The sequence below is a fragment of the Chelonoidis abingdonii genome, chromosome 19, assembly GCF_003597395.2.
Source record: "Chelonoidis abingdonii isolate Lonesome George chromosome 19, CheloAbing_2.0, whole genome shotgun sequence".
NCBI classification, from domain to species: domain Eukaryota; kingdom Metazoa; phylum Chordata; order Testudines; family Testudinidae; genus Chelonoidis; species Chelonoidis abingdonii.
In genome coordinates this window covers 34,602,855-34,674,943 of record NC_133787.1, presented here as the reverse complement: position 1 = coordinate 34,674,943, position 72,089 = coordinate 34,602,855, and the positions used below count along the sequence as shown (strand labels likewise).

Genomic DNA, 72,089 nt, shown 5'->3' with positions numbered 1-72,089 from the left:
GTCGGACGACGGAATACTGGGCTAGATGGCCCATTGGGTTGACTCATTATGGCCGTTCTTGTGTTCTTAAGAGAAGAAGTTCTGAATAAAAATGTAAGTTGATGGATAAAACCACCAGCCAAGAAAAAAATACTGCTCTCACCAGCAGCAGAGTTTCAGTCTCTTTTCTCAGGCCACTCAACTACTCAGAACAGGAGGCCTCAATTGCTAAAGACCCATCCAGTTTCTCAACTCTTTTGCCATCACCACTTTCTCCTCACCTTCCTAGCCCCACCCTGAACACCCATGTAACAGGCAAGGGTCTGGGTTAACCCTTTAGATACTGGGCTTGTGAAACATCTTTCTACCTTGTCACAAAACAAAGAAATTGGTGGCCATGATAAATAATGTAACAAGTGAAATCTTCTATTCTTTAACATAAAGAAACTGCAAGGAATGACGATTTCATGTGGAATTAGGAAGCTGCTCCTCCATACATTACACACAGTCACTCTGCTGCACAAATGCTTGTCATCTGGTCAGACCAGTGTTTGATTTAGTCCAGTAGCCCATCGCCAACAAAGCCAGTACCTGATGCTTCAGAGGAATGTGTAAGAAGTGGGCAGTGGGCAGTTATAGAATAACCTGCCCATAGAAAAAAATTCTTCTTAATCCCCATTAGTTAGAGTTCGGTTTGTGCTCTGAAGCAGGAGAGTTTATAACACTTCCAAAACTCCTGTTTATTATTTTAGCATTTTCTATTATAATTCTGTCTCTCCTTATCTATGGGGATGTTCATTAACTGTACATATTGGAAGTATATTTTTTAACTTTTTTTCAACAGTGCCCTGCAAAGCACTGGGGAAACTAGGAATTTATCTTTTCCCTTGTCCCGTGCTACCAGACAACTGACATTTTACTTAATCTACTGCAGGAGACTCATATCTGTGCACATTTTATTGTTTCATAGTGCAGGACCTTTGGGATGTGCCATTTTCCATGCACTCTGGGTAACAATCATAAGCAGAATATGAGATACTTTGAGAAACTGGCTTTCATACTCAATTCCTAATTTTTTTCCTCTGACATTTGCTGCTTTAGAGTTTGGATGTTAGTTTTGTTCTAATGAGAAGCTCAGGAACAGGACCGTCACCTACTGAACTCTAGAAAGATTGATGGTAGGGAGGAATATTATATACAAAACATAATATATATATATATTGGCTAATATATATAAAAAACCCTAATATATAAAACACACATATGGAGTCCCTGGGTGAAATTATTTTCCCATTGAAGTTAATGGGAGTGTTCTTATTGACTTCAATAGGTCCAGGGTTTCATCCTGTGTTTCTAGATAGCCAACTAGATAGATTTTATTTTCAGGAAGTATATAATGTGTATGTATTTTAATATTTTTGAGCATTTGCCTAGAGGTGGTTGTCTTTTGCAGATATACTATATAAATTGGCTGAATAAGTAAACAATAAATCTTTTATTTCAATAGTCTGTTTGAAGCAGGGAAAGGAGAGGTTCCACCATAGTGATGGAGACTGTGGAGTTTTTATTATTTTATATATTATTTGTCTGTTTTTTTTTTTGTTCTGCTCAAGAGAAAGTTTTATGTCAGATCAATCTCAGATAAGTAGTGGCAGAAATAAAAAAAGCAGAGTAAGATTTCCTAGTATGTCCAAGTAGAAGGTTATTTCCCACTGAAATTGGCAATAGTGCATTTGGGAAGATGATTGTTCAGCTTCCAAAGGAAGGAAGCAAATGTAAGCTATCTATCTCTGGTGGGCTGAAGTAGTGAGGGGGAGAGGTGTGGGTGAAATAAACTAATCAGTTCTGAAGAAATTGTACCTGAAAATTTCACCTCTCAATTCTGGAGGTAGCTCAGACCATTTTGTTTTATGGCTAAAATTCTTGGCAAAAAAACTTCTTTTCCTGTGGTTTACTGGTAGAGGAGACTCATGAAGGCTGAGGGGCCTGACAAAGAGATGTGAGATCTCAAAACAAGCACCCTGCTGGAAGGCGTTATTGTATCTTAGGTAATATTCCTCCACTTGGCACATAAGCCAAATGTACAAAGCTAAATGAAGTAGCTGATGTACTTGTAATTCAGCCCAGCTAGCAAAAATTTTAAATCACGCCTGAAAATAATGAATAATTCACAAGTCATTGGAGTGACCACAGGCAGACAAAGTACAGGCTGTGCTGAAAGAATAATTTCCATCTTGGAAAAAGAGAACTCTGCATACTTTGCTGATTATAAGCAATTACTTCAAGCTAAGTCAGCAAACTCTCCAAACATAATGCGCAGCCCATTGAAGTCCATGGCACTGAATTCAATGAGGCTAAAATCTGATCCCCTATGAATAAAACAAAGGGTGCAGATTCCTCATTATCTTCTGAGGTTCTTGCTTTCAAGACTAAATCTTGAAGCTAGAGATAAAACCCAAACTGCTTATTCTAGAGCCAAGCACCAGGATACCTCCTTCAAGGGCAATCTCAGAGCAGGTAGCTCAGGGGAGGAAAGTTCTGTGATCTTATTCTCTCTAAGTTTCCTCCAAACTCATACCACATGGTGAGCTCCTAAGTTTGGAATCACTGTCCCGCTCTGGCCAGACTGTGTCCCTAAAACACAGGCTCACATGCTACACCTCCCCTGAGAGCACTCTGGGATTGGGCTCAGTGCCTCCTCTTTCTCACTGGCCCACAGAAGAAGCATGGCCACCATTAGACAGGTAAAGCTCATGATCCTCTCTGCAGATAGCCCTCCTACCTCTCCCTGATCTTTTAGGGGTTTTACCAGAGAGCTATGTTTGAGCACAAAGCATGCAATTGTGGCTGGCCCCTGTGCAACGGGTGCAAAGGAAAACAAGACTTTTTGGACTTTCTCGAGGCCTTTCTGCACCACAAAAGGGCAGCCACAATCTAGCCCTGAGCAGCAGATATTTCAGTCTCATTTTCAAGCCCCTGAACAACATTAGCTGAAATTATTGCTCCCTGGCATTCCCTCGCTGCTCTCCTGGATCCGTAATTACAGCCTCCCTGGCAATCTAATTAGTGTAATCCCAGCATGAAATTTCAACTGATGGTGACAACAGTATTTTACGAACCCATTACTCCTGTTCTCATATAGGAAACCATCCTGGATTTATGGGGAAAGAATAGAATTCTTATGCCTCCAAGGACTGCACAGCTAATGCATTTGAGCTGCCTTCATTTTAAATATCTATTCAGCAAGGAAAAATGTATGGGCCCTGCGTCAAAAACCATTGCTGACTTCAGTGGGCTTTGGATCAGGCCTATACTACATCAAAGCATCCTGGTGTAGAAATATTATGCAATTGCCTATGCCTGTGTCTTTTGAATCTTTGTCACAATAATGGTTTTCCAGAGGTTTATTCACAATATTTAAATGAACATTTCAGTTTTAGTCGAACATCAAGAGCAGCTTTCATATTAATGTACTATCCCAAGCTGCAGGATTTTAATGTGTTAATCTATGGGACAGATTTTAAGACAAGAGCAAATAAGGGGTACTATTGAGAGAGAGAGAAAGAGAGAGAGAGAGTAATACAGACCCATATCCCTAACTCTCATGGAAATATCTTTGAGGGTCTGAGTAACACTGATTATTATCCAGTTTAGTGTCAATTTGCTATGGCCCAGTGAATTCTTTCTAATTACATAGACACTGGTGGACCCAAAGGCAATGGAACTATAGTGATTTATATACAGAGCTGAGGCTCTGATGCACTGTATCCAATGTGACCACTGGATGGTTTTCTGATCATCTGGACATTGTCAGCAGACCCAGTATTTGGCTCTCTTATCACTTAGGTGAAGTGCCCAATGTAGTTTCTCATGTACGTGGTGTTTTCTAAAGTTTATCCAATTCCTAAGTGACTGAGGAGATTGGGAGACAAGTTGTGTTTGACTCTTGCCTTCAGGTTGAACAAGTCATGGAAGGTAACATTTTTAGGCTCAGCCCAGGACAAGGGAAATAGTGAATCCATCACGGCCCAGGGCAGCAGACGTTTGTATAACTGTCTTGATGTAAAGTATCAGAGGGGTAGCCGTGTTAGTCTGGATCTGTAAAAGCAGCAAAGAATCCTGTGGCACCTTATAGACTAACAGACTTTTTGGAGCATGAGCTTTCGTGGGTGAATACCCACTTCGTCAGATGCATCATGAAAGCTCATGCTCCAAAATGTCTGTTAGTCTATAAGGTGCCACAGGATTCTTTGCTGTCTTGATGTAGCAGCTCAGAAGTAGCACTGGTATCATGTGACCTCAACCTTAGAACAGAAATCTCCATTGGTATGTTGCAAGTGCTGGATGAGTGTTTTTTTATTTAATCTTCCTTTGATTTTAATGTTTATAGCATACTTGCATATCCTGAAAGAAAAATGTGGTTTATATTAGGGCACAACTAGGAGCAAGTTTTTCTCCATCTCTGAACTATTTCCCTTCATTCCATCAAACTACCTAGTATCTGTGCAGTCAGCACACTTTGAATAGTACTTTACACACAGAGCAGAAAGAGGATCAGAACATCCATAAAATAATCCCTCACTCAGGCTTAAATTTACTTCTGTGCAGACTTATGCACCATTTAAGTCTCAATTAATTTCTATTTTCCGGGCTTAAGTGGGACTTAAATAGTCCGTATGCCTTGCGCTGGGCCTTTGAACAAAACTGAATTTCATCCATTCAGACTCATAAGAGCAATAAAATTAAAATAGCACCAGTTCACTTGAATAGCTTTTTAACAGGATGTAACATGGGTGCTACAGAAGTAACTGTTTGCTGGGTTTGTGTTCCCCCAATACTAGTACACCCACGAAGATGCACATTTCTGCTCCTTTAATGATTTCTGATGTCAATTCAGAGATTGCTCATTTATTTGACCTTCTGTTTGTTTTGCGCTAGGGTGAATGTTCTCAGAAGTGCTATTACATCTTTGTCATCGAGACCATCTGCGTGGCTTGGTTCTCGCTGGAGCTCTGCCTCCGATTCATTCAGGCGAAGAGCAAGTGTCACTTCTTCAGAGGCCCCCTAAATATCATTGATTTCTTGGCTATTTCACCCTATTATGTTTCCCTCTTAGTGGTAGATGACGAGCCAAATGCGGAGGCCGCAAGGCCAAGCAGCAACTCATATTTGGAGAAGATTGGACTGGTGCTACGAGTCTTACGTGCCTTGAGGATCTTGTATGTAATGCGTCTTGCCAGGCACTCATTAGGCCTGCAGACTTTGGGGCTCACAGTTCAAAGGTGCACCCGAGAATTTGGCCTGCTTTTGCTCTTCTTGTGTGTAGCTGTCACCCTGTTTTCTCCCCTGGTCTATCTGGCTGAGAATGAATCTGGGAAGGTCCTTGAATTTACAAGCATTCCTGCCTCATACTGGTGGGCTATCATCTCAATGACCACTGTGGGATATGGAGATATGGTACCAAGAAGTGTCCCAGGCCAGATGGTGGCGCTGAGTAGCATCCTCAGTGGGATTCTAATTATGGCTTTCCCAGCAACCTCGATATTCCACACTTTCTCCCATTCCTATTCAGAGTTGAGAAAACAACATGAAAGATTACAGTCCCGGCTAAAAAGGATAAAAAACACCAATCATTCCGGTGAAACTGATACCTTCAATGAGACAGACAGCTTGATTTCAGAGACGCCAACGTCACCGATTAAGTACATTTACGCAGGAAACTAAGGCTTGCTGCAAAATATGTCTGAGTATATGAATAAAGCAAAGCAACAGCGTGGGGGACTTACCATGTGCAATGCAATTGCTGAAATGGGTGTAATAAACTGACCAAGTCAAACAGTCTTACAACACATCACTGTGGACTTAGTCTTTCATCACGTTGACTAAGGAAGTCAAAGGTCAGGGGTTATTCAACAACAGATATTTATTAAGCACTACCATTCTCTTCTTATTGATAAACCTAGGGATAAAGTCCAACTTTGTCTATTTCATATGGCTATCCTGCTGAATCCCTAACACTGAATGAGTAGCAAGAAGAATTTTTCTGGCCTAAACAACAATTGTTCTTTTGTTTGCCTTTGAATTTCCAATGTTCTTTGCAATTAACACCTGGAGCTAAGCATTAGAATGGATTCTTGTAGGGCTATGCATTATTGCCCTTTTTACAATACTCAACTGGCACATAGAAGAGTCCTTGATATCAATACATATCTATATCCAAGGACACCAACAAGCTTAAATAAAAGTTTTTAAAGCTTGTTCTGCAGTTACATGATTTATCTCTAAGTAAAGAATTGCACAGCTACTGTAAATGACTTCCATAATCCCATAAAAGACTTTGCTTAAAATGCAATTTCAATGTCATCTATAAACATTTCACACTAGATACAGAAAGTTTTCAGACTTTTTTCTTACAGATACTCGACTCAGATAATGACAAAAGAATAAAAAAAGCTTAGTGACTAAAAGAGAGGAATCAATGTCATCCTGTTTTTTGGAGTGTGATGGTGTGTCACCATGTAAGAAAGGTTAAAAATAAATCTAGCCGACATGATAGCACTCTCTAAATATTCAAAAGGCATAAATATCGACCAGTGAAATGAATTATTTAGGGTGGGACAATGGGTGTAGTTAGGAATGAGACGATTAAACAGGAAAGGGTTGGGTTGAATATCAGGAAACATTTCCAGAAAGGTATTTGGTTTGTTTTCCTACAGTAAATTGTGGACACATCACTTGGACATTTAGATCCGGTAAGGTCAAGGCACTAGACACTGTAATAAGCTGCAGTGTTACCTCATGGGATAATCTAGATGGTCTAGATAGTCTTTTGCAATTCTATCTTCTTAGATGCTCTGAATTAAATTAATTGGGACCTAATTTAAAATGTGGGGCCTAACTTTATGAACTAACGCCTGAGTTTAGCATTGTACTTACATTTAGGGCTTGTCTATACAATGAGTTAGTACTCGGCAAACTGAGGCATAAATTTACAGCATGCTAGCATGCCTCACAGTAACTGTCCACGTAGGCCCTAAAAGTTCCCTAGTGTGTTTGACTTTTTGCTGTTTGAAACTGTAGTGCCCAAAACACATGAGGGAACTTTTGGTGCATGGTAGCAGTGTCCACATGGCCAGTACACCCTGGCTTGCTGTGCATTAACTTGTCCTATAGACATTTCCATCGGCTTCAATGGGACTAGTCTTTTACTTAAAGTTAAGTATAAATTTAAGTACCTTGCTGAATCAAAGTCCCTTGGCCCGCGCCGCTTCCAGCAGCTCCCATTGGCCTGGAGCGGCGAACCGCGGCCAGTGGGAGCCATGATTGGCTGGACCTGTGGACATGGCAGGTAAACAAACTGGCCCAGCCCACCAGGGGCTTTCCCTACACAAGCGACGTCACAAGTTTGGGAAACACTGCTTTAGAGCATATACCTCTGTGAAATACATATTTACATTAAAGCATTGGTACTCTCTGGAAACATATATAATTAGGCAATGCCACTGATTTTCTTTCTTAAAATAGCAGTTTTTATTGGTTGAAGAATTATTTCAACATGATTAAGTGCATAATGAGCCTAGAAAAATTGTTCTAAAAAAATTAAATAATCGGAGAAGTGTATTGTCTTTTTGTTGATGGCAAGGGTCGTATCAGTTTAATTTCTGATGCGTCCTTTGTCAAGGGGCTATATCATGGTCAGTCAAAGGTCCCAATGAGCTAAGCCTCGATCCATCACTTAAGCACATGTTTAAGTCCTACTGAAGTCAATGAAGTATACACCTGTTGAATGGAAGTGGGGATTACTCACATGATTCTGCTGAAGCGTGTGTTTCCATGCTTGCCGACTTAGGGCCTTAAGATACATTTATATCTTTAATTGCTCTCATCCTATAGCTTGGTCTGGGCTGCACTGGCTTCCACTGAAATTGTCCTTCATGATTCACTGTGTTATTAGAAAAAAAAAATGTGTTGAAAGGAACATTTAGTGCCTGTGTAATTCAACCTAGTAATGAATTCAGTACAAGCAGTTACAATTAACGGATGTTGTTGCTGCCAAGTACATATCATTTCATAACCAGACTTAATTAAAAGAATAGTTGAGGTGCCTGATGTTCAGCTGCTCTTAGTTTCAGATCTGTTTTTTCCCCCTCATCTAAACCTCAGAAACAACAATCAGCAGCATTGAAAAATACAGTCTATTATCAAGGTAGGGACCGTGATTTTAACTCTTAGTGATAGCAACACATTCCTTTAAAAGCACAGGCCCTATCTCTGTCCCTTAGGTCAACCTGCTGCTGATCATAGCTGGGTCACAGGGTTCCCTTTCCAACTCCTGCTCATGCTTCCATGTTTGGGGAGACTGGAAGAGACCTCATCCTGCAAGCCAGCTATTGATTCCACACATGGAGGGCAATACCACACAGACCAGTCTAGCTCCCCTCCTGCTTCAGCAACTGCTGAAAGAAGAAGCGAAATGGTTGGAGGCAGCTGTCGAGTACAATATAAAGGCTGCAGTGAGAAATTAACACAATCTGAAGGATCTCTCAAGATATTAATTAGAGATGGATAAAAAAGGGATCATAGACCCTCACCTGCTTTTGAACTTTACTGGAGTTTCGATTTGGATTCCTTGAACAAAACCCACACGCTATTGTACTGGTTCCAGGACAGATCAAAAGGATCTTATTTTTCTATTTCATTGCAGCTGTACCAGAAATCTCACCAGACCAATATCCTGGTGCTAATACAAATTATAGCTGTTTGTAAGTCGCAATTTTATTTTCCTTTCAAAAATTTGCAGGGGAATGTTTGCCGGTGTGGGTTTGCACTTCGAATTTCAGTGTGCACTTATATGTGCATCAAAAATATAAATTTCCACGTTTCCAGTGAAAAGACCATTTTATCTTGGCAACCGGCCTCTTTTTCTTGAAAACATCCATTTTCATTTGGAAAAAGGGAGCCATTCTGCTATGGGCCCTGCTTAGACAACTTGCATATAAATGGTCTCATAACGAAATAAATAAATAAAAGTGTTCTGAATTTTATTATAAAAATATTTTTCCACCTGAAATTAAATGCACATAGAGCAGTGTTGCCTAGTGGATAGAATGCATCACCTCTGTGCCTCAGTTTCTCCATCTATAAAATGGGGATAATGAGACTGATCTCTGTAAATCACTTTGCAAGCTATTGATGAAAAGTTCTATATAAGAGCTGGGCATTATGATTTTTATATTTATTTTATTGTATGTATTGTTATTAGCATAAAAGCTCATTGGCAAAACTCCCACACGCTTCACTGGTGGAAGATTTTGTTAGCTTAATATGTTGTTGAGTATCGTGGAATCTGCTACAGCTTAACAGCTCTCTTCATTGTACACCCTAAGGTTTGTTTCCCACACACTAGCATTCATACATAATTAAGGATACAGGGTTTAATATAACTCAGAAAAATTCACCAGTGGGATTAGTGTGATAGTCTGATGAATTCTGTTACAATTTACTCCTGAATATACTGCATATTTTAATTATGAATCAGACAGCAAAGCAAAGCAATTTAGGTGCACTCAGTATTGTTATTTCAAACTTTATTAATGAAGGGAGAATTATACATTTCTGCTGAATAAAACTGACTAAGCACCCTCAACTAAATCTTATTCATAATGAATTGTGCATAATGAATTGTGATTATAATGCAGTAAATTATTTTAAAGCTTGATACTCATCTTTAAATACAGATGCAGACATAACAATATTCATGGAAATGAAAATGAAAACAAGTTCTCTAATAGACTATAGAAAGTTTCAGTCTCCTAACACTAGTGATTTTTCTTAATCACTCAATTAAAATAAAACAAAATGTGAAGATGTACTGTGTAATATTCATTTTCTAATCAGTCATAGAAGGTGAAAGACCAGATAAATCAGCCCAGCTCCCTGCCAATGCAGGATTTCTGTATTGTATGTAAGCTACTGTTCTGTCCAATCTAGTTTCAAATATCTCAAATGATAGAGCTTCCACTATTTCCCTTGGAAGATTATTGCACAAGCCTAATACCAGAATCACAGAAGTTACAGATGGAAAAGACCTATTAAGTCAAATAATATATGAATAACATTGAACATTTTTAACATACACACTGATATCTTTCCTGGCCTCTCTTTTGGGAGATTCAAGCATGTTTTCCCTGTAAGCAAAGCACAAAAACAAGGTAAAATAGTATTCTTTGTTTCTGGGCAGGTAACATTTATCTATCTTGATTTCTACTATGTCATTGTATGTAAGAGTTTACCACACAGTGGACAAAATTTTCAACTTATGGATGCTGTTCACTTGTTCTATTCATTTTTTGCAGTGTTAGGATTGGTCTCCTAAATTACATAGCATTTTTTTTTCTGGGTGGCTGAAGCTTTTTAATGAGCAGAACAAAGAATGAAGAACAATGATCTGTGAACTGACTTGTTTGTCCATAGGCACCTGTGTATGTAAGCAGAGAGGGGTATTGGTAGGAAGAACAATGCTTCCCTAATTGTTCTTGCAAACAAATGTATTTTTCACAAATAGTGATTTTTAAGATGTACAAACATTATCAAACAAAAATATTCACTCAAATTTTGAATGGCTGTTTGCAACACTTGACCAAGCCCCACTCATAAGATATCATCCATGGATTCTGAAAATGCATATGCATTTAGGAAGGTGTCTATGAGGAAACAGATTTCTCTAGATTCTGTCGCTCTGGTGTTGTGTGAAAAGTTTTATTTAGGTCTCTTCGTTAATGCAGAGTCGCTATGAAAATACAACCTTCTTCCAGCTGGCCATTGTACAGGATCCTTTATACATGTACTGCTATCTCCCATGGCCACTTTAGTGTGACTTGGTGAAAAATGAATGAGATCTAGTGGCCTTTTGGAGGAGGAATTGTGGCTGAGAGAATAACTAGCAAAAATTCATACTCAACATCTAAGTGAACAGAGATTCTAGGTAGCTAACATAAGCCTGGAAATGTTGTGATGAGTCCCCAAAAGTATCTGAACTTTTGTATTTCCTTTTTCTGTGATAACTCGTACTCCTTTTGCAACTGTTAACATTCTACTCCCAATTGACCCCAACTCCCAGCAACTTGTTCTACCTTTGGTACTCCAGGTGAGTTATGTGCCCAGTCTCTCTGCTCAGTTCCAATGCCTGGTCTACATGAAAAATCTCTCACATACAGTGCATTCTGGGGCTTCCTCTTTTATGAATGAAATTTCCATTCGGACTGACACCAGGGACCAAGAGATTGGTGCAGTAACTGGGACCTGGAACATTAGCACCATGGGAGGGAAGCCTATGAAGCATCTTAGCCAAACTTTAAAGTAGAGTTGGGGGTCAGGTTGGAGACAGGCTGAATTGTCAGGCTGGATTATATTTTTTCATGATTTGGTCATCTATGACAAAACCAAATGGCCTGCAGTAAGGAAATGCATGCGTCCAATAGGTTGGAACAGACCCTTTGGATACTTCTTTAGAAAGTTATAATCTGATCTATCACCATTAATAAATTCCATAACTATGTAATAAAATGTAACCAAGCAGACAGCACCTGTTGGTACTTGAAATCTTTAATACGAGGTCCACTGCTTCATACATGGCAATTTTACTTTAAAAAAAAAAAAAAGACTTTAGTGCAGTGATACTCAGACTGAGGCTTAGGAGCCACATGTGGCTCTTTAATGTGTCTCCCGAAGCTCTTTGTAGCACATGATATTAAAACACTGTGATTTAATTATTAACCAAGTTCAGTTATTAACCAATCAGGATGCTTTTACTATGTAATTAACCAATTGTAGAATACTTGGTCAGTCATTTTGCTGGGAGAATTATATATACACAAATAGTAAATGAAACAATGAATTCATGCTACTGTGGCTCTTTTGGGTAATGTTGATCCGTAATTTGGCTCCTGAATCACAGAGGTCTGGGTATCACTGCTTTAGTACTTAACATAGTTGGCCAGAGTTCTGTATATATAGACAATAAAGTAACATCTTCCAAATATTCTTGCTCAGTAGTTCTAGTGTTCAGCTATGTACCAGATACTGTTAGGCACAAATCAGTGGTTATTATCTTGAGTGTTTCCATGACCATTTACCAACACCATCTGTCATCAGACTGTGACTTTTATTAATAAGAACAAATTAGGTCTAAAGTATTTTTCTTCTCCTTAAAGTGACTCATATATGAAAGGTTGCAATATATATCTATTTCTAGTGCATAAGTGGGTCCTGATTCTCCATTGCCTCGTGCCACTTGCAGCAGTGCAAAGTGGAAGTAAAGTGTTTCCAGAATGGAGTAGTTGCATTTTATACCCAACTTGCACAGTTGAAAATGATGACACAAGCTGTAAGACAGTGGAGAATGTGTCCTAATGGAATCTCCATGCCAGTACAATAACTTCCCAGATCACACTAATTACTGGCATCATATTATCACAAACAACATGAACTTTTATTATAACAAAAACTTTCCTGAGCTTTTCATAACTTGTCTTTTAGTCAGCCTAATGTTTCTGTCCCTTTCACCGACATAGATGAACAAGGATTAGAACAGATAAATTCTAAATTCTGTGTCTCCAGAGTTCATTTTTCTGCTTGCTTGCAAATGGAACCGTATGAGGAAATGCCTGTTTTCCAGAAGATGTGCTATCTCAATAAAGGATATTTTTCCCCAATCCTAAACTTATGAATACAGTGCAATAAACACTGAAGATTACTTGACTCCGTTAATGAACGGAAAAAGCTGATAAAACATATGGTGAGCTTTTTGTTTCCATTAATCATCAGACAGGAGGACTGACTGATAAGCAAATGTATTAAGATTTTATAATTACAAATTTCACTTGCAAATTACTTCTTTCTTGAACTATCTTCGTTACTGGAACGAAGCAGGTAAACAATATGGTGCAAAGAACTATATTTTTCAATGGGCTAGATTCCAAGCTGATGTAAAAAGACCTAGTTCCACTGACGCAATGTTGTAGAAGGAACACATAGGTCCTTACTGAAGGGGAGAAACTACTTTTCAAATAGGAGTCTCTTCAATAATCAGTAAAAGTGAAATGAGAAACAGAATTCTACTCTGTTTTACAAGGAAAACACTGGTCCTAGAAGGGACTGTTTTAAGGGAGATAATTTCATGCTGCCTGCGGGATGCCAAAAGATGGAGCATCAGAGCCAGATCCTCAGCTGGTGTAAATCAGCACAGCTTTATTGAAATCAATGCACCGTTCCCAGTTTACACCAGTTGAGGAGAACACTTTAAGGCCCAGATTCTCAAAGGTATTAATGGGAGGTAGGCACTTAAATACCTCTAGGGGTCTGGGCCTAAATGTTCTTCTTTCTGCTGCAGCAATCTGCCTTCTGTCCCTGTCATTCGGCACGCTGCATTAAGCCTATTGTGTTACTCAGAGGTGTAAAACAGAGTATTATAAAGAGAGTCAGAAAAAGATTATTCACCCTTTTTACCACCAGCACACAAGAACGGTGGAAAGAGCAATCCACCGTATTGGCTCGACCATGACACCTTACCCTTCAATGTTTTTGCTGTCATTAACTGCAGGCCTCAGAAATGCATGGAAATCAAATTTAGACCCCTGTATATTTCCATCCTTAATTACCCTCTGCCATTGCAAGCACCTTTCCCCCACAACCTCCTGAAGCATTAACTATCCATTCTCAGAAAGGGCAATAATTTAAAGGCCATCTGCTTGTAGGGACCCTGGTCCCAGTTTTTGAAAGGCAGGGATCTTAATAGGACATTCAAATCCCATATTAGATTTGTATTGTAGTGGTCCCATGTGGGATGCAAGGATGGGCGGTGTCATCATATGGTGGTAGAAGAACATACAAGAAATCTCCCCTTATCCTTGTACAGAAGCCAATTACAACGGAACCATTGTTCTATGCTAGTTCTGATGTTACTCTCTCCAGAGGGAGAGGGGAAAGACTAGGTTAAGGGGGATATATATGGATAGGTAGAAGTGAGAGGTGGGAATGTCAGTCAGTACCTGCAGCTGTCCATTAGAAACCGGCTGTGTGCTTGCTATATTCTAGTTTGCCTGGGTCAGGAGAGGATATATTTTAATTAGAGCTCCAGGGAGCTGTTGAACAAGTTCTTCTAGAGCCTGATCATTTGGAAAAGCTGGCATAATCACAGTTGTTTACTTGCTAGGCGCTGGATAAAAAATAACTTTGTAGAAACTCTCTGTACATAAGACCCACTCCTGCTATCTTCTCCCATATAAATCTCCCACTGAAGCTGATGTAATTTCAGCCTGAGTTAAGAGCATAAGATTTGGCCATTACTTGTTTATATGTATAGCAGCAGCCATTTACTAGATGTAACATATACATCAGAAGTTAAAGTCCTTGCCCCAAAAGTTTACATTTTAAATGGAGAGATGGGGGGAAATAGAATGATTCGGTGTGATCTTGTTATTGTGTCTTATTTGTTTCACAATTTTTATTTGGATTTCATTTTTTCAAGCTATCCATTTTAACTCTTCTCTGTAGAAGAATTTATAGGGCTTCAGAAAGAGGTAAATTTAAAGGAGAGAAATGAGACATGGTGGACCAGGCTACGGAGTGTAGTTAAAGGTATAGGGGGCTGCATGGAGCTCCTCATTTTATGAACACTAAGGTTCAAATCTGAGTAGGAAGCTACGGCAGGCATGTAGCTTGTTTACCTGCCGTGTCTGCAGGTCTGGCCGATCACGGCTCTCACTGGCTGCAGTTCGCCATCCCAGGCCAATGGGTGCTGCGGGAAGTGGTATGGGCCGAGGGATGTGCTGGCCATGCTGCTTCTCACCGCTCCTATTGGCCTGGGATGGAGAACCACAGCCAGTGGGAGCCACGATCGGCCGAACCTGCTGATGCGGCAGGGAAACAAATTGGCCCGGCCCGCCAGGGTGCTTATCCTGGTGAGCCGCATGCCAAAGGTTGCCAACCCCTGTCCTAGGTAGAAGAGCAAGTTTATTCCCATAACTGTTTTCCTTTGAGGTGGGTGGGGGAGAGGTGGGACATTGAGTATGCTCATCTCCTGGACTGATCCCACTACTGCAGTGCTGGTGTCCGGATACCTTGCACTGTTAACTTATTCTACTGCTTCTGTCAGCAAAAGGATAAGAGACAGGGTAATCCATCAGTGTTTATTTGGAAAGGAAAAAGCATGTCAGGGGCTTGGCTCAGAGCTGGGCTCTCTGCTCTGTCTGGGGAGCGCCTGGCCGTGTAGAGGTGGGCTGGCTTGAGGAACAGCCAGTCAGCGTCCCAGCTCCAGAGCTTATATTTGTGCCAGGGCACTTTGTGGCAGTTCAGAGCCCTGGCATTCCTGCGCTTGCTGCATCAGTTATGAAAGTAAAAAAAAAAATTGTTTGAGCCTTGGCACCTAATTGCTTGAGCCGCAGCACCTCTTTCTTTGCAGATGAAGCACTGCCCAGCTCCCACAGTGCAGAGAGCCAGGAGCCAAGTGAGTCAGGTGGTTCTTGCCAGCTTCCAATCTGCCAGGTACTGGCAAGAGGTGGATCCTGGCAAGAACACGCCCCACAGTTTGAAAACCTCTGTGCTAAATGGAAGGCAGAAGTCGCGGGGGGCGGGAGGAGGGGCACAGGACCCTGCATGATCCCCCTGGCATCTCTTCTGGGGCCACAAATATGCTTGCTTGCCCCAGGTGCAGCTCTGAATGAGGGCTACATGAATTAGTGCTATTTAATGAGTTGAGCGCATCTATGTAAAGGCTGTAGTTCATTGGGAAAATGAGCTGTTCGGCACAATCAGGCTGAAACCAAAACCTTACACTTGGTTTAGGGTCAGATCCAAATGGCATTGGTGGCATTAAACCTCCTGTAGTACTGCTTCTTTTCCTCTCAGGGATTATGTATTAAGGAATCACATAGGTCTCTTGGCATACTTAAATACTACATATTAACTGTGAAGCATAATATTGACTCCATATAAAGGCACTGAAACCCGGATGTCAGTGTTGATCATATATTCTTTTGCACTGCCCTCTTAGTTCTCGATTCTGCGGTTGTCGGATTCTGTGATTGTCGCTATTGAAATGAGAGACCCAGATCCACAAAGAAATCAGTGGGAGTAAGGTATCTAAACTCCTTTGAAGATCAGGGCCTAACTCTATAAAGAACATGAGCACCAAGTGACAGATTAGGAACGTGCAAACTGAGCATGTAGCATTTTGAACTAATAAAACCGAGTGAGTTGAAATTTTTGAATGAAAAGGGATGGGATTTTTGTTGTTGTTGTTTTTAATCCAAACCCAGCCATTTTTTGAAAATCTTTTTTCCCTCCCACAAAAGATTGTTGACATTGTCAAAGTGTTTCATTTGGGCCTTTTCTCTATCAAGATCTTTTGTTTATCAAAAACCTGGTTGATCAAAACAATGAAAAATGGGTCCATTTCAAAGACTTTAAAAGGAAAAGAAGTTCAAAATTTCCACATAGGTTTTCATTTTTCAACCAGCTTTAAATAAGAACTCAGAATTCAGTCTGTACGGCCCGTTCTTTTATCTAATATTTATCTATTTGCTTCTTCTTCTCCTCTTTTATTTTTGAGTGACAATATTTCAGTGATGCAACCTGGGGAACAATTCAGTGTAATTCTCACACATATCACATTTTTTTCACTTTCGGATATTTTACTACCTCATACAGCATTGAAGAGAAGTTTATTATCAGCTTGCAGACTGGCTTAAACATACACATTCACAGAGTTATGCAAAGTGAATCAGATCTTCATAATTAATAGCTCTTTTTCCCTTTGTTTCCTATGTGTGGGAGGATTTTACGCTTCCTAACATCCATCTGCACAAAGAGAACTTAGAATGCATTTCATAACGAAACCCATCTAAAAATCACCTTGTATGACTGAGGATGCCTTAAATAACCAGGTATGGTCTTGTCAGAAGATTAATTTCAGAAAAAAAATCAGGAGAGAAAACACCCACATTTCTTTTATTCTAGAACTGCAAGAAAGTTTAACATCAGCTTTTGTCTGGTAGCCATTAAACCTTGAATTGTTTTCTAGGCGGAATTATCACTACATGTTCCATAAGGATTAACTAATATATTGCTATTAGAATAGTCACTGACTCAGTATATCCAAAGATTGGACGATTAAACAAGAGCTGATTGTCATAAAAGCAAAGCAAAATGCTTTGTTTCTTATTCAGGACCGAAAAGTTAGAATTTTCAGCATTTCAGAGGCTGGTTTCCCATTTGCCATCTTGACAAGAAGGTTTTGTTTTTTTTTCCAAACAGCAAAACTGGCTGGTCACGTCTCTCAGCAGAATGCTGCATTTCAACAGCCATGCATTACAGATGATCATGAAGCATGAAGCATGAGAGACTCATGCTGATTTCCTTTGTTCAGTTTCTGAGAGCCTAGCAAGTAATTAATTAATGAATGTTTTCTATTATCAGGCAACTCTCTCTTGCATAGGGTGCGAGTGTCCAACACAACTGGATATGCCTAAGACATCAGGTTGTTGCAAACTTTGAAGATGTGTTCAACAATATCGCTGATAAGAAACATGATGTTCGGAATGGTGTTTATTTTAAAAGGAAAACTATTCATATTTGCACAGATTCCACTTTCATTTCCAAACCGAATCCACAATATAAAAGCCTACACATTCTGAGCTCTTGTTGCTGCCTTATCAGCTTTAGATTCTGTTTCCTAAGAGAACATTTTGCTCTGCTAAACAGCTTTCCCTATAAAGGAAATTGTTGCTTTGCTACCAATCATAGAATCTCAGGGTTAGCAGGGACCTCAGGAGATCATCCAGTTCAACCCCCTGCTCAAAGCAGGACCAATCCCCAAATGGCTCCCTCAAGGATTGAACTTACAACCCTGGGTTTAACAGACTAATGCTCAAACCACTGAGCTATCCCTCCTCCCCAATCTTTATTTATTTAGGACCAAATTTTCAAAAGTGAATAGCAATTCTATTTTTGGGTACCCAACTTGAGATCGGAAAGATGCAGGTTATAAACAAATGTCTGTCATATGTAGTATCTTTTATTGTGCTTTGATGTCAATCTGTAAATATTATCCAGATCAGACCCATTTCCCATCTAAACTTTTGACACGCCATCTCTAAACATGGAAGAAGTATATACAGTTTCATTTACTATACATACCTTATAATATAAACAAAGACAAACACTGATGGAACAGGCTATTTTGAATTCTCAGCTGAGCAACAATGTCCTGCTATTAAAGAAAGCACTTAATTAGATTAATGGACATTTACTAGAATAATTAGGAAATGCTGATTTTTTATATGAGAAAGATGATTAATTCAGAGCCAACCACTGGATGTAAATCCTAATCGGATTGGTCTTTTGCATTTAAATTTTACTTTTTAATCTATGTCTCTCTCCAAGTTTTGCATTAGAAATTTAAAGTTGGGGGATAGTAAAGAGAGGAAAGATAACATGACAGAAAAGAATATCCAGTACTGCCAAGCCCGAAGGTTCAAAAATCTTGAGTCAGACCCCCAAAACCACGAGGGTCTTTTTCAAAATAAAAATTATACTGTGTTTTGGAGTCTGTCTTTTTGAACACCCCCTGCCCACCTGTATTGTGTGTGTGACAATCAGTGTCACCCACTATCCCAAATGTATTGAGTATGGAGACTTCAGCCCCCATGTAGAAGTTCTCACCCCCACATATGCCCATCCCCTGCCCAGCAATTAATTCTGCCTCGAGATCAGTCATCTCCCTCACAGCCCCCACATCAATTCTGCTGCCTGTCACATCAATTCTACCCATCCCTTAGCAGCCCTCACATCAGTTCTGCCCCCACATCTGCCCAGCCCCCACCTCAGTTCCTCAAACCCCAATGCTGCTTCTCCTGGGATTCTTCATTTCCTTTCTCCCAGTTCTAAGGGGCAGACTGCACCCCTTTCCCTGCAGGGTGTTTGCAGGGGAGGAGTAGAGGAGCTGTCTCATTGTTTTGGGGGTGAAAGGGAGAAAGTAGCCACCCTGAGCTGCTGGGCTCTTTCTCTCTCTCCTGCCTCCCACAGAGAGCATGGTACCAACTCCTGAGGGAGTGGGAGAGAGCTCTGCCTTTTCCTGCCGCAGCCCTCTTTGGACGCTCCTTCCCAGGAGGTGGGCCATCCCGCTGAAATCCCACGACTCCTGAAAAACGTCACAAGACTTGGCTTGTCATAAGAGAGTTACACAGGAAGCAGCATGTATGCATAAATACATGGTTGAGATTTTCAAAGCTAGGGGGCTTTGACAGCCAGGGTGGGATTTTCAGAAGCTGCTAAGGGAACTATTCAGGCACCCAGCTCCCATCGACTGACAATAGGAGCTGGACACTTAACTTATTTAGACACTTTTGAAAACTGTCTGAATTGTCTTTTGAAAACTGAGTGCCCAGATTGTTTGGGTATCTTTGAAAATCTTAGCCTATGTATATAAAGTCATGATGCACTGCATAGACTATGCCAAATATTCAGTAACCCTGTATGCATTTCCATTTGGTAATTATTCACCAAACTCCCTAGTCTCAGGCCCCTGGCTATATTCAGTTGCACTGGTGGAAACCTCAGTCCCCAACAGTGGAGTGTCTGCCTAGAGTGGCAGTGGCACAAATCATTTGCAGAGCCTGTGAGGACTTGTCCAATTGAGACAAGCTCAGACACACTTGGCGTTCATAGCTGAGTGATTTCCCACTTCTTCCCAGGTTCCCGTTTAGCCTTGCAGCCATGCGCTGTTAAGAGTCTCCAATTAAACATATACAGCTGCTAAAATGAATTCTCTCGATAACCATGCATCAGTCTGTGCCTTTCCTTTCAGGATCACACATATAGAAATAAAATGGCTTTTACAGATAACATTCAGAGAGGCAACCTAGGGCAATTCTCTGAACTCTTATATCATCGGTCAAGCCCCAGACCCAGTAACTAACAGTGTGTGGCAGATTGTTGCACCCAAGCAGAGAACCATTGACTTCAATGCGGCTTCCCCATAGGCTGCCCCTACATTGCAGGACTGAGGCCTTAAATTTGCACAGTGCCATTGCCTTCAGTGCGGACATGCAGGTATAACAGAGCAGAATTTGGCTTCCCGAGTTTATTTGGTTATTCTCTGCTATACCAGGTCAGTCTCACTGTACGCAACGGTCCCCATCTTCAGATGGTGTAAATCAGCATAGCTCCATTGCCTCCAGCAGAGTTGCATTAGTTACACCAGCTGAGAATTTGGCCCAGTATTCCAAAAGGTGCTGGTAGTAGCACCAGAATAACTCCAAGGCATGTAGTGATTTATAGGGAAATACAGGGCTAAATTCTGTCCTGACATACAGTCTCAATACTTAGCAAATTATCAGATGGTGTCAGGAACAGCTATTAGTCACAGATTTCCCAGTTAGCCCCCCTCCCGCTCCATATCCTGGTCTGAGTCACCCTGTACTGTTTTATTCAACAGCCGTGGTTCTCAAACTTCTCTGATCGCACCCCCTCCCCCTCCTCCTTTGTGTCTGTAGAGATTTACGCCCCTCCTGCCACACAATACCAATTAAAACAAATCAACATGCAACTGTCACTGAAAACAGTATGATCCATTGTAATACGAGCAAAAGCAAAGCTGCGCCTGTGGTTGAGGCTTACCATTAATGTGCGTAAGGGATTAATGTGCAGATGGCAATAACTTTGTATAATGCTGTGCAAGCTCAACAGAAATCCATCAAAATGCACAGCGCCAGCTCGAGTCAAGCGTACAGCACCATCTGAGGATCTGATATGTCTGGAGGAATCGGCATGGCTAGTTATTCATTGCTGTGGGTAAAATGTGCACAGTGAGGGTTTTCCCCCTAAAGTTTCTCATGCCCATGCCCCCCCTCCCAAATACATTCTGTGCCCCCGTCCCCCAGGACAATAGCCAGTCCTACAGCTATAGCTTCTTGGTTTCCCTTACCTTAAACTTCTCTTCATTTGGCCTCATGAGAATTCCGACCCCTTGCATCTACCTTGAGCAAATCACTTGGATTTGTTTGCTTTGTTCCTCGGGAAGTGCTGCCCCTGTGATGCAATCAACTCAGGGAAAGCAGACCTGTCCAATTTATATTCCACTCAAGAGTTTTTGCTAGCCCATGGAATAAACGTCCCAGCAACAGCTAGCTTTTACCCTTTGCTTTTGTTGCTTTACATGAAGCACCAGAAAGTCCTGGCAGTTTTTGAATCTGTTCAACTGCTAACATGGTGATTGATTCCTATTATTTGTTATTATTTTCCCAGGGCCAGAACTGATAACTTAGCACTCCTAAATTGCATGTTGGGCCAGAACATCAGCTAGTGTAAATTACCAGAGCTCCACTGAAGTCAGTTGGAGCTATACGAATTTACACCAGTTGAGGATCAGGCTCTGGGTCTCTGCCCAGCAGAGCTTGCAATCTATTTGCACACTAGATGCAATCAAGAGGGCAGGATATAAGATAAGGGAAAGAAAAATAAGAACAAGGATTATGTTGCTACTCAGCCAAGGTATGTACATAAGCCAGGTAGAATAGTTTTGTAGAGTTTTAAATATATAATAAATAGCCCCTAGAGAGAAAAATGTCATGGCACATGTCTAATGGGTCTAGCAGTGCAGATAGGCCCTATGGAGGTATATGAAGATGAGGAGGGTGATGGCTCAGTGAACCAGCTCAAGCAAGGTGCTAGTGGCACTAAAGCAATTAAAAAATGAACACAAACAAAGCAAAGCAACTTGCCAACTGTTGAAAAGTTCAAGTCTCTGGGTCTCCATTTTCTCTGCAAAAAATTATGATTGCTAGTACTGAAGCTCCTGCTGAGGCCAGGATCCACTATGCTAGGAACTGTACAGATACACAATCCCTGCTCCACCAAGCCTACCACCTAAACAAAAGGTGTGGGAGAGGAAGGACTATTATCCCCACTTTAAAGGGGGGCAACTAAGGCACAGAGATATTAAATGACGTGCCCAAGGATGTTTGTGGCACATGGAAACTGAATCCCTATTTCCCAAGTCCCAGACCATCTCCTTCATCACAAGATCACCCATCTCAATACACCAAGCTATAGCTATCAAATACATTTGTAAAACCAATCTGTAACAAACCCAGGACTTTCTAAGTATTACCTCAGGAATCATGTCTTTACTCTCTTGCTCTTATGTCATGTTATTTATTTATGTATAACGCCCCCCCAAGAGACTGAAGGGAGCTCAGACAAGCTTGCAGAGATGTTTCTTTGTCTCTTTCTTGTTTTGAAGTTCTAGAGTTCTCATTCAATCTCACCGTCTGCCTCTCCAAATAAATGTGAGCTACGGACCTGGTCCACTGTTCCCGTTGACATCAATGGGCTTTCCACCAAGCCCTTCATAGTCCTCTACATGAAATGTGACATTGTACAAACAGGTATGTCTTCAGTGATGGTGTGAGATAACAAATGGCTGCAATGGAACATCTATTATCAACCAGTAAGCAACCAGCTTACTTTAAAAACAGATTCACCCAGAAACTTGTTCCTTTCCCACAAGCCCCTACTATTTTATTTGCAAAGAGTGAAGCTGAACGCAGGTCAAGTGGAACTTTAGTGGCCCTGTGGATGGCTCTGTCCACATGGCTGAGTTGCTTCCAGCATAACTCTCTACATTCCCTGTTCCACTCGCATCTCTTCAATAACAGTCACTTCAGGTAACATGGGCCTTCTGCGTCCAGTTCCACTCAGCACAGTACACTTATATCCAAACCCTCAATACTGGATCAAGGGAATGGGATAGAAAGAGAGAGATCCTGGAGATTCAGAGCTTGCACGATTATCAGGAGTGCTGGAGCTATTATTAGGACTGTTAAAGTATTTAACATCTGCCGCACGTTCTTTGCAGCTAGTTATCCACACAAGAGTTCATCCATGGATTCTTAATGATTTGCTCAGACAGGGAGGAGCAGTAGGAGCATCTTACTTTTGATCCACAGGAGGAGGGTTTGACCCTGGTTGGCAGCCAGATCTAACAAATGTTTCTCTTCAGTGATGCTCTTGATGGATGGTACTGCAGTGGCACTTGCCAGAGCAGCAGCTGGTGCTAGCAAAGTGCGTAGGATACATGAATCTGATTCTGACCCAGTGTGGATGCAGTTCAGCTTAAACAGCTCCTTTTGGAACAAACATTAACGACAAAGTCTAGCAGAATATTACTGTTTAATAATGAGCTTCCTTGGGAGATGTAGATTTCTGACCATGTACGTAAAAGGGCAGAGATTTCTTTGGCCAGGGGGAAGCTCTGCTGACAGTTATTTAGACTCAAGCTCAAAATACACAAGGCCCAGACCCTCCAAGAATTTTAGGCACCTAACTCCCATTTATTCCAATGGGAGTTAGGCACTAAATTCCTGGATGATCTGGGCCATGATCTTTTCATAATTTTACATGCTTCATCTGCTTCCAATATTTTAAACCAAATGTACACAGGGAACGATTTTGCCCTTGCATATAACTGTTGAGTGCATTTTATATCCCTTCCATACTTAAGACACTCCGAAATCATACAGTCAGTCTTCTTTGCTAAAGCTCACAATCACGGTTCCCACTAATATTGTGTCTGCAGCTACTAGTGGGTGAAAAATAGCAGGCCAACTTGAGGATCTGCAGAAAATTAAGGAATCTAGGTTAGATCCTCAACTGGTTTGGCAGAGCTCCATTGAAGTCGGAAGAGCGATGCCATCTATGTACATTTATACCAGCTAAGGATCTGACACATAATTCCTAAAATGAGCTTTACAAAATGTTTTCTCCATGTATGGTCCAAGGGAGGAGAAAGATGAAAGAATAGCATCTCCATTTTCTAGTAGGCAAAATAATGCACCCAGGATATTTTTCTCAAATCAATAAACCAACATCAGTGCAGGCTGTGCAGCCTCAGAGCTCAGCAGCTGCTCTTCAGTTAACAACTTTTGTGCAATCACAAATGTCTCCCACTGAACAGTCATTTTGGGTGAAAAAAGTTGATGAAACATGATCTGCTTCTCACAATGTTATTGACTTGGGTTCACAATTCACTTGTCTAAAGCAGTTGCAACGTTCAGCTATAAATGTCAAGACTTTTAAAATTATGTTGCAGAATGTTCAGTTTATAATATTTATATGTCAATTTTTGGAGTTATGCCGACATATGTTAAAGTTTTGCTGAAATGGTTGAAAAATGAAAAACTTCAGAATTTGGGGGATTTTACATTATTTTCGTTATAAATAAATCATACCTTAAAGTCATTTTCCGCACATTATTTTAGATTTATTTGAAGCTTCAGGTTTGAGAATGGAGATAAATCTAAAAGGCTGGGTTACAGTCAATTGAGACGTAGACAATTTTAGAATATGAGCAGTGTTCATATATTTCAACTTCTTGCAATTTATGTGGTTTACAATGTTGCAAGGGATATGCAGGAGTCTAATCTATTGCCTAGATCCATCGGGATTCAGAACTTCTGCATTCAGTTTCTGATTCTCCGCAGACTTTAGTTGTGGCCTGTTGCAAGTCACCTAAGCCTTCCATGGTACATGCTATTTCCTGTCACAGTAAGGATATCTGACTGGAAGACTAAAATGAATTGTAAAATGAAAAGGGAATGCTGAATTCGATTGTAAAAGGTCTCGGCATTGTGCGACTTTTCTGATGCTACCCAATTTTGTTTTAATATTACTGTCCAAAATGCTCTAGTTCTTATTTACCTTTCTACCAAAAAAACAAAAACAAACAAACAAACAAAAATTACAGCCCTAAAAACATTAGGGCTATTTACAGTCCCAGAAAGAACCAGAGCCTTAATACTGGGGGACAATATCAAAGAATTATTCAGCATGTATTTTTTTCCCTTTTCACAGAGTTTGACAGTCATAATTCATCAAATCTTAAAATAGCAAAAATCCACTGCCTGCTCTTTAGCTGGCAGAGTTCTTAAAGCCTCTACGTACTCAGATAAAAAACTTCTTCCATTGCTTTGTTATTGGAATACATTAAAACCATAACTTTTAATCTCCTTAGAAAACCCTTTCTCACATAGGTCTGCAGTAGCATGTGCATTTCTGCAAAAATAATAACTTAGCACAAATGCTGCTTTTCATCTGTAGACTTCCAAGCATTTTACAATGGTGGATAAGTAATATATTATGCTATTTTATAGATGGGGAAGCTGAGGTCCAGAGACCTTAGTGGCCTGAGTTTCAGAGGTGCTGAGTACCCACTGCTCGTATTGACTGCATTTGGAATTGTTCAGCGTGATGGCCAACGCTTGCTGGCAGCATCGCCTAGTGGTTAGGGGATCAGATCTTTTGTTCCCACACCCCTATTCTTTCCCCCAGACTACCATCACACCTGGTGTTGGTCTTTGTTATGCTGCGGGTGGAGTCGACCGTGTGGTCAGGTCCAGTAATTCATTCAGCCCTATCTCTCCCAGTGGGGCAGGGTGCCTGGGAAGATAGGGGTTCAGCTATCGATCCCCACAAGTGCCATACCCAGTCAGGGGTTTCAAAAGGTACTTATACTTCCCTTCCTTCCCATCAGGCGAGAGGCTAGATTGTCAGGGATTCCATGCTCTTCTTAATAGGCGGTTAGTAGGGGAGTCTGGGTCCTCCTAGTCCACTGGGCTCTGGCCCAGCACCCAGGGGTGCCTTATGGCTGCCTCTGGTGGGCCACTAAATACCACTAACTCTGTTGTCCAAGTCTTGCAGTCTGTCCCTAGATAGTAACAGAAAAGGGTACTAACTGAACCTTCAGGCCATCTGGGCACAGGGCAGGATCTTCTTCTCCAGGAGAAGGGTTCTGCAGCACCCTTCCTCAGGAGCTGTCAGGGCAGATCCTTCTCCCCACCTCATCAGCCCCATCTGAGCTGTCAGGCTCCCTTTTACACTCCACCTCCAGCTTGCGCACAATCTGCAGGTATGGCTGGGCAGGGTCCTCTGGGCCAGAGTTGCTCTTCAACCTCTTTGGTTCTAGTGCAGGGTTTATAAACCCAGTCACATTCAGCATGTCTGAAGAAAAATACTGAACCTCAATAGCCAGATTTGACCAAAAGCTCAGCTCCCAGTTAGAGACCTACATGAAGAAGCCAGATTTTCAAAAGTGAGAATAGTCAGAGCTGTTGGCTGCTGTGGGCTTTGGAAAATCTTCCCACTTCCTTTAGTTGCCTAAATGAGAACTGAGCCCTTGGGAAGAATGTGGCCCCAAGAACTTTGCCTAATGTCACACAACCAGGCAGTGGCAGGGTCAGAAACGGAACCCAAGTCACCTGACCTGCAGTCCAGTGACTGATCCATGTCATTCTATTGCTTCTTGCAGATGCTTGATTTCAGTACCCATCTGGTAGGCCGTCGGTTTCCTCCTGGTTTGAGCTCACCCAAAATTCACTTTGAAGAAGTTGTTAATTTGTTATATTGCTGTACAGCATGATAATTAATGGCATTGTCCCAAAGTCACAACACTCCTGAGGGATGTATTAATCACCCACTAAAACATGAGTTTCACATATTTTCATGCTATAACAAATTACCTTGTGCCATCATACATATAACCAGCTCTTTGGCTGACAGTTTGAGTCATACACATGGTGCTGCATTTGTGCTGTGCATCTAACTGCTGCTTTACATTCAAATGGTTACACAGCTAAATCTCGTAACAAGCTTTTCTCATGTTACATGAAAACTGATATTAACTGACCTGGATTTCAAAGCACGCTATGGACGTATGCCTGGCACAAGCCAGAAAGGAGTGAAGAATGATAGGAACCAGTTTATACAAAAAGAGAATGCAGATTTATGAACAGAAAAGAAAGAAGAGCAGAATGTATTTTTTGAAAGACAGGTGCACACATTGCGCAAAGTTCTAGGATGGTCTAGTTGAGGTGATTGGCACAGGATCTTGTCCTAAGGTATATGGTACAGTGGCTGAGATATAGCACTGGGAATCAAGAAACCTGGGTTTCATTCCTGGTCTTGCCACTGTCTATGGTCTTGGACAAGAGATGCCCTGAAAATCAGGCCCTAGGCTCTTCTGTGCCTCTGTCACAGAGAGAAGCATAGAAATGTAGGGCTGGAAGGGACCTCGAGAGGTCCGGCCTCCTGCTCTGATGTAGGACCAAGTAAACTTAGACCGGGGGTCGGCAACCTTTCAGAAGTGGTGTGCCGAGTCTTCATTTATTCACTCTAATAAAAGGTTTCGCGTGCCGGTAATACATTTTAACGTTTTTAGAAGGTCTTTTTCTGTAAGTCTATAATATATAACTCAACTATTATTGTATGTTAAGTAAATCAGGGTTTTAAAATATTTAAGAAACGTCATTTAAAATTAAATTAAAATGCAGAGGCCCCTGGACCTGTGGCCAAGTCCCGGGCAGTGTGAGTGCCACTGAAAATCAGCTCGAATGCCACCTTGGCACACATACCATAGGTTGCCTACCCTTGACCTAGACCATCCCTGATGGCTATTTGTCCAACCTGTTCTTAAAAACCTCCGATGAAGATCCTAGCAAGCGCCCCCTCCTGGCCACCCACTAGGACTTTTCTGAGAGGAATCCAAACCTCAGCTGCTCTGCATCCCCAGGCTGTTTCAAGCTCCTGGAGCCTTGGCAGGCTGCCGCACTGGTTTCTCCCTTGTCCTTTCTTGCATATTCCTTGAGCACTGATTCTCAGGCTGCTCCCCCTTCTCAGTCCAACTGCCCTAGACTTCCAGGACCAGCACTGACCCCTGAGATAACCCAGTTACTTAAAATACACCCCTTTTCCAGAACTCCACTCAAAAGGTGTGATGCTTCTGGGACAGTTTAACTCACTCAGGGGGTGCACCAGGTGTGGAGCAGTCAACACATGCACACTTTGCACAGAGTCTAACACCTTTAAGATCTTTTATATTTAATTATATAAAACATAAATATCAAACTGAAATGTCCCTTTCTATCTCACCATTCCCTGGGGAGCCCTTCGGGCACCAGGAAGGCAGGCAAAGTGCCCTCTGCCTCATGCAGGCTGTACATGATGGGTGATCTCTCCTCATAGACTGGAAGAAAAAAAGCCTCCAGTGACCAGACCAGCTTCTGCTCTTTTAAAATCTGTAACCCGCTCCGTCAAGTGACACTCTTGCTAGCTTCCCCACATAAATGCAGACCCCTGCCATGTGTCTTCATTGCCAAAACAACCTCACCCCTGATAAACCAGTTCTCCTGGGCAAGACCAGTCTTTTGTCTAGAGTTACTAGATTTCCGGTGATTGGGTACTTAGAATCAAATTCCCTCTACTGTTCTTTTGCCACCAGCCTTTGGAATTTCAACCCAATATGGAGAAAAGCCATAGAGAAGGCAAAAAACTGCACAATGAGAATGGAGTTTGCAGCCTGACATAGACACATGGAGTTCATAATCTCCCACAGGCTTCATAAATTATATAAACATAGTCCCCTCCCAAGTCATCACAGACACACTTACACCTATCTGTAAAATGGGCATAACAAGGATTATTATTAGGGGGCATCTCGCTCATTGACTTAGCAGTTCTGCCTGAGTAAAGGCTGCACAATTTGGACTCTAGGCAGCAAGGTAATTCAAAACAGCATGGTGCTTTGCTAGCATTTCAGGAGAAAATTTTCACATGGATTCTCTGCTGCTCCTATGTGGCCAGTAGTCTTGGAAATAACAATAAATAGCAGTGGCCTGATGTTTAACATAAAGCCAAACAAGTTCCTTTCCTTTAAAATGTGCTTTTATTTTGCTTATTTTATCTACCAAAGCTGAGGCCCCTGCAACTGTTGGGGTTTTCTACTTTTTAAAAGTCCAGTGTCACTTTTTACCCAGGTAAGCAAGTGGTTTGGGGTTGAAACTGATGCTCTTCGTGGGTAGAGAGACAAGGTGGGGGAGGTAATATCTTTTAAGCTTTTGAGCTACATAGAGCTCTTATTCTGGTCCCTGTATAGCTCGAAAGCTTGCCTCTTTCCCCCATGGAAGTTTGTCCAATAAAAGATTCTCTCACCCACCCTGTCTTGCTAATGTCCTGGGACCAACATGACTACAACAACATTACAAACAGTTCTCCATAGCCGGTAGGTGCTCAGAAGCACTTTGCACTGGAATATGAAGTGGGTCCAGCAGTTGCACCTTTGAAGGCAGGAGCTTTCAAGGAATAATACTGGGCCAGGTGGTGTGCACTGAGTCATTTCTTTTACTGTCAGGGGATATAAGCTGCTTCACTTTAGATAATGAAAGTGCAATTTGTACAGTCTCCATTAAGAACTCATGCAGTGAATTTATAAGTGATAAGCTAACCTGACTTTCTGGCTGTTAAACTAGAGTCTATCTGGAGGAAGTGGAAGTCAGGGAGGATGCTGAGTTTTGCTTGAATTCCAGGCCTCTATGACAGATTGAACTTAAATTCTGTGGCAGAGGAACACACTATTCTCTTGCATGTTATTAGATGCTGGTATAATTTGCTTGTAGCAAGGGAATGTTAAATCCCAGGCCGATGAGCAATTAAGGCCGAGTGCTGAGGACCCTGAAGGGGCAGATTGACAGAGTGATTGGAAGTCATTAAAACAATTATAGATGAGTAAGGATTACCACAGAGGTAGAGGAGAACGTTTGATGACTTAGTGGGAGGAAAAGGGAGAACACTAAATGCCAAAATCTGCTATCCTTACTCCTGCAGAGAACCACCTCACTCCAAGACCAGTCCCATTGATTTCAATGGGGCTAGTCATGGCCATAAGGCACAACTCAGGGTGAGTACGGGGTATCAGGAACTGCTTTTCAGGGGACAGATTAGATCATATGGGCAGAGCTATTCACCCAACATGGGGCAGGAGGGCATGAGTGGCCACTCATAAAGCAAACAGGGAGGCCCAGAGAATTGGAGAAGGGGGAGAGAGGATGACTCACTGGGAAGTATTGGAGCTGGATGCAATTAAACCTGGAGGTTTAGACAAGGCGGGTCACAGAAAAAAAGGCAGAACCCAGTAAATGGACTTTTCAAGGCTAAATTTTATCTGTACCACACAGAATTTTTCTGCCTCACAAATGGGGACCCAAAGAGTTGCAATGTATCATGTTAAATTCTCTCTCTCTCTTTACTATGACGAACAACTTTTTATCTCAGGCACTTTAAGTTTTAAGCTCTCTTTGGGGGTAACTTCACTGTGGCACCTTCTCAAAGGAAAAGCGCCTTTGACCTCTGGGACAGGCAGGGGAGGAGAAGAAGGTAAATGAGGTGAGGTGCTCAGTCCAGACAACACACAATAGAGGCATTGCCTCCAAAGCCAGGAGGGGTTGGGGAAAAGCCATCTGACTAGAGTGAGCAGAAGGAATATGGGACTTGAAGTTGTGATCACCTATAAAGCTTTCTTCATACTTTAGAGGATTTTCTCCAGGCAGAGATGAAGCGAAGGTCCTAGAGTGGAAATACTGAGATATCTAGTTCTAAATTCAAGTCACCATTTAAGGCACACATCTTCTGTAATGACTTTCAGTGTTAACCTACCAAAGAAAGATTCTTAAAAACAAAATCCTCCTTCTAGATCTTGACAGCAGATTTCACCACTAATCAGCTCTCTGCACCATCCTTCATTACCTGGGACAAAACTTTAGTTCCCAAGTTACCTATCTTGAACACAAATTTGGTGTCTGATCTACTTTTATCATGGAAAATTACTGACCACAGAAATGAAGAATTCTGAAACTATTATAGATGAATGACATTATGGGAATGAATCTCACTGCACTTTACGTTTCCTGTTCTGTTTAGGAATATACCATGTTCCATCACCATGGTATCTGAGAGTGCCTGCGTACGGCTTCAATTTCACATGTCCCTCATTTCTGGATCTTTGGCACATGCTGTATCCCAGTAACAAGGCCTTCGCTTGCCCTTGCAACAAATCAGCCAGAGACCTCTTCTGAGTGCAGTCACCGGTGCTTTTCATTTTCAGTGTCAGTTCCCACCACTTTCTATTTACAGTCTGCTCCAAAACAGCAGGACAGCTAGCTTCTCCAGCCAACAGGGATGCCCTGCCTTTGGCTCCTCCTCCCTCTCTTTCCCCCTCCCTTCCTTCCTGCCAGCCCTATATAGCCCCCTGACTAATGAGGCCCGCAGGTGCTTCCCTTCTGGCAATTAGGTGTGGCATATTCAGCCAGCCCCAATAATGCTTCTTAATTGGAGCTGGGCTAACAAGGGCCTGGCTCAGGACCTCCTGGCCAGTAACTTGTTAAGTAGTGGCAGGTTGAGAGGTATGCCTCTGATGTTCTCTCCCTACAAACATGGCTCTCGATTTTGCCCAAAAGAACCTAAGTTCAACAGTGTGAATAGTCACATTAAAGGCAACACAATTTAAATAAACAAAATGTCAAGAAAATGAACTGCACTGAATAACTTACAATGTTTAAAAATTCAAAAAGTTTTCTTCTCTCCTGCAGTTTGGTCTGAAACTGACTTTTTTTTTTCATGACCATGAAATATAAAGAGGGATAACAAATTCTATTGCCTTGAAAAGTAGGCTAGTATCTCAGCAGGGTGTAAATCACAGCAATTTCAATAGATTCCCTGGAAAAAGATTCATACGTAGTCAGTTCCTGTGCTATTTTGCCCTGAGAAAACTGTAATGACTTCTCACATGCTCTTCTGCAAATGTACCTATTAAACATTAATGCTAGGCTTGATTTGAATGACAAAATACATGTATAATGGGATCACATAGCACAAACTTGAGTGGTGATGCAGGTACGTCATTTACTTGTTGGGCGTGACTAATTTCCTTTTCAGCTAGAATCAATAACTCTTGCCTGCTTGTTAAAATATTAAAAGATGACAAATAATGGTTAAAAGTGCAACAGTTGGCCAGTTACATTCTTTTGGCTGAGAAGGATATAGCAATCAAGGGAACAGAAATGATTTAGTGTCTCTATGAAATGAACAACTGAACTATTTGAGGAAATGTGGACGTAGTGAGATGAGTGGATTTAAAGCAAATTGTGAGCATAACTTTTTATCATAACAGTTCAGATAACCTATCCTGCCACTGCTTGACTTACTCCAATTACTCCACAACCAAACCCCTTTACTTTCATAGCTTAGCAGCCCTATCTTGCCTGGTGCTGAGTATCGGCAAATTGCTGAATGACTATAACACCTATTGACTTCAATGAGGGTTAAGGATGCATAGCACCTTGCAGGATGGCACTATAAAGCTGAAACATCTGGCCACCAGGAAATATGCCTAGCACAGGGGATTCCCAGATTGGTGTAAAGACAATATAGTGACTTTTAGCCACTCCTCCCAGCAGCCCCCAGTATAGAGGACATGCCGGGGGAAAATAGCCATGCTGAGTGTACCCATGTGCTGTGACTAATCTTGGCAGCTGTCCTCTTGGAGTGTGTATCCCACAAATGCCCTGAAGGGGTTAATGTGGGCCACTTAGCGTATCTGGCAGCACCTGTGAGACAGAGAAAGGCAGGTTTAATTGATAATGAAGCCCAGCTAGGGAGTGGCTGGGTGGTGATTATAAAGCCAGGAAGTGTGTGGAAGAAAGAGGCTGCCATCACTCTCAGCGGGGGATAAGAGGTAGGAAACAGTCCAGGGAACCAGCAAGGAGCCTGAGGGAGTAGACCTTGGCTGCTAGCTACAGGCAGAGCCGGCTTTAGGCCAATTCCACCAATTCCCCCAAATCGGGCCCCGCGCCTAAGAGGGCCCCGCACCCAGTGAGAATCTCTTCCCTGGCTAGAGGCAACTTTTTAATTTTTACTAACCTGGCGGTGCTTCGAGTCTCCAGAGGCACTTCGGCAGCAGATCCTTCGCTTGCTCTGGGTCTTCGGCAGCACTTCGGCAGCGAGTCCTTCAGTGCCACCAAAGACCTGGAGCGAGTGAAGGACCCACTGCCGAAGTGTCGCCGAAGACTCAGAGCACTGCCCAGTGAATACAAGCCCCACTTGTTTTTCTACAGGTGTTTTTTGTTGTTGTTTTGGTTTGGTTTTTTTTTTTTAGTCATCCCTGCCGGGGCCCCGTCAAAACTGTTCAAATTGGGCCCCACACTTCCTAAAGCCGGCCCTGGCTACAGGGTCCCTGGACTGGAACCCAGAGCAGCAGGAGGGCCTGGGTTCCCCTACCAGCCACTGAGAAAGGTGGGGTGAAACTCCCTGAGGCAAGGGGAGTGAGGACTATGAAGTCCAGAGACAGACAGAAGATCTGCTCTGAGGTCATTTGACTATAGCTGGGTTGAACTCTGTTACCCTGGAAGGGATGGATTAAAGGGTGACCTGGCCGGAGGACCAAGTTGTGCGAAGAGATCCCACCGCAGTGATGGAGTGACCATCGGCAGAGGGTGCCATATGAGGAGACGGCTGCTACACCACACCTGACCACAAGGAGGTGTTCCTGTGGTGAGTGAACCCCCGTACATGGACATTAGATTAGATTAGATTAGATTAGTGTAGATTAGAGCATCCCATAGGCCTGGTCTACACTGGGGGTGGGGAGCAATCTAAGATATGCAACTTCAGCTATGAGAATAGCGTTGCTGAAGTAGATGTATCTTAGACTGAATTAAAATTACTTACTTCACATCCTCCCAGTGCTGGATCGATGGCCGTGGCTCTCCCATCAACTTTGCTTCCGCCTCTCACACTGCTGGAGTTCAGCAGTCGACGGGAGAGCGATTGGGGATCGATTTATCGCGTCTACACTACACGTGATAAATTGATCCCCAATAGATTGACCTCTACCCGCCGATCCAGCGGGTAGTGTAGAAGAAGCATGAAAGTGACATAAAGTCATCTTAGTATCCACTTCTCCATTTTTTCACTCAGTGGAGCCTGGGCAGAACTGACATTCAGGTCCCCAGGTGGTAAAATACCTTGTACCTTGAAGACTTCTGTTCACTTTTACTTATCTGAAGAAAATATTAATTGAATTTCAAACACGTGGTGATATCTGCATTTGTCTTAATTCACAGCCATGGCTGTCACATTGGTGAATGCCAAGTCTCCATCAGCCATGCAAGTCAGAGCAACTTTAGAATAAATATAGTAAAATCAAGATAGATAAAATAAGAACCAATTTTCCACCCACAATTTGAACTGGATCTTTAATTGAATGATCTTATTATGGATGGTACCACAAAGGGGCCTAAACCCTGCTTCCCCTAAACATATAGATAGCAATGTCAAGTTACTACCCCATATAGTCCCTGGGTAGCAGAGAATAGCACAACGCACTTCAGCCTTGCCCCCATGGCTGCCTCATCCACTCTTTCCTGAGTGTATGTGTGTGTGTATGTGTGTGTGGACTTGGTCGGTACTTTGTGGCTGGCTCTACAGAGACCTAAGTGTTAATTCCAGCTGGGGCTCTCACCAGGCATCCAGGAACTCAGCACTAACTCTAATTCAATTGCCCAGCAGTGCTCCAATGGACAATACAATGAATCCAGTGCTAACACTGTGCCCCCTGACCCACCTGGAAAAATGCAGAAACCAGTCTGGCCAGGTTCAGGAGCCATGCTCGAAACCTTGCAGTCTTTGGACGGGCCCTCTTGAACAAAGGAACTTTGAATGGATAAATAAGAGACTGATGTGAGGGGGACACATTGAATGGGGATCAGTCCGTCAGAGAGGCAGAAGGTGAAGGATGAAGCCTTGTCTCAACAGTCCCCCAAAGCTGAGGGGTCCCTGGGTCATGTGGGACCTATTAAAACTGGCAAGGAGAGGCTAAGCCTAGGTAAGACGATGTGTGTTTAGGGTCTTATTATTTTAACCCTTTTCTCTCTGATGGTGATGTTATCTGAGGGACATGAAAATTATACCTGTTTTGAAGAAGCTGTCTTGAGTCATTGCAATTTCATACTGATCACAGGATCCCAGAGAAAAGTCTGTAGCAGGGCCCAAACTCAGCTGGCTGTGCTGAGGGGGTATAATAGGTGCACCATGAAGGTCGGCCCTCTGCTGGAGAAGAACCAAACATGCAGATGTTGGGGAATCATCCGATATAGCTGGGTGGCACCAAGTGATTGGGTCTGATAATTCCCCGTTGGGGAATATAAATGAGGGCTCAGCTCTATAAGGCGAACTAGGGGACCAGCAGAAGGTGGAATGTACATGTTACTGAGACAGCAGGGCAAGCAGGCCCTGTGGATTGCGTGATCCTCATCCATAGCCTGACAAAGGTCTGACCATTAAGATGCTGGAAGCCAGAAGACCCACAACCTGGGTTGGGAATTGGTTTATGTTATGGTTCCGTGTTTCTTTGGTTTGTGTTCTGGAGAATAAAAAGGCCCCTGTAGTAAGGGCTGCAGCAAGAACTGGGTATGGCCGATTGCTTTCCCAGGTGGGTGACTGGGTCCACCAACCTACAGGAGGTAAGCAGCAAGAGCTGCAGCCTGGTGATTCAGTTGAAAAGTGATTTGAGATTTCACTCTGAGGAAAGTGCAGGTTTAGTCCTGTCACCTGGAAAGGGTGCCATGGAGAAAATGACAGCAAGGGCAAAAGTAGAGCTCACTCTAAATCCTAAAACCCTAATACTGCCCCCAACATTCTCAGGGCATCATGGCCCTTACTGCAATTCTATGCTGGTCAAAGACACCCCCTTTTCCTTCCCGTTAAAGGCTCCTTTACTCTGCCAGAGAGGCAGAACTCTAGCACAGCTGAGGACTGGGCCCTAGTTATTTCACACTAGTAGCTAAGACACAAACAGTCACACCAGAAAAATTCAAATATTCTTATGGTAAATCTGGTTCCTGCCAGTTTTCCCCAGATCAAGCAAGTGCCAGACCAGAGGGATTTGGAAGAGTTCGAATAACATCCACACATATAAATGCTGCTTATCCAAACCCAAGCACAAAAGCTTTGGAGATTCATCCCAAAACTATTCCTGATTCACTCCCAGACACCCCACATAGTTGCAGCCCCACCACCCCACTTTTCTATCCTTACATTCAAATAAATGTACTGGAGTTTTGAGCAGAGATGGTCTTGCTAGAGAAGCTGGGCCTGATTCAGCAACCCTGACAGGTAAATACGTTAACCACTTGAATTATTGCACATTCATTCAGCTGGAACACGACTCTGCTTGGCAGTAATCCTGGTCTGGACCCATAACAGCACTTACTGTCACTAGCCATCTAAGTTACTGTAATAAATGGAATGTTTCAATGGATTCCTAATGATTTCTATTAGAGTGTAAAAGGCAGAGACCTGAAAAACCTAAATCGCATCTTATCACCATTTGGATGATAACAGCTCTGCTGCCTGTTCTCCTGGCAAAGAAGGGTGAATCTTTCTGAGTGGAACATGGCAAACCCCATCTGTATTCCTTCTGCTTAGCCTATTTTAATTAAGGCAGACTTAATCAGGGAGACACTCATTTTGCAGCTGGTACATTAGCACAAAGCACTGTATAACAAGGAGCCCAAAGCTCAAAGTATCTGAAGCAGAGCCAGGCAGGACATTGTTTTCCCTTCCTATGCAATTTTAAGATTTCAAGAGTTTTTACCATTCCATAGCAAGATGAAACCTAAATGGTTTGTGAAGGGAATGAGAGCCCAACCCTACCCACAGAGTAGCCAATAGCCCACCAGTGAGTATGCTCACTTGGGATGTAAAAGGCCCGGGTTCGAGTCCTTGCTCTGCTGAATTCATAGGGACTGAGGCCCAGTCTACACTACACAATTAGGTTGACATAAGATGTCTTGCATTGACCTAGCTGTGAAAGTGTCTTCACTTAATTTTGGCTCCTGCCGACATTAGGTGCCTCTCTACACGGGTTTAGTAACACCACCTCCCTGAGTGGCAGAGTCACGGTCGATGTAATTAGGTTGAGGCAGTGTCACCGTAGACACTGCGTTACTTGCATCAACCGTTACTGACTTTCAGGAGCCATCCCATAATGCCCCACACTGACAGTACAATCGATATAAGAGCTTCTGGTGAGGACGCACACCGCCGACACGAGGGGTAAAACATGCACACACCAAGTGATTCAATGACTGCAGTGACCGTATGCCTATGTAAGGTAGGTCAATATAATTTTGTAGTGCAGTCGTGTCCTTATTGGCTATCCCAGGGGTAGGGTAGGTCTCTCTCTCTTTGACTGCTGTATTTGGCTCACTCCATTCAGTCCAAACGACCTAGACTGTCTGCACAATTTGAGACTCCCACCCCAACCCTTCTTCATAGGTACTCAGGTCATAACGGACCCAACCTTACCCCTCTGTGAGCTCAGAGCTCTAGCCCTCTGTGGGCTTAGTGCACATACCCATCCCAGTAGATTTAGGACTTTATGGGTCTGGGGAACTTTTCCCAGTGAAAGAGCCTTCACACAGTGAATATCTTTAAACATGTATATATCAACAAATCAACAGAATACACACACCGAGCATCTAATGCTCACCGCTCCCAGTAAAACAGATGGATGTCTCCCATTGGCCAGTCAGGGGCGTGTCGTCTAGGGCTCTGGCTGGTCTGGTCGTGCAGGGGTTAAAAATCCTACCAGAGTTAGTCTTGAGCTGTATCCTGAAGTTAAGTCTAGGAGCCCATCTCCAAATTTCCACTCACCAGGAACAGGGGCTCTGCCTCAACTTTTGTAGGGCCTGCCTCCCTTCTCTTTCTTTTCTCTCCTTTAGCCCTTGCCTTCCTTGAAAATCTTAACTGGGAAGGCTATGGCTTCAAACAAGATTGCTTCATGCAGAGCAACAGATCCTTATGGCCATGATAAAAACAGCAATAGGCCTGATCCTTCTTTTGTTAATTCACTGCTTTTCTCAAAACTGCTTCCAAGCAAAATCAGCAGCAACATTCCTTATTGCTTGGCAACCATATCTTCAGGGACAGTAAAATACTTTTAGCTGTGGCATTAACCTTTGACTTGCAAAACAAAAACACACCACAGAAGAAAAATGGCAGAGGTCGGGAGCGGCGGGGGTGGAGAAAAGTACAAAGAGAAGGAGCTTTTGACAGTCCCACCTACAATCTAGCCCTAAATTATTAGACTGGACTAATAAACTCTCTTCTTCGGCACTGGGTGCATTAGAGGTGTCTAGGTACCAAATTATAATAGGATTGCATATACTTGTTCTTTTTATATATTGCATGTTATTATATTTTGTTATTTACCTGTACAGAAAAGTCTAAAACCCATGTTTAAATGTCATGTATCCATTGGTCTAAAATTAAGCTTGCATTTTAGAACTGCTGCATTAAAAGACTGAAAATTATGCATCATCAACTCTATCTAAAAATAGACAGGGTTCTGAGACATGAGACTAGACACTTTCTCCGCTGCATAGACAGCTATAGTTCTCAATTATCAGACGCTCCAAACATCCTTCTGTAGTTTGTGAGACACAAAGAGAGAGCTAGTTTCTAACAATATTAGCTCCTGGTATAGGAATGAAATGGACAAATGGACCAAGGAATCTGTGACTGTGCCCCTCATAACGCTTTATGGAATATGCTTATGATTGTATATGTGACATAACTGGAATATGTTTTAGGCTATATATGCCATGTAACATATCTATGTAAAGGTTATGAGCTACTGAATGTATTCATCCTATTTGTATGCATGTATCATTTTTGTATTCAAAGTTTTGAATATTGGCTGAGTACTAGCCTAGTAGAGGATTTGGTCAGCTTCTTGAGAAAAGTGCAAATTAAGTGCCCAGTCAAAAACCACTTAAGCCAACAATGACCTTGAAGATGCTAATCCACATCTGAGCCTTCCCAGGAGTGTGGCTTGGCTGGTAAAACCTGAGTCATGCATGGGCATGTGACTTGCCCATGTGACTCCAAAACTCCATCTTGGAGCTGGACTTTGCATAGGGATAAGGAGGGGGTCTCCACCCACAAGAGAAAGTCTACTTAAACCCCTGGGAGATCCCTCCATTTTGTCTTCAGCTGGCTAAAGAAAGAGCCTCTCCACCCCCAAGGATACCTGAAAGGAACTGGAACAAAGGACAGTAACTACAGGGGGTTTGAGTGATTGCTGGACTCAGACTAGAAGAAGACTAGTCTGTAAAAGGAAGCTTTCTGGGTGAGGTTTTTATCTGAATTCATTTTCGTAGACATAAACTTGCGTGTTCTATTTTATTTTGCTTGGTAATTCATTTTGTTCTGTCTGCTACTACTTGGAACCACTTAGATCCTACTTTCTGTATGTAATGAAATCACTTTTTACTTATTAATTAACCTAGAGTATGTATTAATACTCTCATTAGACTCAAAGAACTTTGGACCAGGTTCAGATTTCCTTATCCCAGACATTCCCATGCTTTTGAAAACTGAGCCCAGTCCTCAGGAAAATGAAAACAATCCCCCAGTCCTCTGCCCTCCTAGAACTGATGAGTGAATTATTTAGTCTGCAAATACTGTACGCCAAGTTAGCAGGCCAGAAACCAATTGTGTACAAAATCTGAGAAACCAGCTGTCCCAATCCTGAGATTCAGAATTTTATTTATGGTTCATACAACATGTTCAATGCTGAGCTCTGCCCACAGTTTAGAAAAAGGATGATGGGTATGGAGGAATTATTTTGTCTCAATTATTTCTCAACTGCCATTTCCCCAACACATTTACTATGGTATAGATGGACAAGTGTCACGGAGTCCCCGGGTGATGCTCTGGAACAGCTCCCCACAAAGCCAGTCAGGACTTTGGGGAGCCTCCTCTCCCTTGGAGCAGACTTGGTCAGGGCAAGCTCACCACGTCTTCACCTTCCTGGGTGCTCTCCTTGGAGCATTCAGCATCCTGTGCCCCTCCCTGCACTTCCCACAGGTGAGGCCCGCCCCAGGCGGGGTGGTTCCTGGGAAGCCACCAGGGTCCTGCACCCTCCATTTTGTCAGTCAGGACCTTGACTCTCAGCCAGCCAGTTAAAACAGAAGGTTTATTCGATGACAGGAACAGGGTCTAAAACAGAGCTTGTAGATTCCAGTACCCCAAACCGGACCCCTCGGCCTGGGTCCATTCTAGGGGGCAGTGAGCCAGACACCCATGTCTTTGCCCTCAGCCAAAGCTCCAGACTAACAATTCCCCTCCAGCCCGTCCGCCTTTGCTCCAGCTTCCTTTTCACGCGGGCCAGGAGGTCACCTGACCTCTTTGTCTCTAAACACCTTCAGTTGGAGGAGGGGCCCAGGCCATCAGTTGCTAGGAGACAGAGTGCCAGGCATTTAGGGGCACTGGCCCTTTGCTCTGCAGCAATCACACACCCTTATCCCACCACCTAGATATTAAGATGCATAGGGGACACTGAGGCACCAACACAGTATTCAGAGCAAACATTAAGAACATTCCCAGTTCGTCACAACAAGAGACACTTTTTTAGGTTGCTGAACTTTAAAGAAAGTGCAGACTGGCCAATAGATAGATCAGCACTGAAGAACAGAGAGGAGATTTTCACAGCCTATTTACAGTATAGAGACCACCCAATAATTAAATGCAGACTCCAGTGGGAAGAAAGGCAACACTGTGCTGCAGTTTAAAGTGAAGAAGTAAGCAGCATGAGTACTTACCCTCTTTGATCTAAATACTGGGGTTAGAAAAGACATGCCATCTTATCATCACTGCAAATCAACAAATGATGTGTTCACTTAATCTCAAATCACAATATAGCTAGATGAAATGGGAGTTTAACAATGGACTTTAATAGGAGCAGTGTTAAGCCAATGTTGAGCCCTCATGCAAAAACTGATACTATATTTCCAGATTTCTACAAAGCCATTGCAATATGTCCATTATTCAAATAATTCACAGACAGAACAAAATTTACCCATTACCCTGTCTGCCTTCCCCTGCCAGGTCCACAGTTCAGGCGGGCTGGAATAGTTTTTATAGTGGGGATGCTGAGAGCCATTGAACCAAACTGTAAACCCTGTGTATAATGGAAGCCACTTCAAGCCAGAGGGTGCTGCAACACCTATACCCCAGTTGTCCCTTTGTTTTCTGGTTCCCACCCCTGTCCATCTGCAAACAATGCCTCTTTTTAAAGCTTTAAAGAGGGCACAATTCAATGGGAAAACGTTTTGGTGGTCTTTAGTCTTGGCCTGGGGACTAGGGTAGGTATATAGTTGTAACTCCCAGTTCCCAATTTAATTGCAAAGTTCTTTCAACGTAATAGCAAAGGAAAATGAATCCTGGCAGAACAGACTGAGAACAATTATCTATTCTCCTCCATACACATAGAAAGTATTTCCTATAATTAAATACATCCAGGTTTGTCTGTTAAGAGCAATCAAAATGCCAATGAATCCTCTAAGAGATTTCGTCAAGGAATATTCATTCTAGTCCAGTGAATTTAAACTAGTAGGGTGATTCATTTATATATTTTTATCCCTAACATCAGTTTAAATATTCAGCACAGGTGCATATGATATGTGCACCCCAGAAGTGAATGAGCCAGAAATATTTCTTTCACATTACTGGAAATGTTTATGTGAAAGGCAAGGTATTTCAGCTCATGTGACTTTGACATTTTTATATTCTCCAATACTAGGGCTGACCACTAGCTTAAAAAGAAATACCAAAATTATTTGGTCAAGACAAGAGCAGTACAACTTTCAGCAACAATTTGTATCTCCATCGGGGATTAGTGGAGGTAATGTTGAGAATGGCAAAACATATGATAATAATGAGCTTTGTCAAAAGTATTTTAAATTAAGCAGCAATGTCTCAGTGCAGGGAATTTCCTGGGAATTAATAACTAGTTGGGAGGAATTGATAGCCCAGTGTAATGCCCATAAGACTCAATAACAGCATTTTTTGTGTGGAAAACTTAGTACTTCATGTCAGCATCTCTTGAAAAAGTGTATATTTTTTTCAATTTCATTTCTTGAAAAAGGGTCCAGGTTGGGCTCATTTACCTCCTTTCAGCTATTTCTGAGGATACTGTCAACCTTGAAAAGACAGAGCATATCTAAACTTAGCCACCCAGCCAGAAGAAGCAGATGTAGAAGCCAAGGGGAAATGATTTTGATCATCAGTCGGACAAATTACAACTAGTCAATAACTCAATTAAAATACTGTGATCTCGGTGGACAGAAATGAGAACTTCGGGAAACAAATTGTTCAGTGAGATTGATTTAAGACCCAGCATTACCTCATCCAACCAAATCTACAAAATCATTATGGTACAGCACTGCATGCTGAATACTAAAAGCTCTTGTAAGTAACATTACAGGCAAGGCATCAAATGGCATGGGCAGGAATACTTTGGGCCAGTTCTTAGCTGACATAAACAGCATAACTCCACTGAGGTCCATGGATCTACACCAGCTAAGGAAATGGCCCTTTGAATAAAGGCTGGAGTGGAACAACTTCAACTCCTTAAGTATAGGCATCACAGCACATGTACAGCCTACACAGAAGCCCACTGAAGTCAACAGAAAGGCTGCCTTTGCCAGCAGTGGGCTTTGAGTTGTGTCCGTAGTTCTCTCTCAGGAGCTCCAAAAACAATGGGTAACATTATAGTGCCAATGACTGAAGAACAAAGCCTCATTGTGATGAAAGAGGGAAATTCATGTTTGACTTCTCATTTGCTTTACACTTCCATTGTTTCTCAATAAGGCTTAAGCAGAGTAAAAACAAACATGCTGATCAATAGGCATCCATATTGTATAAAAAAAATCAGGAGTGAAGTTAGTAGAGTTACTCCAGATTCACCCTTGTGCAAGAAGAGAATTTGGTTGTTATCCCTTTTCTACATAAGATTTTGTTTTTTGGCCCCAAATTTCTCACCTGTTCAGCTACCAAACTGATAACATCATTAGGACCAGCCCCTGGCATCTGCTAGTGTTTTAAGCAATGTGTCCTGCAGACATGCTCTGAGTGGAGTTAGATGACCTGGTAGGAAACATATAAATGCCCTCCTAAAGCCTTACCTACGCTAGATCTCTCACCATCACTACCACCAGTGAGACAACACTCGGATTAGCAATGGGAGTAGGGGAGTTTCAGAGTAAATGTAGCATAGACAAGGCCTTAGGGAGTAGCTATGAGTCACTGTTTAGCTATGGTACATGGCACTAGGATCTAAGACAGCATTTAATTACAATCATGTTGAGACTGCAGTTTATGATGTGTGTCCTACCTCCAATGCAATCTTTTTTATCCAGTGCAACCCAATATAATTTGTACCATGTAATAAGTTTGCATTAATAACCCTCTATCCCTTTACTTTTGCTGTCTCCAGTTTCAGACCTGGATTAAAGTTTATCTTCTCATTTTGAAGACAGAATGTCATCTAAGTACATCCGCCACTGCACTTTTAGGATTTAAACCAGAAACTCCCCAATGTTTAATTAGTATCTGACAACCTACCTACAATGTCCTCCTCAAGCAAAAAGAACAGGAGTACTTGTGGAACCTTAGAGACTAACAAATTTATTTCGTGGGTTACAGCTCACTTCTTCGGATGTATAGAATGGAACACACAGAAAGAAGATATTTATACATACAGAGAACATGAAAAGGGGGAAGTAGCCATGCCAACTGGCCTATTAAATGGCTACTCCCACCTTTTCATGTTCTCTGTATGTATAAATATCTTCTGTGCGTTCCATTCTATGCACCCAAAGAAGTGAGCTGTAGCCCAAGAAAGCTTATGCTGAAATAAATTTGTTAGTCTCTAAGATGCCACAAGTACTCCTATTCTTTTTGCGGATACAGACTAACACGGCTGCTACTCTGAAACTCCTCAAGCAAGTGACTGTTCTTCTGAAGTATTCTCCTTTTCATAATACTGGCCCAGAACTCAATTCTGCAATCGAGCAATTCCTGGAGCTGCAGAATACCTACAATTCCCAGTGAAAGTTGAGGGTACTCAGCAACTTGCAGGATCAAACTTTTAATTTACATCTCTTAGGCTGAGAAGAAGGTAGAGTTAATTAATGAGACCTAGACTTATTGGTTTACATGTTAAACCACCAAATAACTTAATTGTATTATCTCTCTGTGAGATATTCCAAAGACTCCCTGGCTCAACTGATTAGGATCAAAATGCAAAGACTACATTAAGAGTAGAAAATAACTTCATTCATTATTATAATTTCAATTAAAAACCTAAAGTAAACCATACCCACCTATAGCTGCTAAACAACTACACTTCTACCCCGATATAACGCTGTCCTCGGGAGCCAAAATATCTTACCACATTATAGGTGAAACTGCATTATATCGAACTTGCTTTGATTCACCAGAGTGTGCAGCCCTGCCCCTCTGGAGTGCTGCTTTACCGTTTTATATCCGAATTCGTGTTATATCAGGTCGTGTTACTTTAGGGTAGAGGTGTACCCTGGTTCCTGATGCCTGTATTCCAACAAATACTTCTACATGCTTAAATATGTGTTAGTCACACTTAATTGTCTAATTTGGAAATGCAAACACTAATACTATAGAGTTGGGATAATATTTTCAAAAGTGTCTAAGTCCCATTTTCAAAAGGCACTAAGAGACAGATTTTCATAGTTATTTAGGAATCTAAAGAGGTAGGAAGGCGCGTACTGGAGTTTTTAAAAGTACCTAGGCACCTAGCTCCTATTGAAATCAATGGTGTGTTTGAAAAACACCAGTTGGCACGTATCTGCATCTTTAGGCACTTACATCCTTTTAAAAACCTGACTCTAAATTACTTATGAAAATAGTACTTAGGTTCCTCATTCACTTAGGTGCTTTCAAAAATGTTACCCTCAGTTCCTAGACTCATTAAATGCCATTCCACTGAAATTTACTGAAAGCTTTTGTGAGTCTAGATTTCTGGAGTGAAATGAAAGAGTCATAATTGCTGTAATGGTCAAGTATTGCTCTTTCAATTCCTGGGTTCATAACTATGCTTCCTATATGTTATGGAGTAATCATCATGCACTCAAAAGTTATTACTGTACTGGCTTGGTTACCAACAGGAACATATCCTAGTTTGTGGTTAAAGCAGAAGCTTGTGACTAAAGCACTGAATGGGATTTTTAAAAAACGATTCAGTTTTGCCACCTCCACAAGCAACAGTAACTGTCTTTTTGTGAATAAAAACCAGCCATCTGTTCACTCTCAGGACAATCTTTGAAATGAGTTGTTAATTTTCTCCAGTGAAAATGTGTTATCACTGGGAAATGTTGCCAGCATTGCAGCAACTAGTTCTCTTCTGATAAAGGACCAAATCCTGAGCTCTTGCAGGGCATCTTGTCACTCACATCAAAGGCAATGAGAGCTGAGGGAGCTCAGCACGTCTGAAAAGTGAGCCAGCAATGATTTAGGACCACCTTCTTGGTTAATGTGTACTGCTTAGGCAGATCTAGCAATCCATGCTACAAAGGAAGAGGATTATTCGTCATATGGGGTCCAATCCTGTCACTGACCTGCATAAACAGCCAGTGTATGTGAGGCACTGATCCTCTCACTGATGTCACACTTGGTGCAGAATCTCCGCTAAGAACTTCTCCTGTCTCATGCCTTTAAAACTCTCTTTGCTGCAGAAACTTTCAGCCAAAGTTCTCTCTAATTATTGAAATCGAAATCCAATCAACTACATTTAATTAAGTTACTACTTGTGACTGCTGTTCCTAGGAACTTTAATGAGATACCCTCTATAATGGATATAAATTATAAAGAAGAGGAGATTAGGGTTTTAAAAGGTAGGTCCCCAAGTATTTCAGTCAATAAAATGTCAAATGCATCTGAAATCCACAGACAGAAAAATGTTTAGATCTGAGGTACAGTTCATGATGCAAACAGCCAAGAACAAAGCTTAACCAACAAAGTTTTTATCTTTACTCTGGATGGTGCTCTGTGCCCACAATTCCCTTTGACTTCAACTGGGGCAATATTTTGTTAAGTTCCATCAAGCACTTGCAAAGCACTTTTTCTCTCTTCTAGTGCTGACCACTCTAACTCCTCGCTGTAGTCAAATGAATGTAATCAGCATCTTGCAGTCATTGGGCTAGATTCTCCACAGCAGCTGAGGTCTGCTTAGTGCAGAGAAGTGATGCTGAGAGTGTCAGGCAGTCAGTTCATCCCAGTGCTCAGAGAAGCCTTGGGGCTGCTTGACTTTACACCAGTGGAAAATTGGAGTGACAGCATGGAACTCCTCTGCCATGTTTCTTAAACTGCGATGGGGGTGAAGCAGTAGCTGGCTCAACCAGCTTTATGCCAGCAGCCAGAATCCATCCCCTTTGTGCCACCTGAGCAGCAAAAGGGACAAAGCACAAGCCAGAGTCTGGGCCAGTATCTTGACTATCAGGTCCTTATGGAAGTCCTGGATATTGACCCAATCCTGCCTCTACCCTGAGTGTCACTGAAGTCAGTGGGACTTCATACAGACACATGGGTCTAAACACATGGTTCTCAGTGATCAATCAGAGCCTAAGATTGTAATTATCTTTCCAATATAAGCCTGATGTTGATCCCCACTCCTACTGCCTTGGAAAAGCTACTTTTATATTATAATATCTCATGTATGTTCTCTTAGACAGAGAGAATATTTTTTTTATCTTTTCTTTGCAATCTTTCCCTCCATGTAATTTAGGACTGACCATGTGTAAAATGCAACAAAGGGTATGTCTACACTGCACGATTATTTCGAATTAGCTTAAACCGATATTACAAAACAGATCTAATAAAATCGGTTTAGCGCGTCCACAGTGGGATCACGAAATCGATTGTTTGCGTCCATGGTCCAAAGCTACCATCGATTTCAGGAGCGGTGCACTGTGGGTAGCTGTTCCTCAGCTATCCCATAGTTCCCACTTCCGGGTTGAGAGCACAGTGCCTGATGGGGCAGAAAACATTGCCCCGGGTGGTGCTGGGTACAGCCTCACCCCTCCCTTTGTGAAGGCAGCAGACAACCCTTTGGCGCCTTTTTCGCGGAGTGCATTGAGCAAACGCCATAGCACAGCAATCATGCCCTTTTTTTTTTCACGTGGTGGTGGGGGGAAATAAACTGAGGAGCTGTTCCCTGAACCACGCCAGACACTGTGTTTGAACCTACAGACATTGGGAGCTCAGCCAAGAATGCAAATAATTTTCAGAGACTGCTGTGGACTGTGGGATAGCTGGAGTCCTCAGTACCCCCTCCCTCCCTTCATGAGCGTCCATTTGAGTCTCTGGCTTCCCGTTACGCTTGTCACACAGCGCTGTGTATCCTGGAGTTTTTTATTCAAACGCTTTGGCATTTCGTGTTCTGTAACGGAGCTGGATACAACAGATTTGTCTCCCCATACAGCGATCAGACCTAGTATCTCCCGTACGGTCTATGCTGGAGCTCTTTTTCGATTTCAGACTGCATCGCCAGCCGTGCTGATCAGAGCTCCACGCTGGGCAAGCAGGAAATGTAATTCAAAAGTTCGCGGGGCTTTTCCTGTTTACCTGCCCGCTGCATCCGAGTTCAGATTGCTGTCCAGAGCGGTCAGTGCTGCACTCTGGGATGCCGCCCGGAGGCCAATAACGTCGATTTCCGTCCACACGAACCCTAATCCGAGTTATCGCTATCGAATTTAGCGCTACTCCTCTCGTTTGGGAGGAGTTCCGAAATCGATTTAAGGAGCCGTTTAACTCGATATTAATGACGACGTCACGTGAACGGATACAGCGTTAAATCGGTATATCGGCCATTAAACCGATTTAAAGTCGCAGTGTAGACCTGGCCAAAGAGTCCTGTGGCACCTTATAGACTAACAGAAGTATTGGAGCATAAGCTTTTGTGGGTGAATACACAAAAGCTTATGCTCCAATATGTCTGTTAGTCTATAAGGTGCCACAGGACTCTTTGTAGCTTTGTACAGATCCAGACTAACACGGCTGCCCCTCTGATACATGTGTAAAATGTATACATTTAAGATTACTTCATAAAGTTACTATTTAAACTTTCCACCTTTGGATAATTACGCCTTTCTCATCATGAAACTTTGAGAAGTAATTATCACATTTTATAGATCTCCATCAAATGAGCTTTTTATGCCTGCACGACCTATCAGTCTTCGATCAATACCTCCAAACATTAAGTGTACCAGAGGACAGATGGTAGCTTAAAGCAGCCTGTGGCTTGAATAATGAAAAAAGAGAATAAAATAGCATTTCATCTACTACAGATTATTCCCTTTAGGTCAAGTTGAGCAGCAGCACATGGACAACAGTGTGAGATATTCTATATTATTTCTATTGACACCATACTTACATTATATTATTGCATAGAAGTGAGCTTCTATCTCTCTGTAAACTTACTTCAGCACATTAGCCATTCATTAAAGTGCACATCTTAAGAAGAGTTTAAATAATGTGAATTTATTCTAAGCATTTCAAAAAGACTCCAGAACGTAACTGCAGACAGGTTGTGGGTTAAAGATGCACTCTAAGCTCTTCAGGGAAGAAGTCGTCTATGGATGCAATCCCATGAAGTGCTAAATGCCCTGAAGCCCATTAAAATCAAAAGTGCCTACGTGCACTCACAAACCCCAGTGCCACATGCATGTTGTGGGTTGAATCCGCACTACAGGTTTGGATCTCTGGGGGCCCTAAGTGTACTTGGGTCTCACTGCTTCAATGAATCAGGTAATTAGGAACCTGGTATTATTTGTTTAACTACACAGTTTACAGGGTGGTAACTACCATTTCCAAAACTGGCTATCAATATAATCAATGCTGATAAAGCAAAGCCGCATGCATGTTCATAAAGCCTATGAACTTTCTAAGCCATCCATTCCAAACTGCAAGCGACAGAACTGATGCTGCAAAGATTCCATAGCTTTGGCCAAAGAGTAAAGAATTATGGTAATGTGGGGACATTTTGCAGATCTTTAGGGAGTATCTGGATTCCTTTTTACTAGAGCTGGTCAGATTTAGTAGTGGCCCATCAACAGCAGAACTCTCTTTCCACCAGAAACAGGGAAACTATGGATTCTAAAATGCAAGATCCATCTCTTTGCAAAAGCCTTTCACCCCTCAATAACAAGCATGGCCGAGAATCACTGCCATGTGCCTAGCATTCAGAAACTCTCAAGTTCTTTAACCAAGTGTCAGTGTGGGGACATAGGAAGAAGCAACCAATTGGCAGAGAGTAAGAATAACCTAGTGCGAACCAGAATTTGCCCACATCATTGACCTCTTCCTACTCCAGGGGTTGGCAAACATTTTGGCCCAAGGGCCACATCTGAGTATCGATATTGTATGGCGGGCCGTGAATGTTCACAAAATGGGGGTTGGGGTGCAGGAGGGCTCTGGCTGGGGGTGCAGGTTCTGGGGATGAGAGGTTGGGGGTGCAGGAGGGTGCTCAAGGCTGGGATTGAGGGGTTCAAAGGGCAGGAGGGGGATCTGGGCTGAGGCAGGGGGTTGGGGCATGGGAGAGGTCAGGGGGTTAGGCTTCACTCAAGCAGCTCCCAGAAACAGCAGCATGTTTCCCCTCTGGCTCCTATTCAGAGGTGTGGCCAGGTGGATCTGTGCACTGCCCTGTCTGCAGGCGTCAACCCTGCAGCTCCCATTGGCTGTGGTTCCTGATCAATGGGAGCTGTGGGGACAGAGTGCGGAGCTCCCTGGCTGCTCCTACGCGTAGGAAACGGAGAGGGGACATGCTGCTGCTTCTGGGAGCCATGCGGAGTGGGGCAACACCCCGACCCTGCTCCCCGGTGGGAGCTGGAGGGCCAGATTAAAACATGTGGATGTGGCCCCTGGGACGTTGTTTGCCCACCCCTACCCTACCCCATTGCTGCTCTCACTTTTGAACCCAGCTCCTGCTATGGGATGGGTGGGAACTTCCCAGAAGTTCCTGCTCTGCTTCCCCCAGCCCATGTGACTTGAGGGAAGTGAGGGTGTTTGGGGCCTTGTGCCACAGGGTCTCCCCAGCAAAGGTTCAGACTGGACTCTAATTAGTGCAATAGTCTACCCCAGTTCTGGGTTTTGTACTTTCACTGATGTCAGTGTAGGATTGGCAAGTTTCCCCAACCTGGATAAGTTCTGATGATAACGGCACATGCATCTCACTGCACATACAACATGGTAAAAACTAGTAAGGGGGAAAGCTGCAACAAGTATGATTTCACTGTTCGTTAGACAATAACATCATATTTGATGCTCACTCACAGAAAAATCTAATTAGTGTTAGTTTCTGAAAATGTGGTCTGAAAAAAACACCATGAATTGCTCCTGTTCTGCCACAAATTACTTTCCAATTTATTCTAGTCTTAATGTTGCTTTTCCCCATAATTATTTAATACAGTTTTAGTTAAACATAATTCACATGATTCATGAAACCAAAAGTTAAGACTATTATTTTTCCCTTGTTAGAAGTTCTCTAGTTACAATCCTTTGCTTAATATATCCCAGCCTCATGTATATTTGAAAACTGCCAAAGAATATTTCTTTTCTCAAAATTACGCATGAGTTCTGTTTGTTCTACTTTAATATTTTCCCAATCATTTCAGCCTTCATCTACCCAAGTAGTAATTGACTTATTAAAATTTCATTTTTCTGGATTCAATAACTTGTATATTTTGAATTCACTGGCTTAAGTAGCAAGAGAACACAAAAAGGTATATGTGATTTTAAAGGCTTAGACGGTACCTTAAACTCTATAAGGGCTTGTCTATACTACCCGCAGGATCGACGGGCAGTGATCAGTCCAATGGGGGTTGATTTATCATATCTAGTCTAGATGTGATAAATCGACCACAGAATGCTCTCCCGTTGACTCTGATACTCCATTGAAGCGAGAGGCGCAGGTGGAGTTGATGGGGGAGCGTCAGCCATTGACTCACCGCAGTGAAGTTGATTCTCTCCCCTCTCCTCCCCCCCGCATATAGATCAGGCCTAAGTTGTGTACAATAAAATGATGGCAGTGAGCAATTCTGGTGGCACAATTTGTATGCACAATCAATATACACATGCTGGTGTGTTCAGAATCACCGCAATTGTTCAGTGTTGCTTCATGGCATTCAGATAAGATCTCATAGTCGAGATTTCTGATAACTGAGGAAATATTCAATGTAATCAGTAAACATTAGGGGACATGACATTATTTCAGGTAACAATATATTTCAGCTTATATAGAACTTAAACAAAGTTGTCCAGTCCAGGCTCAATCCTGCACCCCTTCTATGGACTCTTCCACTGGTATTTCTCCTGCTAACACTAGGTTTGAATTTGGCCTACTAGGCAAAATTCATCCCTTGTATAACTCCAGTGTCTTTTTCAAATTTCCTGTCAGAAAACTTAGTGGACTAAATCCTCAACTGATGGAAACTGGCATAGGTTTACTGAAGGCAACAGGGCTATACTGATTTACACCATCTTAGAATCTGCCTCAGTACATGAAATGACATTTCAAGTTGTCAAAATAAATCATATTAAATACTAAGGGTCCTTTTCAGGAAAAAGTTGCATCAGCCTACCAAGAAATATTTCCAAAGTGAAATGCTCTGTTTAGGACTCCAGTATTACTGCATTTGTCTCCAGTTCAGTAACAAAGCCCTCTGTTGTATTTCTTCCTTCTAACCTCCCAACAGCACCAATATATCTCAATAGAAAACAGCTTTGCTATGAACAGTCCTTGTTTTAGGACAGTCTTCAAAGCAATAAAACTGATTTCAGATTCACAGATTATAAATACTGTGCTTACATCCTAGGTACATGCAGGAGAGTTTTACTTAGTAAATATCATGTAACTACACAGTTCTCACATTTCCCCACACTATGGTAACTGCACTTAATAGGTCTTGATAGATAGATAAAGATAGTTAAGTCCCAGGCAGATTGTGAAGAGCAACAAAAAGATGTCACAAAACTGGGTGACTGGGCAACTAAATGGCAGATGAAATTCATTTTGATAAATGCAAAGTAATGCACATTGGAAAACATAATCCCAACTATATATATAAAATCATGGGGTCTAAATTACCTGTTACCACTCAAGAAAGAACTCTTGGTGTCACTGTGAATAGTTCTCTGAAAACATCCACTCAATGTGCAGCAGCAGTCAAAAAAGCAAACAGAATGTTGGGAATCATTAAGAAAGGTATAAATAATAAGATAGAAAATATGATATTGCCTCTATATAAATCCATGGTAGGACCACATTTTGAATACAGCATGCAGATGTGGTCGCCCCATCTCAAAAAAAGATATACTGGAACTGGAAAAAGTTCAGAAAAGGGCAATAAAAATGATTACGGGTATGGAACAACTTCCATATGGGGAGAGATTAATAAGACTGGGACTTTTCAGCTTGGAAAAGAGATGACTAAGGGGGAATATGATAGAGGTCTATAAAATCATGACCGGTGTGGAGAAAGTAAATAAGGAAGTGTTATTTACTTCTTCTCATACCATAAGGCTAGGGGTCACAAAATGAAATTAATAGGCAGCAGCTTTAAAACAAACAAAAGGAAGTATTTTTTCACAGAACACACAGTTAACCTGTGGAACTGCTTGCCAGAGGATGTTGTGAAGGCCAAGACTATAACAGTTCAAAAAAGAACTAGATAAGTTCATGGAGTATAGGTCCATCAATGGCTAATAGCCAGGATGGGTAGGAAAGGTGTCCCTAGCCTCTGTTTGCCGGAAGTTGAGAATAGGTGACGGGATGGATCACTTGACAATTACCCGTTCTGTTCATTCCCTCTGGGGCACCTGGCATTGGCCACTGTCAGAAGACAGGATACTGGGCTAGATGGACCTTTGGTCTGATCCAGTATGGCCATCTTATGTTCTTATGTCTAAAAGTAATTAGTATATAGGGGCTGCTTACCGGTTTACAGAATACATAACATAATATAATCTTTTCTTCTGAGTTGTTACTGTTGTGCAAATGGTCCAGCATTGCACCAAGGATGTGGGGCTGCTGGATGGGCTGTAGTTTACATGAGATGTTATGCTAAGATCATGACCACTTGTTTTTCAATAGTAACAGCATGAACCCAGGTATCCTGAAAAAACTCCGCTTTGGGTAATTGCATTCTGCCTCCCAAATACTCCCTTTGGTTTAACTGGATGGTTCTTTATTTTGTGTCTTAATTCTTTACATATTGCGGATATGTGAAAGGAGCTGAATAACAAAGATAAAATTAGTTCTCAGCTGTCCTGTTTCTCTTCACTGTTAAGAGGCTAATCAAGGTGCTTTTGATTAAAACTCTTATAGGAAGGTAAGATACTAGGTGAATAACCTGACATTTGGAGGATGAATGATAATGACCATATAGAACAAAATCCTGCCTCACTGAAGTCAATGGAACTGGATCATGCTTGTAGACAGCAAATCTGAGGAAACCTAAGATGATTCTACAATAGCAAAATTCAATTTAATCTCCGTGGAGAGATGCTAATGTGTCTGATCTGATGTGCAGTTTGACTATGACTCATTGTTCTGTGGGGTCATAGTGCCCACTCTTTCTGGATTGGAATTCTATATCACTGTATTTTAAGATCCCTTGATTTTAAGAAACCTCACAGCTCCTTTATCAATTCTAGAGGTCCTCTTGTCTCTTCATTCTACATTAAGACTTCACCATTAAAAAGCTGGTTAAAGAACAGCCCAGCTTACTGCTGTTCTGTTCATTTGAGTTATCTCTGAACATTACTGAAGGGATCATTAATCCACACTCTCTTCCCTGGCTTTGCATTTTGCCTCAATCCATTCTTGAAATAAAAGTGAAAGAAAATAAATTATTTTTAAAAATTACCCTTTGTTTGAATACAGCACGAGTAAGTGAATGATAAGAAGAAAAAAACCCTCCCCTCAAAACTCACATCCCCATAATACAGATCTTAAACTTCATGAGAATCAGAGAGAGGTTGCAAGCCACTTTCATAGATCTAAGAACCATTATGATGATCTAGTCTGACCTGCATAACACAGGCCAAATAATTTCACCCAGCAGACAGGACTAATATCCCCATTTTACAGAAGGGCACTTTAAGTGACTTGCCCATGGTCAGACAGGGCATATGTTGCAGAGCTGAGAACTGATGGTAGGTCTCTTTTAGCCCAGTCTAGTGCCTTTATCATTAAGCCAGCCTCTCACTTCATTAAACCTTCTCTGACCCAGGTCAAAGCAGTCAACTACTTATTTGAGGAAGTTTAATCTTTCCCTATTTCTAGAATCCTGGTAAAACTCATGTAAAATCCTAGTACTCGTTACTGAATTGATAAAGAGGTAAGATGTACCAAGTCACTGCAGTATAGGCTAACTATAGAGGGGCATAGTGCACTACTAGAAGCAGTATTTAATCTAAAAGACCCATATGGTATCTATAACACTTCCTGGGGGTACGCATGGTTGTGAAGCACCTCACTACCATCTGCTCTTTGTGCAAGGAAGTCTTGTCTGTACCTGCTAGGGATCAGCTCCCTGACTTCCCCAGCAACAGAAGCTCTCCCCAGTCAGCCCAGGTAAGCAATAGGCACACTCCATTAATTAACTCTCTTAATTAATTAGCCTCTTACAGTTGGTATGGGTACTTCCACCTTTTCATGTTCTCTGTATGTATAAATATCTTCTTACTGTATGTTCCATTCTAAGCATCCGATGAAGTGGGCTGTAGCCCACAAAATATTATGCTCAAATAAATTTGTTAGTCTCTAAGGTGCCACAAGTACTCCTGTTCTTTTTCCATCCCCTGAGCACACTGAGCATCCCCTTGAAGTGCCTAGCCTCTGTTCCACTTGGCACTCACAGAATTCACAGATCCACTACTCCCAAAGGAATAGAACACACCAGCTTACCAGTTACACCTTATACCACAGGTCCACTTAACACACAGCACTTAGGTTTGTGTACAATGAAAACATGTAAAAGATTATTTAATAAGGAACAGAGATTCTAGAAGAAGCTAGCAGACACTTGCGCACTCCGCATGTAATAGCAGGAATCTCCACACCCACTCAAAATAGGTTGACACTGAGGGGCAGACTTGGGAAACAATTATTAGAACCATGCTTACATAGATTGAGTGACCTAATACCCACTCATACGGGGCGAGGGTCTAGCCTAGAGGCTAGAATAGCAGTCAGGACAATGGCCCAATGGTTTGGAGTGTGAATTCCATTCCCCAACGCTCCCACCCCTATATTCTTTGGACAGAGACCAGTGAATCAGTTACTCTGGATTCACTGGTGTAACTGAATGAAAAATTCGACCAATCATTTCTCTAACCTGCTGTTGCTTGGGGCACAGGCAGATGGAAACAGTACATAGTAGGTTAAGTGATGCTCAGAATCAAGGGATAAAACAACTTCCCCTAAAACAGCAAAGAGAATTAAGGAGATTGGTGGGAAACAAATGCCAATGAAGTTTTACCAGAAGGACATGTAGACGAATAAAAATCACATCAGCACATAACAAGAGGCAGACAAAGAAAAATTAGTAATGTGCAGCATGTGTATACAGGTGCTTAGCAACCAAAAGATAGGAGTTAATGGGAGTTAATTTCTTTTACATTTCTCAGAACTAGAACCAGTCTTTAATTTAAAAGATAGCTAAAAACATTTTTACACATAATGCTTGTGATATTTTAACAACATACTCATCAGAACAGTGTTAATATAAATCTCTGCCTACTAGCTATCGGACAAATCAGTGATATGTCATGAATGCAGCACTCCAGCTTGTGGATGAAATGGAAGGTGCCAGCTGAAGATCACTTGTGGATAATGAGACATGTTCTGTACTTGCAGGCTCATAATCAGCACATTTGTTTGTCATAGTTCAGCCTAAATATCAGTGCACAGTCAGCTATATACTATCTCACAGTGTAGAACTGGACTTGTCAAAAGAAAACCACAAATGAGTGACATGGAGTTATGCCTGCATCCAGCCAGCTATACCTAGTAAATGCTTCCTTTGTATCCCTCTTCAGTCTGAAATCTTATTTTAGACAGTTTTGTAGGACATATCCTTGTCCTGTCACCAAAGACTATTATAATTAAGAAGTGGTTGGCACAAATTGTGTGTGATCTAATTACTCACAATCACAACATTTTACCTATAGTTTCTTTCCTGTAGACAATATGCCACAAATCCCTAAATATATTTCTTTTAATCATCTAATCATCACTCCATTTACGTAACGTTTCTGACTTTTATTGCAAAAACCTAATGACACTGTTCCTACAGATATCCCCCTTCTGAATCCAGATTACCTGTAAATGTTTACAAATCAGGCTTAACCGCTCATTTATGTTCTCTTCCAAAATTAAATGACAAAAGAGGATGGAGGATTACTTCAGATAAAATCATTTTTGAGCCTGAAAATATGGAACAATTTGTGAAGTTATTTTGTAAGTACACAAGCAAAACTATTAAATCTCAGTATAAACAAAGCTTTTGTTCTAAACACAAGAACAAACAGACAGATTAGGTTCAAAGCTGAATGCTCTGCAAAAAAGGGTTGAAAAGGTAAACCTTCACTTCCTGTGTGGGTTTTTAAGTGCTCTTTATGCTAATCAGTTTCAATGCCTGATAATTATACAGTCCACCTCCAACACACCAAAACACAAGGCCTATTGATTCCTTACATTTCGTATCATGCCTCCAGCAGTGGCCAACACCTGATTCTTAAGAAGTAGGTGCAAAACCCCATATTGTACATAGTCAATTGTATAATGCTGCCTGAAGGTGACAGAGGCTCCTTCCTGACCTCTTCTGGCAACAGGTTTATGCCCTGAAGCCTGAAGTTCAGTGGCTTTTAGCACACTTTACATAACAGCAAGTGTTATCAATAGTCTGAAATCGAAAGCCACATGCATTTGGGGTGTTATGTTTTGTGTGTCAGGGAAGCAGACGTGGTGAGAAGGGAGTGGGCTCAAAGAGGCTGGCACAGTGGCTGGGAAATGAATAGAGCAGCCAAGCTGAGCAACTAACACAGGGCAGCAATGCACTTTAGGGCATGGGCAGAGTATTAAAAGATGCTCAAGAACACAGCCACCTAAAAGAGCATCTGATCCTGGCACAGGATTCAGGGCCTCCCTCCTCCCAACTGCTCCATCCCCTTTTTCCTCTTCCATTCTCCTTCCCACCCCACCACCCCAGGGCTGAGGAGAAGGGGAGCAGGAGGGGCCTGAGCCCAGGGTGGAGGGGATGCCTGTAAAGTCTATGTATCTAAAGTGAATGCATGTGATGGTGCATGAGGTACCAGGGCCGCATGTTTCTTTTCACAGGCCCGGCCCTCCCTCCCTACTAATGTCCTGCTTCCCCTCTCCTGCTCCCCCTTTCCCTCTAGCCAAGTCCTGCTCCCCCTTTCCCCTCCCCCTCTAGTCAACGTCTCTTAGGGTGACCAGATGCCCCGTTTTTAAAGAGACAGTCCGATTTTTTGGGACCTTTTCTCATATAGACGCCTATTGCCCCGCCTCCCAGCCCATCCCCGTCCCGTTTTTTCACAGATGCTATCCGGTCACCCTAACTTCTCTCCCCACCCCCCCCCAATCACCCCCGACTCGGCCTCGCCCAGGCTGAACTACATTCCCCACAATGCTCCCTGTCCTCGCGAGAGCTGGGAGCGGGCGGAACTCTCGGCGCGAGGCGCGGAAGTCCCTGTAGCTTGGAGACGGTGCCGGGGCCTGCCCGTGACTGACTGGACGGAGCCGGCGCCCGCTATCATGGCCGAGACTGACCCCAAGACCGTGCAGGATCTCACCGCCGTGGTGAGGGGCCCGGGCCGGGGGCAGGCCTGAGGTGGCGCAGCGGGCGGCTCCGGGCTCAGCCTTTACCCCGAGTGGGGCGGTGCCCGGAGTCCTCCTAGCAGGCCCGGAGCACCGAGAGCGGCCCCAGCGCCGGCCTGTGGAGCCCAGGGAGGGCCCGGGCTGGTGGGCAGGAGAGGGGACAGCAGTGGGAGGGGCAGGGAGCGGGGGGGGGCATAGGGGAAGCAGTGACTGAGACTAGGGAATGCCTGGGGGAGACCCCATTAAATAAGACCATGAGGAGCGACTGTATCATGTTCACCCCTCCGCTCCCCGCCTCCCGTTATACTCGGTGTGGATACCCGGGCGGTGCTTGACAGCTCAGGGGCATTCAGGGAAGAGCCATTTCTAAGGCCCCCAGCGTCCCCGGCCTACTTGAGATCCCATCACAGCGTTACTAAAAGCATCAGCTCGAGAGAAAAGGAATAAAACCCGACCCCTCCCTCCGCAGTATCGATCTGGTACCGTTCATTTGCACCACCCGTTAGCAGCGCTAATCCTCGGGCCTGCCCCGCTGAGGGAGCCATGGTAGAGAGGGCAAATTACCAAACGCACACAGAGGCTTGGTGTCAAATCCAGGATTACAACATAGGCCAAACCATCCCCCCTTGGGCTCCTGTAGCTTGGGGGCGGGTGCTAGATGAGACATTGGTTTCTGCCAGCATTGTCCTTGCTGTTCTTTTGGGGACACTTCAGTGTGATGGTTTCCCCAAACCCAGGTGTTTGGCTACCCGCCCCCCCCGTCAGTTACATTGGTATCACAGGGCTCTTGCTAGGTGTCTACCTGCAGGAGTAGGTCAGAGCTAGTCATGTAATTTAAAAACTTTTTTTGTGTTTAAAATTGAGTTGTATTTTGAAAATATTAAGCACAAACACTTGTTTTTTTCAGTCTTCTATGTCAGATGCAGAATGATTGTGTGGCTAAAGCATAACAATTCTGCTTTTGACACTGATTCAGTTTGTAAACCTCAGAGAAGTTATTCAGCCTCACTTTCTTCATGTGTATAATAGGGGATGTTACACGTAGAAGGCTGCTCTAAGGTTTTGTGGGTGGTGGTGGTCCATAAGTGCTGAATTATTTTTGGCATGTTGTTTCTAGAGTAATTTGTTACTTTTAACATGTGATCAATGCTGTCCAAATTTCTGGTTTTGTGTGAAACAAGTTGAGCTCAACAATAACTGGATTATGCTAAAGTATTGTAAAAAGGGATATTTTGATTAAGTACAGAATTTTTTTTTTTTTTTTCCCTGTTAGGTACAGACACTGCTTCAACAGATGCAAGACAAATTTCAGACCATGTCTGACCAGATCATTGGAAGAAATATCCTTTCTTCTTGTAAAATGCCTCTGATGGAGGAAAGTATACAAATATTTATGTATATTAAATTCTAAACTTGCAAGCCAGATTTCTAAAGCCATTGTAACAACGTGTGAATCTGTGGTCAAGTGATAAACTGCTACTAAGAGTGTAAACATTACAGTTCATTTTCTTTAACTCATACAAACTTGATGACATGAGCTGTCGCATTGATGACCTGGAGAAAAATATTGCAGACCTCATGACACAAGCAGGAGTGGAAGAATTGGAAGGAGAGAACAAGATGCCTACTACTCACAAGAGTTAAAGTGAGGGAATTGCTTATTAGCTTTCTGAGTGAACTCCTGCTTGAAATGGTAAAAATCCAATGTACTTTAAAGGGGCCAGGATTTTACCCTCTGATTTGAGAGTCAGAGTCTGAAATCCCCATAGAATAATTCTGAAAATGCTTTAATGAAAAATTGTATTTTGGCATGCAACGAGTTCTAGGGCATTGGTTTGCTCTCTTTAGCAAAGGGTACAGAAAAACTGAAAGCTCCCACCACCCTCTGCAGACAGGCTGTTTTTTGAAGTGAAAAGTGATACAGAATATTAGAAGTAAAATAAAAAAAATACAGTGTATTAAGGGAGCAAAGTGGTGAAACGGCTTCACACAGCCTCTGCTATCAATTCAGCCTGACACTGTACGATTAACTTTTGAACAAACTACAAATGCAACCCGCACCATCCAGTTTCATTGCCTGAAACCTGTCTGCCTCCCTGGCAGTACAACCAGTATGTGTTACACACTTGGAACAGTGGATACTCCGGCTGCTTTTCAAACAAGTTAAGTAAGGTCTGGCTTCTGGTGCAGCAGATAAATAAATTTAAAGAATGACAAAGTCCCCACTAAGAAAATCTTATGACTAATTAAAGGTGTTGCAGATCATGATGGACTGTTTGAAGCTACTATGACAATGCTCACCCTATGCATGGGCTTTAATTAGTGGGATAAGTTTCATGGGCAGTGAGATTTCACTAAGTCAGACCCCAGAGTCCAATATTGTAATTATAGGAGAGCAATTGATTGAACATAGTAAAGTACTAATACCAGTGCAAGATTGTAAATTAGCAATGGTTTCATGGTGAGTAGTGAAATGCTTTTGGACTAATTTCACAACTTCAAGTATAGATCAAGATAATAGCATTAGAGAGAAGTTATAGGCACTACCCGATTTAAGAGGTTGTTAGTCTCTGCAGAGGAGACATAGTTTAGGCTATGCTTTCATCTTGAATACCAGATGAATTTCTTTTCTCAGGATGTTAAGACACGAAAGTGAAGTGAACATAAGTCTTGATCCGGCAAACTCTTACCCCACTTTTACTCAAAATATTTCTGTTGAATTATATTGGATTATTCATGTGAGTAAAAAGCAAGCATTTAAGTAAATGGTTACATGATTTCTACTTTAGTTGCCCCAGAGTTTAACTTTTACTCTTAAGTCTGATAGTGGAATTTTACACTTCTACTAGGTCATAGGATATTAGGACATGGAATCCTATAAATGGAGAAGTCTCACTTTTTCCAGTCTACTTAAGACTTTATTTTAGAAAGCTTGGATGGAGCTTGACTCTTCTTGAATTCCACAATTATTGTATATCTGCTGAGCATACTTATCTAATTAAATTCCTATTAATAGTAATATTCTATCTTCCCCAACAGGTTGCCAGTAATTTAAGATGAACGCTGGAATACACTTTTTTTTTTTACAAATCCACAGGATTACGGAACAGTTTTTTGCAACTAGTGTATGTTAAAGCATTTTATATAGTTATAGAGCTTGCATTCCTAATGTATATTATATAGCTAGATTTAGGTTAGTATATTTTGATTTGTGTAGTGTAGTTCCACACTTTTTGAATTCTTGTTATAAGGATCAATTGTATTAAACACACATACTTGATGGCTCTTAACTAAAACTACTGAATTTGAGTGGATTTTTTTGTGAAGACATTTTTATTTACTATACTTTTCTAATAATTTCATTTTGATGGCTAAAAAAATCTAGTGATTTGTCAAATTGAAAAACTACATGTTGTTTTGTAACTTAACACTTTTCAGGAGTGAAGCACAAGATTGAAATTGATTTATAGTTCTATTTAGAGAGCATCATTATACCAGTACAAAATGATATTAGTAATGTTTTTAATACACCCAGTAAGAAACTCTTGGATATTTAAGATGTTAAGTATAAAGAATCAATTTTTTACTTATACTCCTAGCATTACTTTACCTACTGCATGTGGCTATGACTAAGAATTGAAATATGACATATGATAGAAACATCCCTCCAAAGGTAAGCAACCACTGTAGGACAAATAGATTATTTGTTTATTAATAAATCCCATGATGAAGGGTTTGTAATAATAGCTAAGTCTAATATTGCAAGACACTACAATGAAACCCTGCTAGTGTACTCCATCAGCAGTATCAGAATTGAAAAATATGCATTGAAGTAATGGTCTGTTACAATAAGGCACTGTCTAGGAAATGCTAGGTACCTGGTCTTTGAACACAAGTCACTGGCTCTATGTATGAAACTAAGTTGCTTAGCTGAGAAGTGGAGTATTCAGGAATCCTGGGAAAGGAGGAGATCCAGTTATCAAGGTTATAAAATCCTGCTACTATGTGAGCAACAAATAGCTGGGAGTTTTCATAATACCCCGTTTTAGAAACTCTGTGTTCGGTTACCTCTCTCTTAATTATACTTTTCTCCAATTTTTACCTGGTCCTTAAATTCCATAGTCAGAGCATTTGGAAATCACAAATGTTTGTCTAAAGAACCTTTCCATACCATTTCACGTCACCATTTTGAAGAAAAATGACTAATCAATGCTAGGATGATACTATATGACTGCTACAATACCATGACTTGTTTGAGAGATTAATCTAAACAGCCACTAACAGCATAAAGCAGATATCAAACTTAATGCTGTGATGAGTGCCTCTAAATTAACGTCACTGGAGTTATGAAGGCAATATGTAGGTCTGTGACATTTCTCAAAACAGCGAAAATTGTATTGAGTTCATAGTAACGTTAAGGAAAATTGTGATTGTAGGAAATGTATACTGTACCACCAGCCTTACATTTGTTGTACTATCATTAAATTATCTAATAAAATTTAAATGGTAACTTACAATAGTCAGATCATATGTAATTTAAAATACTGTATGTGCGTACACAAGCTTTTAACTTGGACATTGTACAAATCACTAGAAGGCCTTAACAGGGATATTTCAGCTTCATTAAGTGTTGTGAACAAATTATCTGATGCACACTTACGGTTAATCTAGATTTAACAGAATATTGAATTTTATAATATGGAAATTATGTCTGTGCTTCCAATACTATGGTAAAAGATCAAGTTAAAATTGGGTGTCATTTTAATTCTCAGATGCTGGTATTTTTGTATGAAGACATTAGCGATAACTTTCTATAGAAAAAAATAGATTTGAATTTCTGTGCAAAGGAGTTTGTCAGAGAATTGGTATTAGAATTTTTCCTTGAAGTATAAGTCAATTTCCTCATTAAAACATTTTAGTGGAAAATTTCAGCTTAATGGACAAGTTACTGTATACTTTGATAAAAAAGATTAAACTTAGAAATATTACCTGACCAGAGTCAATAGTTAAATGTTAATCTGGAAAACAGTAATTTTAAATTTTATGCAAAGGAATGCCTTTCCCTCAGTTACATATCATTTTAAGATCTGCATAGACTGTTCATACTAATTGACTTACAATAAAGTTGTTCAAGTTATAAATCTAAACTGTGAATCTAGCCAAGTAAGATTCCTTTTGTCAAATAAAGATAAATATATATTCAAGCCGTATTAATACAGGTACAACAGAACGTTTACTATGCAGTCTGCTTATCTGTTAAAAGTTGCAATTTCCCACTTCCAAAGAGCTAGAATTCTTAGTTAGGTTTTTTAAACGTGGAATCCATATAAAGTAAAAATACAGGACAGGCCTTTTATAAAGTATAATTAAAACAGATCCATTATTCTTGCTTTTTCTAGTTGTGGTAGGTGGACCTGCTGGTTGGCAGAAGTCTCTTTCAGCTATAAGTGTAAATTATCAAGGTTCTATTCTGCTTCGATGGCAGAAGAATCAGTTTAGTATTCTGTTTGAGCATAATCCGTCAACCTGAGCAGGCACCATTGCTTATTGAAGAAAAGGCTAGGCAGTTCCTCATTTATCTTTTTTGAAAGATTTACCCTGAAGTACAATAAATAGGCTCAAACAAAAATATCAAAGCTGCTCTGTTAAGCCCTGAGGCTGCCATTTGATATTTCAGCCTGACAACTTTATAGTAAGAAACAAAAAGATGGCAAAAAGTCCTGTCACTAAAATCTGAGTTCTCACTTATTTTATGAAGAGCAAAATAGTTTTGTTTTTACCTTTATTACATTTGCATCCTGTGCTGTGTATTTTCACACTCCTATTCACAAGTTAATTGAGTTAGAAATGAAAGTATATCGTACCCCACACCTTGTCAGGTTTAGTCTGTGCCCATACAGCAGGTGGGTTGAACAGTGTGCTTTCCAATCTGTAGTTGCTAGGGCTAGTGAAACTCTTTGTTTAGGATGTAGACTGTGCTGTGCTTATCCTTGTCTCTGATACCTCAATATTAGACTACTGTAGTGTACTGTTGAGACTCCTTGAGACTATTTGGAAGCTGCAGCTAAGTCTAGAATGTGGCAGCTGTTTATGAAATGGAGCTTGATGTTGGGGCAGATAAAACTGGCACTTTGAACTGTACAAGTTGCCTTTGGGGCTCCCCAGTAGAATTGAAAGTATTTATAGTGACACTTAATCCTTAATTGGGTGGAGTCTGGGTCATCTAGGAGGCTTGCCTTTTCCCTCTTGCCCTCCCATCCTATGTTAGGTTTGTCTGTGCAGATTGTATACTCTTCAGGGTAAGGACTGTCTCTCAGTACCATAATACATATACATTAAATTGGGAGGTCTAGTAACACTATTGATATATCTGAGAAATAAGTAGCGACTATGCAGTTATCAATATCTGAATAAATGAAGGTTTCTATTTGATGCTAATTTAAAAAAATCGTTTAGTGTACATCTTGAGATGAAATTTTTAAAGATATGAAGATTTAGGCAGACTAGCATTTAAATATAGTTTAATCAATTTAATGTAGGACTGAAGTATTCTGCATATTTTAATATGAAACACCTGCACATATATTCCTGCTAATGACTACTTTTATCACATCACAAATTACAGGTATGCATTTCTGGTTTGATTTGTCTTTTACAATTCATCAATTAAAGGCAAAAGTGACTGCATACAGCAAGTCTTTCCTGCTAAACTCAAAAACAGCTTAATTTATATCTTAATGCATATCAGTGTGACAGCGGGAGGGCTAATACACACCCAGACAGCATAAAATAAAATAAAAGCTTGACAAGAAAATTGCCACAGGCAAACAAAAGTTTTTCATGCAAATGCCTCTACTTGGTTTGGGTCCACGGGGGGTGGGGGGGACGGGACATACAGAACCAAGAAGTAGAGCTCTGTATGAGAACACAAGTGACAGAAGCGGTCTATTGATAGAATTACAGAACCCTCCCCCCAGTAGAGTATCCCTAATAAATGAGCATAGCCCAAAGTAACAGACAAATCTGGTAACAAACCAAAGTACAGTAATGGTCCATCTGCTTCTGATTGTTCAGAAATCGGTTGTGTAGAGCTGCTATCATTCACAGCCTGTTCTTAAACCCACTTTTGGTATACTAAATATGAATTTGCTCGACAGTTTTTTCAGTTCTTAGTCACCAATGCAAATTGCTGCTTCTTACCTTATTGTTCTACACCGTGTGTGTGTATAGCCAAGAAAATAGGTTAATGTTTTGACTCCTGTATTCTTGTAGCACATGAGGTCATAATATACATGGTATGTTGGAAGACACTTGAAGGTCAAACTTAAAGATGAGGCACAAACCTAGAGAAAGAAGGAAATGCAGAGTTACACCATAGTTTCTTTATGGCCCCCATGTGCCTAGTCATTGAGGTTGTGGTGTGTGTCTTCAGGATATGGGAGACCCAGGTTCAAGTACCTCCTCTGGACTTGAACTGGGTCTCCATCAGTTTCAATGAAAAAGATTTTGTTGAAAAATACCCAATCGGTTCTAGCTGGAAGTGGTCTCTAAACCTTAAGGAAAAGCCTTATCAACACACACACACACACACTCTCTCTCTCTCTCCCCCCCCCAAAAGGTTGGATCTCAGACTCCACGTCCTGGTAGTCTTTTCATAGCCAGCATATGCTTTTTAGCCTCTATTCTTTGTTCATGAGTCATGTTCTTTGTTTGTGTTTTTCAACAAAACACTAAATTCTAATCCAGAACATTTTTGACAAAAACAAAATCAGAGTTAAGTGAGGGAGCAGGGGGGCTGGGGAGACAAAAACGAAACAGCAAACGTATTGTCTGAGATAAACAGGAACATATTTACAGTTGCCCTTTATTTCTTGGATAGGTAGCAAAATGAAGATGGTCCAAACCCAGTAGTGCTTTGTATTAGATCTACTGTAGATTTTATCTTTATTTCTTTTCCCGTATGCTAGCTTAATTAGAAAAACAAAAATGTGTTGAACTGACCTCATGCATGTCACATCCTCCTGGAGAGAGACTTGGAAAGTATGAAGTACTTGGCTAAGGATGGTATGTCAGGGCTTGCAATGTACAGAAGATGGGTTGTATACCAAGAAGCATGTTTTTTTTTTTTAAAAGAATAGCAGCCATCCCAAGTTTAATAATAAAGAGATGAGAGAATAACTTGGCCACTGTTTGGATACTTTTTAAAGACTTGGTTGCAAGTTTACTACATCCATTTTTAATAATCTCCCCCCTCCATCCACCTCTTGTCCTTATATAACCCACATCACCCTAGCATCTGAGCACCTTACCAGGGCCACACAGGTTTTTGAGGCAAAATCTGAAACCAAACGCTAAGGATGTAAAAGCATGGAGGGGGGACTCCAGGGGTTGAACAGTGAGCCTGCCCTGCACTAACTCCACAGTGGTGTCTCCTGTCCCAGGGGGCTGGGCCCAGCACCCCATTTCCCTCTGGGCGTTGCAACCTGGCACACAGGCTCACAGCACAACTCAGGTTTGGCGCGCTGACCCTGTGCACCAGATCACAGTGCCAACTGCCCTCTTTTTCCCTCCCCTCTGGGCCACCCTTCACCTTTCCATCTTTATGGAATTATCCTCACAACTCCCCTGTTAGGTAAGGAAGTGCTTTTGTTCTCATTTTACATGAGGAACTGAAGCGCAGAGAAACTGAGCGACTTGCCCATCATTACACAGGAAGGCTTTGGAAGAGCAGGGAATTAGAACCAAGTCTCCCAAATCTGAGGCTAGTGACCCCACTGGGGCATCCTTCCTCTCAGACTGTCATTTGTTTTGTTATTTTCAGTATAGGGGTATAAGTTATCCAGCCCATAAGAAACTTGGTTTTAAATTAGCAGCTTAATGTCTCTGATGTGAAGTATTTGGGATCAAGGCTAAATATGCTGCCCATCCTCTCCCCAGAATACTAAACTGCATCACAGGTGCTCATGCTGGTTTTGGGGTGTAATTACACTATTCCATCAATTATTTTCAGAAGATTATAATTTTCTAGCACACAGTGCCTTCTAGTGGAGACTGCATTAAAAACTACTCAGATTAATTACTTGGTTACCTTTATAATAGCAGTTCAGATGTTAGGGCTTTAATGGGTCACATGCTGCTTTGAAAATGTGGTTATTGCACTAGGCACTCTGGCTCTGTGTTTACAATTAAGGAAATTAATGAGATAGAAGCTTAGAAAAGGATTTATTTCTCTTAAACCCTGCTGTAGTCAGATGGGACTTGATGCATCCTGTGATTTTTTTTCTGACTAACGTAGTATTAATGAAATTAGATCAGTAGGAAAGTAAAGCATGGAAACAAAAAACTGAGGAATAGGCATGCAGGGATCCCCCAGTCTTAAAAATGATTGAAAGAGTATTTTCTCTCCTGAACATATGTACACAACAGTTTAGACAGGATACGTTAAGACATTTTGCTAGACTGCTAAAGTAGTATGTATGAAGCACCAACTTCCTATTGTTTAACATAAATTAGAAAGACAAGAGGCCCACCCCAAGCATCTTACAATCTAAAACAATCTGACAATAAATGTAGAAAGGGAACTGAAGTAAAGGACGTACAAGTGTTCCCAGTAACAGATTTATATTGCAGTAGCTGCTAGAAGCCCTGAAGGAGATCAGAGACCCATTGTGCTAGATGCTGTGCAAATGCATAGTAAGAGACAGTCCCTGCTCTGACAGTCTAAATAGAGAAGACAAAGGGCAAGAGGAGAAAGAGAGAGATGAAGTGTCTCAATCAAGGTCACAGAGCAATTAAGTGAGAGGGCCAGGAACATAATCCAGATCTCAGTTCAATGACTTATCAAATGGACTCCACTACATCTCAAACACAGTATGCAATTAAATACCCTTCTTTCTGTTAGATTCATCAGGCCGCAGTTTGTACCTGGAAAATATTGATCAGAGACCAGCCCATTCATGTCATGACTCCTACACTTCCCCCGCCTTTTTTTAAAGGATCAAATCAGAATACCCAGATGCTATATACTGTAGTCTGCAAAGCTCTGCTGCAACATGCATCTCATTTTGAGAGAGTATGCTACTGTGTTATATACACATATTAGAGCTGGTTGGAAAATTTCCGACAACATTTTTCCATTGGAAAATGCTGATTCATCAAAATGTTCCAAAGGAATCTATAAATTCCAAGAAAGCTAAGGACAAAAATCAGGCATGTTTATGGTGAAAGCTTGCCTGGCAGTTGCTGGGACTCCCCAGACTGTGGCTGGCCAGCTCCCTGGACTGCCTAACTTCTCAGGTGGCCAACTACGCACCTAGAGTGACCAGACAGCAAATGTGAAAAATCGAGACGGGGTGAGGGGGTAATAGGAGCCTATATAAGAAAAAGACCCGAAAATCAGGACTGTCCCGGACATATGGTCACCCTATACTCACCTCCCTGGGCTACCCATGCAGCTGCCTCCCTGGCTGGCTGGCTCCCTGGGCTGCCCACCTAGTGGATGGATGGGCTAGCCAGCTCCCCAGCTGGAAATGCTAGGAAAATTCACTTCCGGGTCTTCTGAAATGGAGTTTTTCCTATGGGAAATGTCACATTTCTGACTTTTTGTTCTGACTCAAATTATTTTTTGGAATTGCAAAATTTCCCATAGGATGGAAATCCTGGTTCCTGAACAGCTGTTATTTTATGTTATAAGCATGCAGAGTTTTTATTCTGCATCACACTTTATCTAGGTGCCAGATACAACACATCAAGAGTTGGGTGTGGTTGAAGCTTATACTACCACCAAAAGTGGCAAGACTGATTGTACACAAGAACCAAATTGGAAGCCTTAAATACACTGCCAATAAAATAGTGTCTAAGACTGCTGTGACCACTGTTGCCAGATTGAGAGAGGGAAGCTGCATCAGAGAGATCCAGACAACTGAAGGGCAGGATCCAATTGTTAATCTCTGCATACGCCAGGAAACAAGAAAATTAAACTTATGCGCTTTTTTACAAATCCCTGCTGCTTTAAGCACATATGGGCAGTCTTTTCACATCTTAATCAGCACGATGTTGGAGGAAACCACGGAATTAAACCATTGGCATAGCCATCCCAGATTCTTAAGCATAGGAAGACAGCCAGTCTTCCAGGGAGTTTTACAACACCTAACACTTTTATTTATTCACTGGTAGAGGAAGGATTGTGTACGTTTCTTCTCTTCAGGCTGCAACACAGAACAATCTTGACAAAGGCCGTCCTGCCATATATAAGGATTTTTGTTAGTGTCTATAGAGTGACCAGATAGTAACTGTTAAAAATCAGAAGGGGCTGAGGAAGAAGGGCTAACAGGTGCCTATATAAGACAAATCCCCAGATATCAGGACTGTTCCTATAAAAATCAGGACATCTGGTCACCTTAAATGTCTAACCATTAATATCACATCTGACAACATCAGAGCCTCACTTTTATGACATACTGTGCATTCAGAACAGGGCACTGAAAAGAGACACTGCCCTAAGCTTCAAGGGACTGTTGATCAAATGTTGTTAATTGCAAAATAATGCACACTGGGAAACATAATCCCAACTATATATACAAAATGTTAAGGTAACAGTTAATTTATACCACTCAAAGATCTTTGAGTTATTGCGAATAGTTCTCTGAAAACACCTGCTCTGTGTATAGTGGCAGTCAAAAAAGCTAACAATGTTAGGAACCAGTAGAACAGGGATAGATAATAAGACTGTAAATAAAAGAGCAGAACATAACGGCCATACTGGGTCAGACCAAAGGTCCATCTAGCCCAGTATCCTGTTTGCTGGGAGTGGCCAATGCCAGGTGCCCCAGAGGGAGTGAACCTAACAGGTAATGATCAAGTGATATCTCTCCTGCCATCCATCTCCACCCTCTGACAAACAGGCTAGGGACACTATTCCTTACCCATCCTGCCCATTAATGGACTTAACCTCCATGAATTTATCCAGTTCTCTTTTAAACGCTGTTGTAGTCCTAGCCTTCACAACCTCCTCAGGCAAGGAGTTCCACAAGTTGACTGTGCACTGTGTGAAGAACTTCTTTATGTTTTAAACCTGTTGCCCATTAATTTCATTTGGTGGCCCATAGTTCTTATGGAAACAAATAAATAACTTTTCCTTATTCACTTTCTTCACATCACCCATGATTTTACATACCTCCATCATATCCCCCCTTAGTCTCCTCTTTTCCAAGCTGAAAAAGTCCTAGCCTCTTTAATCTCACCTCATATGAGACCTGTTCCAAACCCCTAATCATTTTAGTTGCCCTTCTCTGAAGCTTTTCTAGTGCCAGTATATCTTTTTCAAGATGAAGAGACCACACCTGTATGCAGTATTCGAAATGTGGGCGTACCATGGATTTATATAAGGGCAATAAAATATTCTCTGATTCCCTGTCCTCTTTTTAATGATTCCTAACATCCTGTTTGCTTTTTTGACCGTCTCTGCACACTGCATGGACATCTTCAGAGAACTATCCACGATGACTCCAAGATCTTTTTCCTGACTCGTTGTAGCTAAATTAGCCCCCATCATAATGTATATATAGTTGGGATTATTTTTTCCCCATGTGCATTACTTTACATTTATCCACATTAAATTTCATTTGCCATTTTGTTGCCCAATCACTTAGTTTTGTGAGATCTTTTTGAAGTTCTTCACAGTCTGCTTTGGTCTTAACTATCTTGAGCAGTTTAGTATCATCTGCAAACTTTGCCACCTCACTTTTTATCCCTTTCTCCAGATCATTTATGAATAAGTTGAATAGGATTGGTCGTAGGACTAATTCTGGGGGAACACCACTAGTTACCCTTCTCTATTCTGAGAATTTATCCTTATCCTTTGTTCCCTGTTTTTTAACCAGTTCTCTATCCATGAAGGGACCTTTCCTTTTATCCCATGACAACTTAATTTACATATGAGCCTTTGATGAGGGACCTTCTCAAAGGCTTTCTGGAAATCTAAGTACACTATGTCTACTGGATCCCCCTTCTGCACATGTTTGTTGACCCCTTCAAAGAACTCTACTAGATTAGTAGGAAACTATTTCCCTTGACAGAAACCATGTTGACTTCTGCCCAACAATTTATGTTCTTCTATGTGTCTGACAATTTTGTTCTTTACTATTGTTTCAACTAATTTGCCCAGTACTGACACTAGACTTACCAGTCTGTAACTGCTGGGATCACCTAGAGCCCTTTAAAATAATTGGTGTTACATTAGCTATCTTCCAGTCATTGAGTACAGAAGCCGATTTAAAGGACAGGTTACAAACCCTAGTTAATAGTTCCGCAACTTCACATTTGAGTTTTCAGGACTCTTGGGTGAATGCCATCTGGTCCCAGTGACTTGTTAATGTTGAATTTATCAATTAATTCCAAAACCTCCTCTAATGACATTTCAATCTGTGACAGTTCCTCAGATTTGTCACCTACAAAACCGGCTCTGGTTTGGGAATCTCCCAAACATCCTCAGCCATGAAGACTGAAGCAAAGAATCCATGTAGTTTCTCTGTAATGACATATTTTCTTTAAGCGCTCCTTTTGTATCTTAATCATCCAGGGGCCCCACTGGTTGTTTAGCAGGCTTCCTGCTTCTAATGTACTTGAAACACATCTTGTTATTACTGTTTTGAGTTTTAGGCTAGCCATTCAAACTCCTATTTGGCTTTTCTTATTACATTTTTACACTTAATTTGGCAGTGTTTATGCTCCTTTCTATTTACCTCACTAGGATTTGACTTCCACTTTTTAAAAGATGCCTTTTTACCTCTCACTGCTTCTTTTACCTGGTTGTTAAACCACTGTGGCTTAGTTCTTTTACAGTGTTTCTTAATTTGGTGTATACATTTAAGTTATGCCTCTACTATGGTGTCTTTAAAAAGCATCCATGCAGCTTGCAGAGATTTCACTTTAGTCACTGTACCTTTTAATTTCTGTTTAACTACCCCCCTCATTTTCACATAGTTCCCCTTTTTGAAATTAAATGCCACAATGATGTTAAATGTTATTATATTATGTCACTATTTCCAAGCCGTCCTGTTATAGTTACCTCTTGGAACAGCTCCTGCTCTCCACTCAGGACTAAATTGAGAGTCGCCTCTCCCCTTGTGGGTTCCCATACCAGCTGCTCCAAGAAGCTGTCATTTAAAGTATCGAGAAATTTTGTCTGTGCATTTCATCGTGGGATGACATGTTCCCAGTCAATATGGGGATAATTGAAATTCCCTACTATTATTGAGTTCTTAATTTTGATAGTCTCTCTAATTTCCCTTAGCATTTCATCATCACTATCATTGTCCTGGGCAAGTGGTCAATAATAGATCCCTACTGTTATATTCTTATTAGAGCATGAAATTACTATCCATAGAGATTCTACAGAACATGTGGATTCACATAGGATCAAATGAAGTAAAAATCTTAAATTTTCTGT

At 41.6% G+C, this 72,089-nt stretch overlaps 2 protein-coding genes across 2 annotated transcripts in view; both read left to right on the top strand.

The window, feature by feature from the left end:
• Positions 1 to 6,277, top strand: part of KCNG4 (potassium voltage-gated channel modifier subfamily G member 4) — an 18,345-nt gene extending 12,068 nt beyond the window's left edge. The window contains exon 3 of the mRNA XM_032777576.2: positions 4,918 to 6,277. Within this exon, the coding sequence (XP_032633467.1) occupies positions 4,918 to 5,703 (786 nt within the window). The 3' untranslated portion in view covers positions 5,704 to 6,277. The remainder of the gene's footprint in view (positions 1 to 4,917) is intronic.
• A 51,212-nt stretch (positions 6,278 to 57,489) lies between these two features.
• On the top strand, positions 57,490 to 62,150 carry HSBP1 (heat shock factor binding protein 1). Its single transcript, XM_032777558.2, has 4 exons — positions 57,490 to 57,622; positions 58,914 to 58,980; positions 59,166 to 59,285; positions 60,680 to 62,150. Exons 1-3 carry the CDS (start codon positions 57,578 to 57,580, stop codon positions 59,282 to 59,284), a joined length of 231 nt encoding a protein of 76 aa, XP_032633449.1. The 5' UTR covers positions 57,490 to 57,577; the 3' UTR covers position 59,285; positions 60,680 to 62,150.
• The last annotated feature ends 9,939 nt before the right edge of the window (positions 62,151 to 72,089 follow it).

Coding starts and splice junctions, on each gene's coding strand:
- HSBP1 (XM_032777558.2), top strand. CDS start 57,578: ATGGCCGAGACTGACCCCAAGACCGTGCAGGATCTCACCGCCGTG. Junction 57,623..58,913: donor TGCAGGATCTCACCGCCGTG/GTGAGGGGCCCG, acceptor TTTCCCTGTTAG/GTACAGACACTGCTTCAACA. Junction 58,981..59,165: donor TGACCAGATCATTGGAAGAA/ATATCCTTTCTT, acceptor ACTCATACAAAC/TTGATGACATGAGCTGTCGC.